The sequence below is a fragment of the Glycine soja genome, chromosome 4 (assembly GCF_004193775.1).
Source record: "Glycine soja cultivar W05 chromosome 4, ASM419377v2, whole genome shotgun sequence".
In the NCBI taxonomy this organism is placed as follows: domain Eukaryota; kingdom Viridiplantae; phylum Streptophyta; class Magnoliopsida; order Fabales; family Fabaceae; genus Glycine; species Glycine soja.
In genome coordinates this window covers 17,278,627-17,350,715 of record NC_041005.1, presented here as the reverse complement: position 1 = coordinate 17,350,715, position 72,089 = coordinate 17,278,627, and the positions used below count along the sequence as shown (strand labels likewise).

Here is a 72,089-nt window from a genome sequence, read left to right as displayed (position 1 = left end):
TAACAACATATTTTCTAGTAAAATATGAACTAAAAATGTAAATAAAACATAAAATAACACCACCACATTTTTTTAATATTGGACTATCCATAACACTATAAAGAACTAATTAAATTTCAATATTATTAAAATCAATTAAAGAGATTATAAATATATACAAAAAATAGAAATATACACAAAAAAGAGGACTTACCTGTAAAATGGAAGCACCAAGGCAGAACCAACATAATAGTCTCACAAACGAAAAAAATTCACCATACTGCCTCCAAAAACAACCTCACAATCACAAAAGGGAACCAACAACAACCTCACACAACAATGACAACATTTTCATTCTATTACTATTTATAGGTAAAATATTAGTTGGTACCACATATATAACTGAAGGAAGATCACAACCTAGCGTCACTGGTAGGCTTCTCAAAGAAGGTGCAATCAACTTGCATTCTTGCACGAGACTTCCAATCACATCGAAAACAAATAATCGAACACGTTGTAAATGAAATTGCATAGGAGGAAATGAGCTTAATGGCATCTCCGATCGGAAATCACTTGAATGGTGCCTCCTTTACTAACACCACACTTGAGTGGTGTCAAACCCTAGCCCGATGCTTCCTACAAAAGACAGCTTGAACATGAGATGATACTCAAAGTGATGCCTCCTAAATTCTAGGTGGCAGAAATTACCCCTAACAGGTAATTAGTTTTGCAAAACACCCATTTTGGTAATTTATTTTACAAAAAAAACATTTTGGTAAAAAAAGCAAAGCCTTATTAATGAAGGTGGAGGTCCAACTACTACTAGTATAAGGTCAATCATGCCATAGAATTGATAGTCTATTGCCTATACTTGGTTATAGGTCAAAGTTTGCACAACTTTACATCTTTGATACTAAAAATGAAATACAAAATATGATTCAAACATTAAGGTACATACAATATTTATCATATATTTGTACAAATCTACTTTGAATGCTTTAGATTTTACTATTAATATTTAACACTATTTTTTTCTTATATTTTAGGAATCAAAGCATAAAATATCCAAAAATTGAATCCTAAATGTCGACAATGTTATATTAATATGATACACACAAAGTCTTTTTGAATGGCTAAGGAAATTTTGAAAATTGAGCATGTGCATGATCTTTAATTGAAATTAGTTTCAAATATATTTAAGGATGGTAGAATATACAGCATACATCATTTGTCTAAAGTGGTTGTTCTTATTGTTGGTGATGTTATCAATATAGAAAAATATATAATTATGGAGATACAAAGTAGTTAAATTCAAAGAATGGACGAGTTGCATACAAGTTATCTAAATTTTTAATATCTACTTTTATTTTCTTATCGTGAGGATAGGTATAAGCATGACATCATTCATCAACTTACACACACTTTGAAAAACTGCAAAAGTAGTCACCTTACTATTGAAGAATGACTTTGTTTTAGAATCCAATCCAAACCAAATGAGGTCAGTACCCTACTATAGACGATAATGAAAAAATAATATCAATATAAATATCATGTCAAAATGGAGCAAAAAGTTTATGATTTAGATCAAGCTCAGATGATCCATGGCTCATGCAAGCTAACTAACACATCATCACCGTGCATGAGAGATGAAAGGTAGTCTAAAAATTATCGTAAGAAATTCTAACACTCAATAGTTTCTTATCAAAATGAATATTATGTCTATAGTATAAGAGATAATGTTTATACAATTGTCAAGAATGAAGTTACTATTGACAATCATAGTGTTGTCTTGTATAACTTAATATTGTTGATGAAGTAATGTTGGGGCTGTGAGAAATTTTATAAGTGCAAATATTTTATGTCATGTTCAAAAATGGTTAATTTAATTTATCCTGAAAACATTGCTTATGATTTGTGGTTCAAAGAGGAGTATATTTTGATCGAATCAAAAGCGAATTTCTGTAAGTTGATGTTATGATTAAATATTGACATTCTATCGCAACCTACCCTACGACGGGACGACGAAGGCAAAATAGATAAGCCAAAGTGTTTGTCTCCAAGGGAGAAAATGGGCGGGAGTCGCCACCAACGTTTATTCAAGGGAAAACATTAGAAAAACCAAAAATAGGTCTACGAATTTTGAAAATAAGGGTTCGGGAGTTGTTTACGCATATGGAAGGTATTAGTACACCATGCGCCCGTCACAAGGGACGATAATCTTTAATCGAGTGTGCAAAAACATGACTTCAAAATAATTTACTTTTCTCTTTTTATATTTTTTATTTTTTTGGGGTCAACAAGGGTGTTGCCCTTGCTCCTACGTATCCTTAGGTGCGATGAGGAATTCAGACCTACGTAGTACTTTAAGTCTGAAGGTTTGTTTGTTAAATTGATTTTATGTTTTTGAAAGATTCATTTTAATTGCGAACAAAAAGTCGTTTAGGGTATTGGACTTTGAAACAATGTTTTAAATTTTCAAAAATGGAGAGAATCGTTAAGGTGTTGGACCTTGAAACGATCTCTTAAATTTGAAAAGCAAAGAGAATCGTTAAGGCGTTGGACCTTGAAACGATCTCAAGTGATATTTTCATGAAAAGAAGTTATTTATGAGTTGGTTTTGTTTATTAACTTTCAATCTTTTTAAAGACAACTTTACAACGCTAGTAATCGGTTAAGATTGAACTTTACAAAGAAAATGAGATTACCAATGATAGAAGGAGGAGATAAATATGCACAAAGCAACAAAAAGGACCCCTAAGGGTACATAGATCACATTCAAATCTTAAAAACAAAACTAACTAACAGTCGCACGAAGAACACTAAACAAGGAACGATGTAGGGAATGATCGCGGTCGAGATTCGGTAGCGCCTCGGCTTCGTTCCTTCTTCTTCTTTCTCTCTTCTCTCAATTTCCTTCACTATTGGACCTTGGACCCCCCCCCCCCCCCTTCCTCAACCTCCCTAGCATGCATATTTTTAGAAACAAGGGCACTTGGGACCATGGCAGCTCGCCCAGGCGAGTGAAGACTTACTCCTGAAGTAACTGGCTCGCCCAGGCGAGCTGGTTTCTTCAGGCCAAAGCAATTTAGGGGCCCAGGCTAGCCAGAGGCTAGCATGGGTGAGTTAGGGTCCAAGAAACTCAATGAAAAGACATTTTTGACCCTATTTTTTGGTATTTTTTGCATTCCTGATTGAAACACTGAATGGTTCCTTGCTTCTCACTATAACTGGTGTTCAACACCGTAAGTCAACTAGCAAGGATCAAAAGGTCAACGAACGATAGTCCCCAGACGAAATTAGGGTATGAAAGTTGTCCCTCTTTACTTACCTTTTATTGGAAATAAAGGGGAAGTAAAGATAAGGACACTAATTTTGTTCGAGCAATCTTGCTATTCGACCGGGCAACTGGCGAAAACCAAGGAAGTGAAACCGAAAAAACATGAGGACATTGAAGTTTTACGAAATGTAAAATGGAGGACATTGAAGTCCTATAGAGTGAAAGACGTTTGAAGTTCTTTTTTGTATTATTATTATATAAATAGAGGATGTTGAGTCCTGAGAAGCACAAAGACAAGGACATTGAGTCCTATAAAAGACAGAAGACGTTGAAGTCTTATAAAGTGTAAAAGACAGAAGATATTGAAGTCTTATAAATGTAAAAGACAAAAGATATTGAAGTCTTTGAAATGTAAATGACAGAGGACTTTGAGTCCTATGAAAGATAAAGGCGAGGACTTTGAGTCCCATGAAAGATAAAGGCGAGGACTTTGAGTCCTGTGAAAGATAAAGGTGAGGACTTTGAGTCCTATGAAAGATAAAAGCGAGGACTTTGAGTCCTCTGAAAGATAAAGGTGAGTACTTTAAGTATTGTGAAAGATAAAAGCGAGGACTTTGAGTCCTATGAAAGATAAAGCGATGACTTTGAGTCCTATGAAAGATAAAATCGAGGACTTTGAGTCCTATGAAAGATAAAGCGAGGAATTTCAGTCCTATGAAAGATAAAAGCGAGGACTTTGAGTCCTATGAAAGATAAAGCGAGAAATTTGAGTCCTATGAAAGATAAAAGCGAGAACTTTGAGTCCTATGAAAGATAAAGGTGAGGACTTTGAGTCCTGTGAAAGATAAAAGTGAGGATAAACAAGAAGAAGTCACGATAAAAACATTGCACATTGATCGAAAGGCTTAACTCTCTAAGGTCCTCAGTGGAGTCGCCATCTGTCACAACCTACCTTACGACGGGACAACGAAGGCAAAATAGATAAGCCAAAGTGTTTGTCTATAAGGGAGAAAACAAGTAGGATTCGCGTACAACATTTATTCGAGGGAAAACGTTAGAAAAACCAAAAAGAGGTATGCGAATTTTGAAAATAAGGGTTCGAGAGTTGTTTACGCATAGGGAAGGTATTAGCACCCCACGCGCCCGTCACAAGGGACGAAAACCTTTAATCGAGTGTACAAAAATGTGACTTCAGAATTATTTACTTTTCCCTTTTAATATTTTTTATTTTTTGGAGTCGACAAGGATGTTGCCCTTGCTCCTACGTATCCGTAGGTGCGATAAGGAATTCAGACCTACGTAGTTCTTTAAGTCTAAAGGTTTGTTTGTTAAATTGATTTTATGTTTTTGAAAGATTCATTTTAATTGCGAACAAAAAGCCATTTAGGGCATTGGACCTTGAAACGATATTTTAAATTTTGAAAAGCGAAGAGAATCGTTAAGGCATTGGACCTTGAAACGATCTCTTAAATTTGAAAAACGGAGAGAATCGTTAAGGCGTTGGATCTTGAAACTATCTCAAGTGATATTTTGATAAAAAGAATTTATTTATGAGTTGGTTTTATCTTGGTTTTATTTATTAACTTTCAATCTTTTTAAAGACAACTTTACAATACTAGTGATCGGTTAAGATTGAACTTTACAAAGAAAATGAGATTACCGATGATAGAAGGAGGAAATGAATATGCACAAAACAAAAAAGAGGACCCCTAAGGGTACATAGATCACATTCAAATATTAAAAACAAAACTAACTGACAGTCGCACGAAGAACACCAAACAAGGAACGATGTAGGGAATGATCGCGGTCGTGATTCGGTAGTGCCTCGGCTTCGTTCCCTTTTCTTTCTTCTTCTTCTTCTTTCTCTCTTCTCTCAATTTCCTTTGTTGGATCGAGTGGCCTCAGAATAATTAAGAAGGGGGGTTGAATTAATTATTCCTAAACCTTTACTAATTAAAAAATTACCTTTCTAAGGCTTTTACTAAATTGTTAAGAGAATGAGGAGTAGAAGAGAAACTTAACAGAAAGTAAAAGCGGAAATTAAATGCACAGCGGAAAGTAAAAGAGTAGGGAAGAAGGAGACAAACACACAAGAGATTTTATACTGGTTTGGCAACAACCCGTGCCTACATCCAGTCCCCAAGCGACCTGCGGTCCTTTAGATTTCTTTCAACCTTGTAAAAATCCTTTTACAAGCAAAGATCCACAAGGGATGTACCCTCCCTTGTTCTCTTTGAACCTAGTGGATGTACCCTCCACTAGAACTGATCCACAAGAGATGTACCCTCTCTTGTTCTCAGTCAAATCCAAGTAGATGTACCCTCTACTTGTACCACAAAGGATGTACCCTCCAATGTGTTAAGACAAAGATCTTAGGCTGTTAAACCTTTGATACTTTGTGAATGGGGATACAAAAGAATTCTCAGGCGGTTAGTCCTTTGAACACTTTTGTATTAGGGAAAGGGAAGAATCAAAAGAATTCTCAGACTGTGTTGTTTTGAATTCTTTGAAAAGGGAGAAGGGAGACACAAAAGAATTCAGGCGGTTAGTCCTTCGTTCTTTTGGAAAAGGGAGAAGAGAGACACAAAAAGAATTCAGGCGGTTACTCCTTGGCGAATTCTTTTTGGCAAAGGGAGAAGGGAATGAAAAAGATGAATAGCACAAGTTTTCAAGGTTTAGGAAAACCAAAAAACTTTGGAAAGCTTTTGGCAAAAGGAAGAAGAAGAAGAAGTTCAAAGAGACTCAGAAATCAATGTGGAAAACTTGCTTGTGTAAAGAATGAATTGGAAAAGATTGATTGATAGAATGAATGAATGAAAATGCAAAACAAAGCCTTGCTTTTATAGACTCTTCATGTCTGGTCAAGAAGACCATTTAGAAGAGTTATAACTTTTAGTCATCACCTTTGTCATCATCTTTGTCATCATCTTTTGTTATCATCAAAACATCTTTAAATCACTCTTGATTCATCATGAAGCTTTGCTTCTACATCCTTCACTATTGAACCTTGGACCCCCCCCCTCCTCAGCCGCCCTAGCACGCCTATTTATAGAAGCAAGGGCACTTGGGACCATGGCAGCTCGCCCAAGCGAGCCAAGACTTACTCCTTAAGTAACCAACTTGCCCAGGCGAGCCAGAGGCTAGCCTGGGCGAGCTTAGTTCCTAGCTTAGCCCATAAATTTTTCCAAAAATGGATAAGGAACTTAGCATCTCTATCAGACACAATAGTGTTAGGCAAACCATGAAGCCTCACAACTTCTCTAAAAAAAAAGTCTTGAGATGTGGCCAGCATCATCTACCTTATGGCATGGTATGAAATGTGTCATCTTGATAAACCTATCCACCACCACAAAGATAGAGCCTACACCCCTCTGGGTCTTAGGAAGCCCAAGGACAAAGTTCATACTTATATCTACCCAGGGTGCAGATGGAATGAATAAGGGTGTGTATAGCCCATAAGGCATCACCCTAGACTTGGCTTGTAAACAAGCCACACACTTAGTGCAATACCTATGGCATTTTTTTTCATATGGGGCTAAAAGAATTTTTCCTTGAGGAAGACAAGAGTCTTATCAATTCCAAAATGCCTCATTAGCCCACCCTCATGGCTCTCTTTGACCAACAACTTTCTAATGGATCCTTGGGGTATACAAAGGCTTCCCTCCTTCAACAAATACCCCTTAGCAATGTAGAATCCATCTCAGGCCTTGTGCCCACAACTAGAATAAATGGGAGAGAAGTACTCATCAGAAACACACAATTCCCTTATGTTATCAAATCCTAAAATTTAAGCTGCAAGGGAAGAAAACAATGTGTGTCTCTTAGAAAGAGCATCTGCAACCACATTGGTCTTTCCCTTTTTGTATTTGATAACATATGAAAATTGCTCTAGGAACTCTACCCATTTTGCATGCCTCTTGTTTAGCTTGCATTGCCCTATAATGTACTTAAGTGATTCATGATCACTATGAATAACAAACTCCTTTGAAACAAGGTAATGTTCCCAATTTTGGAGAGCTCGAACTAAGGCATAAAGCTCATTATCATATGTGGGGTAGTTGAAAGCGACACCATGAAGTTTCTCACTAAAGTAAGCAATAGGGTGCCCACCTTGCAACAACACAACTCCCACACCTACACCAGAGGCATCACACTTTAGCTCAAAAGTTTTAGAAAAGTCAGGGAGAGCTAGAACGGGTGCCTTGGTGAGCTTTTCTTTGAGCAAAGAAAAGGCTTGCTCTTGTCTCTTACCAAATGTGAATGCCATATTCTTCTTCACCAACTCATTGAGTGGTGAAGCAAGTGTAGAGAAATTAGGAACAAACCTTTTATAGAAACTTGCCAACCCATGGAAGCTCCTAATATCTCCTACACTTTTTGGGGTATGCCACTCTTGGATGGCCTTGATTTTCTTAGGGTCCACATGAACCCCATTTTTGCTAACCACAAAATCTAAGAAGACTACACTATAGACACAAAAGTCGCATTTATCTATATTAGCAAAGAGAGTGTGTTTCCTAAGAACTAAAAGAACTTGCCTTAGATGTCCTAAGTGATCATCTAGGTCCTTACTATAGACTAAGATATCATCGAAATAAACAACTACAAACCCACCTATGAAATTCCTTAGGACATGATTCATTAGCCTCATGAAGATGCTTGGTGCATTAGTGAGCCCAAAAGGCATCATTATCCACTCATACAACCCAAACTTGGTCTTGAAAGCAGTTTTCCACTCATTACCTTCTCTTATCCTTATTTGGTGATAACCACTTTTAAGATCAATTTTGGAAAATATATTTGCACCATGCATATCATCAAGCCTAGGAATAGGGTGCCTATACTTCACAGTTATGTTGTTGATGGCCCTACAATCTGTACACATTCTTTACTTACCATCCTTCTTTGGCACCAACAACACAGGCACAAGACAAAGAGTTGTTCAACCTTCATTTCCCAATCTAGGTAGGCCTCAACATTATCTTTTCCATGGAAATAGGGGAGGCTAATGTTAACCTCTTGAGGCCTTCTATCCTTTTCTTTTCTTTGGGAGTGATGTTTAGTATGTGACCTATGTCGCCCTCTATAATAGTCGCTAAGTTCTTCACATAAACTCCTGCAAGAGTCATGACTACTATAGGAGACATGTTTTTCTCTTTTCATTTCTTTCATTATTTTTCTTCTTTCTTCCTTTCTTATTTTCTCTTTTTCATCTTGACTTATTTCTTCCACTCTTTTTTTTGTTTTTCTTTTCTCTCTTGTCTTTATTTCCACAATTTAAGGGTCTCAACTCATCTAATATCTTATACAAGGGGTCTTTAGGAGTAGAACCCTCACCATTAACACTAGATGAAGAATAAAGACTCATGTTGGTTCCTAAGTTGTGGTTCTTTCTTCTTGGGGGTTTGAAAACAAAAGGTAAAAGAAACTATGGTTGAAACTAGCCAAAATAAACACTAAAAGAGGTGTGAAAGATATGGTAAAAACTAATTGGTAAAAAGCAAGCTATCTAGGCAGTTTATCAATGGAAGGTAAAGGAAATTTAAAGCAAGCTAGACGGTTTCCTATGTAAAGGCATGAATGACCCTTTGGAGGTCCCAACTAGCTCTTCACTTAGTCTACACATTTTACACTAAGCTATTACACACAAATAGAGGTTTGGGTAGTCTCTTGGAGACTTCCAATACACCCCTGAAGAATGTCCAAATACAAGGAATTGCAATAGAAAAAAAAATTCAGCACTCAATTGTTCTATTACAACAAATTTAACAAAGCAATTAAGGTCTTCAAATTTGTCTTCAATGCTTGTTTGTTTTCTCAAGTGTTTCACTCAAAATTTGGTGAGGCTTTGGTTGCTTCAAATCCAATGGTGCTCCTAGGATGGTTAACCTCCAAGACTAAAAAATATTCCTTCGAGCAATGCACCAATTTCCTCTTCCAATCCTTATTGTAGACAACACTTAAACACAAAAAAGAAGACAAGCAAAGAAAAAAAGATGAAATGAAAGCTAAACCAAAAGGAAATTTAACGTGACATTAATTCAATGAGATTCAAGAAAAAATAAAGCAAAAGGACAACACCACAAGCCAAGGTGGAACACAAAGGAAGTCCTAGAATGGCACTAGATTAGATTGACAAATTAAAAATAAGACTCAAAGAAAAATTCTAGTTATGTCAATTTAGAAACACATCTGAAAGATGAACAACTCCAAGTAGTCAAATAGGCTTGTAATACAACTCAAAATAATGAACCATTTTCAAGCAAATCAAGCATACACATTTTTTTGTGTATTTTGATGTTAATCTTTATAGCCTTTTCTTGCTCATTTCTTTTTCGTTTTTGTTCATTATTTTTCCATTATTTTTGCCTAGATGTATATTTTATCCAGTTAAAATTTTAGCTCAAAACTCCAAGTATTCAAGCCATGGTGGAGTTAAGAAGACAGTGTGCCAAAACTGACAACAACCAGAATTTCAACCTAGAAATCAAGAGTAGTGTTTATGTTGCTTAAGACTTGGATAGTTACAATTTGTGTTTGATTATGCTTAATTGTCTTGAATAACACAATTCAAGAGATCTTAAGACTTATTTTGATTCCCAAATCCAACCACAACTCAGCACCATAACTCAATTTCTTCATAGGTATCATATAGGAAACTTAGAAAACAAAAAAAAGGTCAACAACAAGACTACTTCTAGGAATTAATTTAGAACATGTTATGAACTAAATAACATGGAATAATTAGACTCAAAATTCAAATGATAGGCTAATAATTGCAAGAATACATAAAGAAATCTATCTAGAATTCAATAAAAAAAATCAAAATTGAACACAAACTTAGAACATAATATGACAATTATTATGACTAAACATGACTTTAAGACAACATGAATGAAGTGATTTACACTTAGATTTTTGTGTTTTCTTTTCTAATCAATATTTTTCAAGAAAATAGAGATCTAAAGGTTCAACACAAGAAGATTATGTCTGAAAAATGATAGAACCTAAAATCAACACAAAAACATGATTCAAGAGTAGATCTATAAAATTTGAACCATAGAAATGCAAGAACAAGTGTAGATCTAAGATTTAATTGGATTATTTTTTTGAATTTACTATAAACAGAACCAAAACACAAGACAATGGAGGAGATACATGGAGAAGAAGATGAAGAACAAAGAATTAAAGTGAATTGACCGAATAAAAAGATAGAGGAAGCAAAAGAACATCACCTAGATGAAGATGCTCTGATAGCACATGATGTAGCTCCATGTGGAGCTTATAGGCCTTGGATCTTCTTCATCAATGGAGTCCTTTACTTCTTGAAGATCAATGGCAGAGGAATGGAGAAGGAGGAAAGGTGATTGGAGATGCCACTTTAAGGAGAAGATGAGTCAAGAATAAGCTCACCATCATAGGAAGCCATAGATAAGAGCTTAAAGGTAAAAGAAGATGAGTGGAGGGAGAGGGAGAGAAGGGGGTACGAAATTTATGTCTCAAATGAGGTATGAACTTTGAAGTGTAATTTCTCAAATGATCAAAGTTGAAAAAATGCACACACAAGGCCTTTATTTATAGCCTAAATGTCACATAAAATTGGAGGAAAATTTGAATTTCTATTCAAATTTCAGTTGAATTTGAATTTGTGGAGCCAAAATTTCACTAATTATGATTAGTGAATTTTAGCTATGGTTCAACCCACTAGTCGAAGATCAAGTTCAAGATTCTCCACTAAGTGTGCTTAGGTGTGTCAAGAGGCATGGAAAGCATGAAGGACATGCACAAAGTGTGACTATATGATGTGACAATGGGGTGTAGCAAGTAAATGTTCACCTCCCCCTTATGATGGTCCAAAATTTAATTGGATTGGGTTTCTCCCAATTTAATTAAATTTCTCTCCCAACACACACATCAAATAATGCACTTAATGCATGTGAAATTACAAAACTATCCCTAATACAAAAACTAGTCTAGGTGTCCTAAAATACAAGGGCTGAAAAATCCTATATTACTAGGGTACCCTCCCTACACTATAACGACCTAAATACAAGGCTAAAAAATAATGAAACCCTACTCTAATATGTACAAAGATAAGTGAACTCATACTTAACCCATGAGCCCAAAATCTACCTTAAGGCTCATGAGAACCCTAGGGTCTTCTCCTGCATCTCTGGCTCAATCTTCTTGGAGTCTCTTAATCATGGCTCTGGTATTGGGTCCCTTCCTTGGGAGGATTGCATCATCTCTCCCTCTTGAAGAGGATTTGTCCTCAAATCTGTAGACCTTTCATCATCTAAATCAGTTACACTTGCAAAATGAACCAAATAAGTAATGTTAAAGGTATTGCTAAGTCCATACTCCTCTAGGAGGTCTAGCCTATAAGCATTGTTGTTGATCCTCTCCAAGACCTGAAATGGGCCATCACCTCTGGGGCTAAGTTTGGACTTTCTCTTAGTAGAAAACTATCCTTCCTAAGATGGAGTCAAACCCAATCCCCTTTATTAAGCACCAACTCCTTCCTTCCTCTAGGGCTAAGTTTGAACTTTCTCTCGGTTTGTGTTAAAATTTGTCTAATATTCAAGCAACAAACAAAATTCATTTTTTTCATACAATTTATATTTTAGTTCTTAAAATATTTATTATACTAATCAAATCTAATTCTTAATTTATAGACTTACAATTTAATGATGACCAATTATAGAATTTAACTTTACAAAAAATTATAAAATTATTACAAACAAACATAAGGAGCATAAAGGACTATCAATCACTTTTATATCAAAATCATTATGTCATAAATCAATTGAAAATAAACTCATATATAGAACTAGATTATGTTGTAGTTAATTTACATGCACAATTCTAAAATTTATTTATTTCTCTTATTGATAATATTGTTTCCATAAATAAAGACTACTTTGGTTACTTATTATATTTCAATATATTCATTAATTATCAATTTTGATTGATTGTTATAATAGTAACATATAAACAAAGAAGTATATTTCACCAAATAATGGAAATAGTTAATAATCAATAAGGTAGCATCGTTTTCTTATATGATTATGGTCAGTGATGGATCTAGAGATCAACTAGAGAAGGACTAAATTTGTTTACTTCTACATTATTGAAATGTCAAATTTTTAATAAATAATTATTCAACAAATAGTTATTTCTATAAAAATATTTACTCATTCTACACATAAAATTAAATTTGATTTTTATTTTAAAATAATAAATAAAAAATTAATAAATATTTCAATCACTAAGAAAATTATATTTTAACAATATTTTTTATCATTAGGATACCAATTATTCCCAAATAAAGGAAATATATTAATTATTTAAAAATTATTGAATAGTATAATAATTGTTTAATATGAAATTATGAGTTGTGTATAGAGATATTTTATCTATATTAATTTTTTAATTATTTTCAATTTATTCAAATAGTGAATGGAATAAAAGATTATGAGGATCCTCACTTAGCACTCATTGGAGCGTGAAGACCAAAGTCTTATATAGGAATTGGAGTGAACAAACATAATCAACGCAAAAAGTATTCTTGAGTCATACTATATTGTGCTCGAGAAAGAAAATAGAATTTTTATTCTTAAACACTTAAAATGAAACTCTCACATACATATATTTTAAACATGAAAGTCATGAGAGGGGGGGGGGGGGACTTGGGGCCATGCTTGCCCCCTTTGCATTATGATGGCACTGGAAAAATGTTAATGTGAAAAACATTTACTTTTGTATTACAATCTCAATGACAAATTGTATTAATAGTTGTATCAAGTGGCATTGCATCATTGTTATTGTTTGGAGATACAATAACACACTCAAAATTCAACATTCATGTTTCCACACTAGATAACTTAATTTGTAACATTCACCAATGGAGTGAACTTACTAAATTGTTAAAAATTAACAAAGTTGATAATATAGGATAAAGTTTTAATGATACATAAATTTTATTTTGAAATACTAGATAAAATTCTAAGGAACATCCTAAGAGTTGATCATGAAAAATCTTCATGTTTGGAGGAAAGATCATTCTTTTTTATAAAGACTTTAGACAAATTTTACCAATAATTATAAGATAAAGTTATTTTGATAATGTCCATGTAACAATTAATGTGTCATATCTTTGGAATCATTATCAAGTATTAACTCACCAAAAATTTGTGTTTACTAGGCAACTTGGACAACTCATATGCATCAAAACTCAATGAATTTTCACAATGAATACTGAACATTGAAAATGACTAAATATCACAACCAAATGATAGTTATGCTTCCAAAGGTATTTCAAAAAAAATGTTACAAATTTTGATGATCCCAAAGATAATATTATTCAAAACACATCATAATTTAATGAAACAATACAAAAAACGATGAATTCTTGTAGTCTAAAGCTATCCTAACATCAACCATTAAGATTGTTTATCAAATTAAGGACTATGTTCTGTCTTTTATTTCAGGTATTTTTTTCAATATATTGATTGAATGCAAAATTAATATTAACACTACATACAATTTGAGGTGTTACTAAGTTAATTACATTGATTCTAAATTATTTTAGGTAATGAAAGGGAACATCTAGGTTTAGATTTGATTGATAAGCCGTAAATAGTTAGAAGTTAAACATTTGAAGCACTTACATGTGAATTTCTTAGGTCTTTGAGAACATTTAATCTTTCTATTCATAAAATAAATTTAAAAGTGGTAACTCCAATCATGCTATTAAGAAATTTAGATCAGCCTGAAGGGCTATGCAATGGTACTAGATTGATTGTCAGATACTCAACCCTTAAGGTCAAGCTTTGATACCAACTGATATAGCAATAAACACACTAAAAGAGAGTTGAATAGTGTGTATATCAAAGATATAAACTTTTGCCATATAAAAGTGGATATAAATAACAATATATACATATGTGTGTGTGTGACACGTCATCCACTGAAGATAAAGTTGATATTTAATGAAGATCAATATAGTTGTCCAGTGGCTAGGTAAAAGAGGGAGTTCTTAAAATAGTTTTCAAATAAACACTTGGTGTTAAAAGACGATAGAAAGTGTTATATGAATGTTCAATAAACCGTTATAGAAAGAAGTGAAAACACTTGGTTTATATAGGTTCACTCAACCTGAGCTATGTCCAATTTTTCTTTACTCACTAGTAAAGAGTTTCACCAATAAAAATATTATTATAAAGAAAGTATTCTAACCTATCACTTCTAATTTTATAAGTATTCTTAATACCACTTCTAGTACCTTCTTAAACTCTCCCCGAATCTAAGAAATTCAAGTATTGTTTAACACTAAGCCACTCCTAGTTTTCACAAACAAAACTTGGGATAAATACAAGTATTCTTGACACTCAACGAGCGAATGAAAAATTAAGCTCAAATACAAATTAACCTTTCTTAGCAAAGAATAAACTAATGAAAATTGTATATTAGTCATTTGTTGATTTTAATAGAGTTTTGCTTCAAATATTTTCTAGCTCACTTGTAAGATTTTTCGTCAATAGCTTCCTTGATGGAGATGGCCTTTTATAGACTTCAGTGAAAGATCTATTACAGGATCAACATTGATTCCTTGAAAAGACCATTGTCTCATATTGAAGGATAAGATGACGTGTCATGCTCTGGTTGAAGAGGAAAAAACCATAGTACAGACAATGTCATGTGCTTCTTGTCCATAGCGAAAGTAATCTTTAAGAGAATATTCCATGAAAACTTTCTATACTATTTTATACTATCATTTTCTTAAATTCAAACATTTGAAATTCAAAATAAAGAGAGACAAATTGAATTTGTATAAAATAGAACATGTGCACTTCCCTTTTTCGTTACTCTTAAACTTTTTAAGTTTCTTTGTGTCTGGATGCACAAGGTAACTAAAAGTCAGTGTATTATACTAATTTTCATAAGGATGGACGCTCTCTAGATTTTCACAACTTGTTCTTGTCCACTTGTCAAAAACTCATTAGAACATCAATAATTTACACTTATTGTTATGCATCAAAATTCAAGGTGGATGAGACGAATGGTCATCAAGACCTAACAAATTTCTTTAGTGATGACAAAGAAATAGTTCATAACATTTCCATTGACAAAAAATATAGCATTTTTTAAAAAAAATTTACAATCTCATGATAAAAAAAAATCAAAATACTCAAGTTTCTACAAGTTTAAAAGAATAAAATGGGTAAAATTAGTATCAATTTTTTTTATTTGAAAATAATTCTCTTATGAGAGAAATACCTATTTTTTATGGGGGCAAAAATAATAATTATTTAAATATTCAAGTAAAAATAATTACTTAGTGGGGGCATTTGTCCCCATAATTCACTACGTACATTTGTCCATGTTTGTAAGATATTATTTCTAAACTTGTGTTCTCATTGGAATTTTGGTTATTAGATATTTTCTAGATCATTTCTAATTTGTATTTTTCTTGATTTATATTATCATTTTATAATCTTGTCCAAATATACATGCTAATTTGTTCATTTATCTATAAAACATTGATAGGAATCCTAACATATTGAATAATTGCATGTTGTTATTAGTAGTGCATCTCGCATATAAGATTATCATGCATTATGACACTTTACCAAACTCATATACATTATTCATCATCATTTTTTTTCATAAGTCATTGTTCTTATTTGTAGGATGAATATGCTATTGCAATGTTCAAGATTGTAAACAAAGAACTTTTTGGACGCAAGTTCTTTGTTATGTGCAACTTCTTCATTCCCTTCAAATAGTGGCATCACTATTATTATTTTTTAATATATATTAATGATTTAATCTTCAAAAGTTGTTAACACAAGAATATGATAATATCTATGTTAGTATACTTTGAGTTATTTTGTAGGCAAACTTCTGTAACTCATATTGTTGATTACATAGAATATAGTTCTTACAATTACTATGATATTATGTATTTTTCAATTAAATGCGTTTGATTTCAACAATAATGACCAATTTTCAGTATGTTTATTATATGACAAATGTTAACGCTTCGTATATTAGATTTCCTTAAACTATTTGGCTATTGCATTCTAATAAGTAAACTATTTGCTTCTTATATAGTCATATCCACGGAATAGAACAATGTTCTGACTCATTCACCCAATCTTCTCACTTTCAAGTTTGCATTTTCATTTTCATTTTGTTTGAATTTGCAAGTAACTTATAGAGTCGTTATTGACCCATTCAATGACCCTATTGGGAAAAATATGTTTTTAGCCCCTTAACTTTTAATCGTTTTTGTTTTTAGTCCCTCAATTAATATTCGACAGGTCTTAGTCCCTCATCTATTTTTCTGTGTGGTTTTTTGGTTCCTATCATCAAGTATATCAGTTAAATGAGGAAGTGTTAGTGATTTTTAAATTATTTTAAAATATTTTTTGATGACTTTATTATTGGGAATTTGAAACTACCGATAATTGCTTAAATAAAAATTATCGAATAATAATTTTTATTTATTTTGTTTTGTGAAGCCTCTACCCAATCCAATGACCCTTACTACATTAATTCATTTTCATACACTTACATCATAAGAGAAGTTGGGAATTGAGGATGAAGCAGGAGATATGAATGTTGTGTTAGACAAATGGCCTCAGTTATATTAAGAAGGGGGGGTTGAATTAAGATAACAAGAACTATTCCCCAATTTAAAATTTCGCTCTCTCTTTTTAGATTAACAATGCACCCTTAACATGAATTACTCAAAAGATAATTCAAAATAAACTTCTTTAAAGGCAAAAGATAAATAGCAATAAATAAAAGAAGTTTAAGGGAAGAGAGAAATGCAAACTTGATTTATACTGGTTCGGTCACTTCCTGTGCCTACGTCCAGTCCTCAAGCAATCCACTTGAGATTTTCCACTCTCTTTGTAAAATCCTTTTACAAAGTTTGAATCACACAGGGACAACCCTTCCCTTGTGTTCAGGAATCCTTTACAACAAGAGACCCTCAGTCTCTTAACCCTTTTTCAGAACTAAAAAGAAAAGAAGAAGAAATCTCTCTTGAAAGAGACAGATTGTACAATGAAGATCAATCACAATTCCTTATTTGAATATGCAAGTGTTTGACCAAGGAATTCTTTGAGAGGATAAGACATTTCAATTTAGAAAAACTCTCTTAATCTTTTGAGAGGATAAAACTTTTTGGGCAATAAAAAAACTCTCTCTTGATTCGTGTTTCCAAGTCACATATAAATAGACCTTTGATGGCCATTCATAAACCATTTGAATAGATGTGACTCTTGAAAGTTATTTTCTGAAAATCTCCTCTGGTATTCGATTACAATATTTGTGTAATCGATTACAGGCTTTAATATTTGAATTAAAACGTTTATTAACTGCTGGTAATCGATTACCAATATGGTGTAATCGATTACACAGTCTAAAATTTGAATTCAAATATTTAGTAGCTGTTGTAAACCATTTTTGGCCACTGGTAATCGATTACCAGAGAGTAAATCTCTTGAAAAACACTTTTTAACTCAAATTACTTGGCCAAACCTTTGCTAAATCAATTAGGAATTCCCTTCCTAAAATACTAGTGATCATCTTGATGTTGTGGCTTGTATTCTTGAATCATTTGCATCATTTGCATCAAATCATCATGATCATCATCAAAACATCAAAGTCATTTGCTTCTACAATCTCCCCCTTTTTGATGATGACAATATAAGTCCTGAAATCAAGATTCAAGCAAACAATGTATATATATAAAATTTGCGTTTACTCCCCCTATGTTTTGGAATTGATGATCACTTGATTTCTAACTTTTATCACTTGATTTCTAAGCTTTTTGATCATCATCAAAACACCAAAGATCTTCTACAATCTCCTTCTACAATCTCCCCCTTTTTGATGATGACAATCCCTGAAATCAAGACAAGCTATATACAATATGATAGCACGTTCACACAACCCTTACTCCCCCTATCTTTTGGCATGTATGCCTAATTTTACTTAATTCTAATTGATTTCTAACCCAAGCTCTCTCAAGTTCTCTCCCCCTTTGGCAACATCAAAAAGAACTAAGCAATACAAACAAAATCCAAACATAGCCAAACATGAAACCAAAATAAATCCACACATTGTTATAACCAACCAAAGCAAAGTCCTGAAATATAATAATAGTGCAAGAGTACGATAACTAGAGCAACAAAAAACCAAATACACGGCGATAAAGTAAAGTACTAAGAATACTTAATTACCAATAAGACTTAGTCATAATAATAATAACAATTAATCTAAGAGGATGATGGAGGCGGTGGTGGTGGATCAAAGCAACTACGGATGAAGGAGACATCTTCTTCAACTTGTGTGAGGCGAATATCCATGCCGGCAAAGCGTGTATCCAATGAGTCGAAACGTTCACCAACATAAGAACGAAGACCTCGTAATTCGGTAAGGACTTCATTCAGGAGTGCTGAATCTTCACGCTGAAGAGGAGGTGAAGGAGTATGCTCATCTTGAGGAGGGAGTGCGTCTTTCTTCAGCCATTGACCATTCCGATCCTTACGGTAACCAAAGGAAGTCACAACACCAGCACCAATAGCAAAGGAACGCTTGACTTGAACAAATGGCTCATCATCAAGCGGAATTTGAAAATGACGCAGAAATAAAGTTATTAAATGTGGATAAGGTAGAGGTGCATTGGCCCGTAATGCCTTATGCATTCGGTACCGAACCAAATGGGCCCAGTCGATTTGACGACCGGTAAGAAAAGCCCACATAAGAATCAAATCCTCCTCAGAGGCTTGTGCTAAATTTGAAGAGCGGGGAAGCAAAATTCTAACAATTATATAGTGCATGATGTGATTATCAAATGTGAATGACCCGGCCAGCAATCTACCGGTCATTTCAGCCTGGTCATTGCAGACCATACGGCGAGCATAATGACTAGAATAATCAAACTTCCAGTCATCAACAATGGTGCCCTCAAAAGGTGCACCTTGACTGGGTAAATGAGTTAAAGAAAAGAATAAGGATTGATCAATGATCATAGGAATACCATGCACCTCAGAGGAAATAATGTCATCCTGAATTTTCAAATTGCAGTAGAAGACCTTTACAAGTTCAGGATAATGTGGCAGTTTTAATGACATGAAATCAACAAGGCCAGAATTTTGAAACACTTGATAGCAATCAAACGTTTCATCATTAAAGAACTCTACGTCTAGGTACTTAGGGTCTAAGATTATTCTAGAAGAAAATTGAGAAAGGTACCGTAGACGCTGATCATCGGATGAAAACAATGTTGATGATCTTGGAGATGACAAAGAAGGATGAATAGGTGATGTGGGTGCTCCGGATGGGCCGTGGCGGCGATGGGCAACAGCAGCAACGGTGGAGGATGATCCCTTTCTCTTCTTCGATGGCTCTGCCATTTGATGAAGTTTTTGTGGATTTTGATCGGTGGAAGTGAAAGAGGAGTGAAAAAGAGGAAGATTGGGCTTTACGGGATGTGATTTGGTGAAGAATTGAGTGAGATTCGAAGATTTGAAGTTTTAGGTATGGAGGAAACATGGAGGAGGCTTTGGCTGCGCAGCAGCTTTGATTTCGTGAGTATTTATAGAAGAGGATGAATTGTAATTGATTACAGGGATTGGTAATCGATTACAAGACCAATAAGCCTACTGGTAATCGATTACAGGATGTTGTAATCGATTACAGGCTGCCTGTTCATGTGTAATCGATTACATTGGATGGTAATCGATTACCAGAGCCTATCCTAGGCTAGTTTCTTAAGAGAATATCTATGTTTATGCTAAAACACATCCAATATGATTAATTATCACTACTAATGCACTTAATTCAATCATTCAATCATTACATACACAAGAAATCATAAATTCTATCATAATAACAAGAATTCAAACAAGATCAATCAAAATAATCAAATACTTACAATTAAACACAATCTAACAAAAGTAATCATCAAAACATAATCAAAAACAATAATCAACATAACTATCAATCAAAAACATTAATGACAATCAAATACTTAAGGAGTAAACAAGCATCAAAAACTCAATCAAAAGTTAACAATCATAGACAAAAATCATCAAAGTAATCAATCAATGACAAGTGACCTGTTGGTATCATTTGATATTACTTGTTGGGCTTGTTGATCAAGTGGCCTTTGTTTGTTGTCTCCATAAATCACATATCCATTTGTCTTGGGGAGAAATATGAATAAACTTTGATGCATGCCATGTGTTTGGAGAAATTGCTATCAATGTATCGCCTTTGCTCTTCTCCGTTTTCTCAGTCTTTCATCATGATACCCAGATTTATGATTTTATTTTTCTGAATCACTTGAAGAAATTTTTTTTTTATTTTCTTCCCAAGTGATCTATGCTTTCTTTTCTTTGAGATTCCTCTTGTCGGATTTTTCAATTTTTCTTTCAAAGACAAGATAATTGAATCTCACGTGCCCAGGTTGATTACTTTCATAGTATGTTGGGGCTAAGGAGGAGTCTTCTTCTTTCTTCTTTGTATTGATGTTTGATTCCCTTTTATTTCTTTTGTTTCTCAGAAATTTATTGAACCTTTTCACAAAGAGTCTGAAATCATCATCATCTTCTTCTGTTTCAGTCAAGTCCTCTTTATCACTTTCTTCTTGAATAAAAGATGATGAGGCTCTGAGTGCTATTCCTTTTATCTTTATATCATTCTCTTCATGTTGATGGAGTCTCATAAGTTCCATTTCATGTTCTTGAAGTTTTCCAAAGAGAGTGGCAAGAGACATATTAGTGAGATCTCTTGATTCTGCAATTGCTGTTACTTTTGGTTGCCATTGCCTGCTTAAACATCTCAACACTTTGTTAATAAGATCTTCATTAGGAAATATTTTTCCCAATGATGCAAGATGATTAACTATACGAGTAAATCTCTTTTGTATATCTTCTATGGTCTCATATTGAAACATTTTGAACAGTTCATATTCATGTGTGAGAGTGTTTATTCTAGATCTCTTGACATCAGTTGTGCCTTCATAGGTTACTTGCAATGTATCCCACATTTCTTTTGCATTTTTACAATTTGAGACTCTAAAAAATTCATCCATGCCTAATGCAGAAGTGATTATATTTTTGGCCTTTAAATTGTATTGAACCTTTCTTCTTTCATCATCATTCCATTCTTCTCTTGGTTTTTCTATAGTTGCATTTCCCACTACCTTTGTAGGAATAAAAGGACCAACTTCAATGGCATCCTATATATTTAAATCTATGGCCTCAATAAGGATCTGCATTCAGGTTTTCCAATAGTAATAACCCTCGCCATTGAACATAAGAGGCCTATTAATAGAATTTTCCTCAAGAAATGGAAAGTTGGATGAGGCCATTTCTATTCTTGAAGTTTTTAAACTTTATACAAGAATCCTGCTCTGATACCACTTGTTAGACAAATGGCCTCAGTTATCTTAAGAAGGGGGGGGTTGAATTAAGATAACAAGAACTATTCCCCAATTTAAAATTTCGCTCTCTCTTTTTAGATTGACAATGCACCCTTAACATGAATTAGTCAAAAGATAATTCAGAATAAACTTCTTTAAAGGCAAAAGATAAATAGCAATAAATAAAAGAAGTTTAAGGGAAGAGAGAAATGCAAACTTGATTTATACTGGTTCGGTCACTTCCTGTGCCTACGTCCAGTCCTCAAGCAACCCACTTGAGATTTTCCACTCTCTTTGTAAAATCCTTTTACAAAGTCTGAATCACACAGGGACAACCCTTCCCTTGTATTCAGGAATCCTTTACAACAAGAGACCCTCAGTCTCTTAACCCTTTTTCAGAACTAAAAAGAAAAGAAGAAGAAATCTCTCTTGAAAGAGACAAATTGTACAATGAAGATCAATCACAATTCCTTATTTGAATATGCAAGTGTTTGACCAAGGAATTCTTTGAGAGGATAAGACATTTCAATTTAGAAAAACTCTCTTAATCTTTTGAGAGGATAAAACTTTTTGGGCAATAAAAAAACTCTCTCTTGATTCGTGTTTCCAAGTCACATATAAATAGACCTTTGATGGCCATTCATAAACCATTTGAATAGATGTGACTCTTGAAAGTTATTTTCTGAAAATCTCCTCTGGTAATCAATTATAATATTTGTGTAATCGATTACAGGCTTTAATATTTGAATTAAAACGTTTATTAACTGTTGGTAATCGATTACCAATATGGTGTAATCGATTACACAGTCTAAAATTTGAATTCAAATATTTAGTAGCTGTTGTAAACCATTTTTGGCCACTGGTAATCGATTACATCCTCTGGTAATCGATTACCAGAGAGTAAATCTCTTGAAAAACACTTTTTAACTCAAATTACTTGGCCAAACCTTTGCTAAATCAATTAGGAATTCCCTTCCTAAAATACTAGTGATCATCTTGATGTTGTGGCTTGTATTCTTGAATCATTTGCATCATTTGCATCAAATCATCATGATCATCATCAAAACATCAAAGTCATTTGCTTCTACATGTTGATCATAACTTTGAATAGTTCAAACTTGGAGAAAATGAAAAACAAGTAAATGCCTTTATATGAATATATTTATAAATAGATGACACAAAAAAAGGACACCATATTTTACAAAAGGGAGGAAGCATTACCATAATGTTCAACATCTTTTGAAGCCTCCTTCTTATGCAGGAAGAATAGTAAAACAAGATAACATTAATGAATATATCATTAATTCATAACATGCTTATGGAAAAGCTGAAAATCCACAAATCATTGCACCTTTACACCAACCAGTCATTGTTGCCCCCAACAAACTATTGTGTCACAACCACTCAATACTTCATCGCAAGATTGAAAATGAAAATGTTCCTAGTTCAACGGAGTGATCATTAAACCCCTTGATGGTCATGAGAATGGGGGATAATGAGCTCTTATTCATGTTGATACTGAAATGAGTTGATTCATCTGCCTTTTGTTACTTTGGTTAAAATTGGTTTCTGATTTAGAAGTTGGGAAATGTTGGTTGCTAGAACAATTTTTGTAAAGATGGTACAAATCGTGATGACATGTGGTAAGACATGAACGTGCCTTTCCCCTTCACAAATCATCGATGCCATAGACCTTATTCTTCATCTTCCTTCTTTGCATCATCACCCAACTTGCCAGCTTGTAAATACCTTTGTACAAAATATCCATTTAGAAATAATGTTTATAAATTTCCTTTTAAGTTGTGTTGTTTTTTTACCAGTCTTAATGTTTCCTTAACAGATGGTTACCAACTCCCAAGTCCTAAGAAATATTATCAAAGCCAAAAATTGTTTTGCTTGTAAGACATTGCTAGACAGTGAAGTCTGGTCACTATGATGTGTTTTTATTAGTGATCTAAAAATTGAGTTTTTTTTCTTCTCGACATATGTTTTTCAATTTGACGAGTGAAAATTAAATGGGACACCTCATAAGTCATACCATAAACTCTATCACTTAGCTTGACATTGAACACACGACAATTAGTTAACACTTGGTCGGACATTCAATTAAGAACATATTCTCAAATTAGTTAACATGTAAATGTTTTGTATTGGCAGAAAGCAAACAAGGCTGAAAGCATTGTGATATTTATGCTCTATTTTGTATGCTATTTTCTGGATTATGATATGCGGAAGTACAATATGAGTATGCCAATTGTCTTGTGTTCTTGGTTGCAAGTGCTTCAGTAGCTGTGGAATGCAAATACAAGGAAGCAATTTCCCAACCTTCAATTGAGCTTTTAATTTGGCCTACCGAAAATTTGAATTTTCTTCTTGCCAAAATTTAAGAAAAAAAAGGAATGTATTCATAATTTTATATTATTTTGGTATGTACAAAACTGGTTGTATTTACCATAGCTGGCAAGTGGCATCAACTTACTTTGCAATTAAGTCAGGATTTTGGGGCCATTGCTTCCTGTATTCGATTTTTTCTTCCTGCACCTCACAGGAAACTTACATGCTTTGAAAGGACAAAAAAATCCTTATGCATTTAACACATTAGGCAATAATTGACACCGCCTCCATCCCAAGCTATTGTTGAACAAGTGACCTCAATAACTTAAGAGGGGGGGTGAATTAAGTTTAAAAAATTTCACCTAATCAAATTTTAATTCCCTCTTGAAATAAAATATGCAGACTTAATATGAATGATGTAAAGAGCAATTCAATTGATACTTCTTTAAAATAAGCAAAGTAAAAATAAAATGCAATAAATTAAAGACGTTTAGAAAAGAAAGAAATGCAAACTCAGTTTTTATACTGGTTTGACCACGCCCTGTGCCTACGTCCAATCCTCAAGTAACCCACTTGAGATTTCCACTAACTTGTAAATTCCTTTTACAATTTCTGAACCACATAGGGATACCCTTCTCTTGTGTTCAAAGATAATTATAAATCAAGAAACCCACTGTCTCTTGAATAACAGTTGTTTGCTTTGAAGTAAGAAGAAGATTTCTCTCTTATAGAGAAGAATGTTACAAGATGAAGATCTTATAAGAATCCTTATTGATTTTACAAGTGTTTGACCAAGGCTTTCTTTTGAGAGGATAGGACAATTATTGTTCTGAAAAACTCTAAAGAATTTCGAACTCAAGTCACAAATTTATAGACCTTTGGTGACCTTTCAAAAACTTGTGAACAATTGTGAATTTTCAGAGAAAAACTGTTTAAAACTTATTTTTGCTTCTGGTAATCGATTACAACTTTTATTAATTGATTACAAGAGAGAAAAACATATTTTCAAAAATAGAGTTTTACTTAAAAACTTTTGTAAAATGTTTTGAAGAATTAACCTAAGGTCAAACCTTTGCAGTCTCTTTTAAGGGATTCTTTTAACATACAATGAACTAATTGTTAATCGTTTCTCTTGAATTCTTGATCTTGACTTTGGTCAATCTTGAATAGCTTTCATCTTTTTGGCATCATGAAAAGCTTCATACAACATATGCTTCTACAACTATCATCGAAGCTGATGCTAGAACAAGTATTTCCCCCTATTGTAAGAAAATGCCTATAAATTAATTATTTGAAAATATAAATTCATAATTATGAAAACATAATTTTGGAATCCTGAATCCAGAAGCTAAAAAAAGTGTAACTTACAGATTATCCAATCCATATTACATGTGTTGGTTGTCACTGCCTGAGTTAACGTGGTTGGAGCAATGACAAAGGTGGAGGAGGTTATGGCAGTGACCCAAGAAAGGAGAGGCATGATGGAGTGAGAGATAGGAATAGGAAGATGGAAAGGAGAGGAAGGTGAGTGAGGGGAGATGAGAAAAAAGTAAGCTATGGATATTAAAATTTTTTAGGGTGTAGGAAACAAAGATCGAATTTGGGACACTCAGTAACCAATTGGGCTCTAATTGACTATTGAGGTCCAATTCGAATATTGTTGGGAGTTAGAGGTATATGAAGGATAAGGGAGTCAGTTTGATTTATTTATTTTGGTTGCAAACATGTTGATTGATTTAATGTAGCTAGCAAAGGACCATTGAGGATAATGACTAGGTCGAATTCAGTGAATGTTTTAAAGTGGTTACTTGAATCAATTACACCAAGAAACTGGTGGATAACACTTGTCAAGAATCTAGGAATAGTTGAAGATTAAGTTGATCTCTTAAAGGAACTTATCTTAACCTCAATCAAGTGGTCTCAATAGGAGGTCTATTGAAATAGTTAGAATAATGTTGAGCTTTAACCTATGGTTAGGGTGTTAAAAGGTTAGACCAAAATAGTTATATAGTTATATCCATTGTACTACATTTGAGAAACACCTTCAATCAAATTTAAAACCCAAGTTTTATCCTTTACCATATTTTAATTTTAGTTTTGAGTCTTATTACTTTTCTTTACTATTTAGCCTTATTTTGTCTTCACCTATACCAATTGTTTTCTTTAGCAACTTGGGAACCCATACTTGAGAACCAAATTCCCTTTCTTGGCATCAATCATCTAATCAATTGTTTTGAGATTGCGTTAAATCATATATTGAATCCATTTGGTTAACTCTCACGTGATAACAATAAAGTAAAAGTCACATTTGTGAAAAACTAACAAGAAATATTAGGTATGAAATAACACTATTTGTATGATAAAAAAATGTTCACTAGCTCAACATAGTGAACTAGTGATTCCAGAAGAATAATAAGCTTCTTAATGTTTAGGCTAAAATGAGTTGTTTCATCTGCCTTTATTTTGTACCTTTTGTTAAAATTGGTTTCTGATATACACTATGTTTGGATATACATTATAGATGTGAAAATTATGTTAAAATGGTAAATAATGTTGAAGGTACACATTGTACCTTTTTGTTTATATGGAAAAATACATTTCAAGTATGACTAAACACCCACTTAGAAAGTTTGGTGTTATGTATTTGTTGATTTAGAAAAATACGTTTCGGGTGTGTTTGATTGGGAAGAGAGAAATAGAGTGGATAGAAATGGAAGAGAGATAATTTGAAAAGCAGAAATAAAGTTAAAGGTTGAATTGTTTGTTTTAAGATAAATAAGTGAGAAATAAAGGAGAAAGAATTTAATATAGTTTTGAAATGACATTACTACCCTTAAATATTTTGAAAGAACCTATTAGTCTTGCGATAGTATAATTGATTTTTTTGGTTCAATTAATTGATTTTATTGTGCCAACAATCAATTTTATGTTTGAGGATGTAAACAATATCCATGGTCATCACAGTCTTTCATGCTTATGTTGTATACATGTTATGCTTATGATTTTTGTTTAGAATGAAAGTGTTTGGGATTGAACGTTTTTTCGACATACTAGATGAAAAGACAATGTTCACGGAGCAGCAGCACAATCTAAACAGAGTTGCTATGAGAGCTTCACCAAAAGACGACACATGTAGCGTGCTTGCAAGACCTTGACACGGAATGACTTCTACACTGTGTTCAACAACAACCATCATTGCAGTGCAACAACCCTTGATGACTAGCGGCAAAAGCCCTAAACTAGGTCGGGTTCGCTTCATAAAAGACTTTAGTGGTTGGAGTTCTCTACAATCCCCTTGTGGATTGGTCTAGTGGGTCACCGAAAAAAAAGGTAAAAATGAATGTATCCATCCACAATTTGATATCCCGCCTATGAAAGAATGAAATTTTCACCATGAGACCCAAAATGATCAATGTTATTTCTTTGTTTAGCACCCTAAATCAAACGTGCTAGCATTATTCCGTCGTTGCTATTTTGTTTCTATTGTGACGACCAAACACAGAGTGTGACTAAACACACACTTAGAACCAACACGACTTGGTCTATTGAAAAAGGCTAGTCTCCTATGTGGTGAATCAATGTTCAAAATTTTCTTAGGAGAGATACTTACATTTTGTGTTCAACTGTATCTCAAATGTGACATCATCTACCCCGATATACATATAAATAAGAATAACATATAAAATGCGGAATTTAATTAAATCAATTTTATTCAAATCACATAAACAAATTCATGTGGGTAAAATGGTTACATTCGCTTCATTGTTACATAATAAAACTCATTAAAAACATCCCCGGTTCAAAACAAGGGCACCCAAGTTTACAAAAGAACTCAAGTTAAGCAGCATAATAAAATAAACTAAAATAATATGTTCAAAATATTATGCAATTGAAACATAAACCCAACCCCTAATGTCACATCTTATTATAGCACTGTGTCCCAACGTCCTCTAGCACAAGATTCTTTAAAGTCATACGCTTAGTCATCTGCTCTCGCGAACACAAAGTTCGAAATCATCACAGGATCCAAACATAAAGAACATGCAGGGAGTGAGTTATCACATTCCTAAACAGGTAGAGATAAACTAAGGTACTTATATATAATATAAGTATAACAAACTCAACTTAGCATAATTCACATCATTTTACCACTCATTGCGTAACATCACTTGTCCCAAGGATTTAATCGCAAAATCACATTCCATAACTTTACATTAATCACGTGTTTCGAACAACACATCTCAAATACAATACAACATCTCACATTCACACAATTCATTACCATCATGTAACAAGTCACAATGATCATTATGCAAGCGTTATGCAATAGATGCACTAAGACTTGATCTTATATGCAATGTGGTACCATGTTAGTGAAAAACTTCTTCGAGCGCCATGGATTACATGACAAAACAGACCACATTGGTAAGTCGGGTCACTCTTGTTAGATAAAATCATATGGACACTAGTCAGGGTCACGTTATTTTATGAGAATGCTCCAACCATGTGGGATCGACATAGGTTTAAAGGAGCACTTAAACTGGGTGTATTTACCCCCAAAGCATAGATTCCAAAGAATCCGTCAAGGCCTCTCCCTCCTAGTTCAAGTCCAACCCAGAAAACATTTTAACATGCATATTATATCTATGAAATGTACAAAACACACAACTCCTCAATTGTTCTCAAAATAATTTTAACTCGTTGCGCTTCAAAGTGATTCAACTTGTTGAGTTCTCACAGTGGATCCCATCACAATACTCATCGCGCATTAACTCGTCACCCTTAAAAGGTCTTACGGTCGTGTGATTGTATGGTTCATAGCATTCAACTCAATGCACACAACATCTCAATACACGTCTGATATCATAATTTAACACATACTCAACTTGTCACTTACACACAGTTCATCACACTTTCATAATCCTAAGACATCATGTTATCGCACCTCATGCATCATATACATATCACACAATAATAATATTAATCTGTTATGTTTATATGACTAATGATCTCATTAAAACATACATTTAAAATTATATATGTGTCACTGGAGTTTAAACTATGCAATACACAACTACTCAATTGTTTTCAAAATAATTTTTAACCAATCGTGCCTCAAAATGATTCAACTTGTCGAGTTTCCATAGTGGATTCCATCACAATACTCGTCGCTCTTAAAGGGTCTTACAGTTGTGTGATTGTACAATTCAAAGCTCACAGCTCAATTCCATCACTTTACACTTCACAATAACATGTATAATCACATTGAAGAATATATTAATCCCACACTACACATGTCTCATCACACCTTCTCACTAACACATTATCACATCATGGGGAACAAAACCCCTCAATCAATTTCAAGAAGACATGCAAGAATCAAGAATTCCCAATTTTCTAGGTTTCTAACATTCAAAGCCAAACACTCAATTAAACCATCCAATTCGCATCAAGGCATTAATTGATCCGTCAAACACGAGAAATTCATAATTATCATTGTACATAAAAAATTAAAACGCATAAAACACCCCAAAATTAACCCCAATTTGCTCCTCTAAGGATCCCTACACATGTTCACTCTAAGTTCAATTGCGATAATCTCATCCCTTACCTCTAAGAAGGCTCATGTGTTTAGTTTGGTAGTGATAGTGATGTCTCTAGTGGTTCCTAAGATTCCTCAAGCTTTTCCTCTGGTTTCTCTACTAGAGTTTTCAAGCGTTAGAAAGAAGGAGAAAGGATTGGAGCCTCAATTTCACTGTCTCCATGTGAGGGGAATTTCTCTCTCTACAGGTATTATTTTCGAAATCCTAATAGTGAGAATGTGTAAAAATGAGTTCCTAAGGTGTTATAAAAATTTCAAGATGATCTAACGGTTAAAGATTTTGGAATCATAGTATTTCTGGGATAGGTTTGGGTGTATGCAGGATAAAGACAGAGTTTTTGGGAGAAGAAGAAGGGGGAATAAATTTGGGAGGAAAAAAGAGCGTAGAGACTTATCCTAAGTATAAAAATTGATCTAATATGTTTCTATTTATAACTAGGGTACTCTGAGGCTATTATTTATCTCTTTTTTTTATTTTGTTATTTTACGAAAAAGAACTCTATTTTACTATTTTATTAAATAAATAACCAATCAAAACATCACTTTATTTTCTAAAATATCATTTTACTCTATTTATTTTCTAATACTATGAAACCCTTATTTTAATTAAAAAAAATTACTTCTCTCATTTATTTAATTTCTAAAAACTCTATTAATTTCTGGTCTACACCACTAATCATTAAAACTCAATCTCAACCCAATATCTCACCTAAAATATTTACTTAAATCATTTAATTATAAAAAAATCAAAATACTTACACAATAAATATCAATATATCAGTATATATATATATATATATATATATACACCAAAAATTACATCAAACATAGTTGCTCTTGAAAAAGGATACATGTGAAAACACACACACACTTAGCCTCTACTGATGTGAATGCAAGAAGAAGAAAGAGAAACTAAAAGAATGAAAGAAAGAGAAATTAGTTTTTGACAACAAACCAACAACATTATCAACATATTTATATGGAGGATGAGTGATGTAGTTGGTGATTTAACATTGACATCCAATAATGTCTAATCAGGAAATCAACTTTAACATGATTAAATGCTATTGTGTTAAGTATTCTTTATATGCGACATGCATGCTCATATCACCAACAATTAGGTGATTTACGGGATTATGCACCATGTTACTTTTGGATAGGATGGTATGATTTGAAGAGATGAGTCGAGCATTAAGTTGGTATTGGGAAACAGTCCAATCATATGCTAGTCTCTGGACAATATCGCTTGGACTTTAATTTTTAGATATAAACCATATATCTTAAGTTATGTAAAACTATTATATGAATGACATAATAGTTTTTCTAAGTATCTGACCATATGTTAGGGCAATGGATTGCTCGAATACTATATCGTTTCAAAACAAATACTACAAAATAAAAGAGAGAAAAATATATGGATAATGAATTATTCAATGACAAGAGAAGAGAGATTAAAAAAGGATAAATAATCATTTTTATCCTTAAATGTGTAAAATGCTGATAAATTCATTCCTGAAAGATGAAAATTCAAATTTTAGTCTCCGAAAGTAAAAAAAGTACAACAAATTCATCCATCCGTTAACTTTCGTCCATTACTGTTAATGAAAAAGCCTACGTGACACGTTCAGGAACGAATTTGTTAGCGCTCTAGACATTCAGGGACAAAAATGACTATTAGACCAAAATATAATTTAATCTTCATTAGGAGTGGGAATAGGTCAGACCAGACTTTGAAAGGCCTGAGCCTAGCCTACGATGAATCTTTGAGGCCTGAGCCTGGCCTATAGCCTATCAAAGACTTTTATTTCGGCTCGGTCTGATATTTTTAAAAGTCTGGCCTGGCCTGATAGCTTTTTTAAAAGTCTTCTTCAGAATAAATATTTAATATTTTATGGAGTAGGAATATAATAGGAAAGTTAAAAAAAAGAAAGTCAATCAAAATAATGAGGAATATAAAAGGACACATGACTCACACCTAAATTGTAACTAAAGTTCTTGATTATAGGAATAGAAGTTAATCAAAGTCTGATAGTTTAAAAAAAAATTAATTGTATCCAAAAAATAATATATATATATATATATATATATATATGTCGGTCTATCAGACTTATAAGACTTTTTAATAAGCCTAAGTCTGGTCTATTTAATTTAATAGGCTTTTAAAAAAGTCTGAGCCTAACCTTTTAATTAAATAGGTCAGTTCAGGTCAGATTTTATGTAGGCCAGGTCGTAGGCTCCTGTAGGCCGGCCTGACCTATTCCCACCCCTAATCTTCATCTTCCCTCCTTTTTTCAATCGATGCAAGCGTAGTATTACAATAAGTACTTAAAAAAATAATAAAAAAACACACATAATAATAAACATAATATTAATTAATAAACTTTGCTTTAAAATTTTTATTATGACACTATGTCAAAAAGAGAATTTTTTTGAGCATTTGAATTGTTGAAACTTTAAACATCTATTTATCGTTATTCAATTTCAATTGTTTTTTTTCTCTCTTGATAGGCTCGCTCACCTCACACACTGCGTTCACTCGCTAGTCACGTCTAATCCCAAAACTGAACCCACCCTCTTCGTCCGGTTCACAGTTCACTAGCGTTCGATTCGTTTCTCTCCCTCTGTCTCTCTAATGGGTTCACTCGAGGCCCCAACCGCCGCGGAAAACGGTTCCGCTCCCGCCGCCGGCAACGGAAAATCCCCCTCCGTCAACGGCGCGGAGGCGGCGCTGGAGCCCGACGCATCGAAGCGGCGGAGATCGTCGGGGCTCCCACTGGAGGTGGGCACGCGCGTCATGTGCCGGTGGAGGGACAACAAGTACCACCCCGTCAAAGTCATCGAACGCCGCAAGGTTCCCAACGTCATCCCCAACGATTACGAGTACTACGTCCATTACACTGAGTGTAAGACCCCTTCGAATCCTCGTTCTCTTCTTCAATTTGAATGAATTAGTGAACCGTTAGGGTTTTGGATTGGCGTGTTGTGGTTCCGAGGGTTGGTTTTGGTTGGGGCATGTGTTGATTTAGGGTTTGTTTAGATACAATTTGAATTGATTTTTTCGTATGGTGTTTTGTTTTGGATTAACAGTGAATATTATGTCGGTGGCTATGATTATAATTGATATCTTATCATGATTAGGGTTCACTGCGAATCTTTTGTTATGGGAACATTGACAAGAACTTGGATTGTTGAGTTATTATTTATGAATTTATCACTAGGGACGTGTGGATTATGGCTGGGTTTTGTTTTACACAGGAAAAGTTGCAGGTTAGTAGGTTACAAAGAAAGGAATAATTTGGGTTTGGGGTGGGGGTGTTTTCACAATCAGGGGATGGCAGGGCAGCCATAACTGCTTTCATGGAAATAAAAGAGCATAAAAAAAATAAAATTTAAATTTCAGGGGTTGCGTGGTTGTCTATTTTCTTAGAATTTTGTTGGTAAATAATGTTATATTTAAATGAACAAGATAAAACCATTTTGTTTTGGTATCAATGTGGTTGATGCCAATGTGTTATCCACTATTTGTTCTGTTTACTGTGTAGGCAGGGGTGATAAGATGATAACTGCTCAGTCTTTTTTTTTGTAGTCAATAGGAGGCTTGATGAGTGGGTGAAGCTTGACCAGTTGGATCTTAATTCAGTGGAGGCTGTTGTTGATGAGAAAGTGGAGGAGAAGGTAATGATTATACATTCTCCAAATTGCACGGCAGCATTGTTTTGGACTCATCTATTTAGTTTTTGAAGGATGGATGAGGAGGTTTACTGAGAAAAAGTGATAATATAGTTCAAACATCTGTTTGTTGTTTTACAAACACAACAGCAAAGGTCTTTTTCCACTGGGTTGGATTGGCTACATGGATCAAATGACACCATTGTGTTATGTTTAAAGCCAAGCTTTTAGAATATCTGGTTATTATTCTAAAATCGAAATCCTTTCCTTTCTTTTCATTGGTTTCTTCTTTGGGGGGTGCATGGTGGTAGACAGAAAAATAATAAAAAAACTAGTATCCTAACGACTTGTAGTCATGTTCATTTGGGTGGCTGGCATTAAGTATACATTTGTAGTCACTTGTACTGGCTGTTCATTTTAATATCTTGAATGGTGTTTACTTTCTCTGTTATGTTTAACTCTTATTTCAAAATATGGATTCCCTTTATGACTGAACTAATTTAGGAAATTGGACATATGATTTTCTAGGGTGCAACAGGTTTGAAGATGACTCGCCACCAAAAGAGGAAGATTGATGAGACACATGTAGAGGTAGAGTTGTTACTTCTCAGTTATAACATGAGCATAGGCTGTTAGACACAGATACACACAACAGAACACATGCTATGCTTCAAACCTTTTGTCTCTTTGTACATGTGCAGATGTGCTTCAATGGTGAGTAGGTACTATTTGTCATTAAATAAATTGAATGCTATAGGTTGCTAATTTTTGCACTGGCACAACTCTTTGTTTACACTGTTTTCATTGAATAACTTATCAGTATTTGAGTGATACTTCAAAATGATGCATTGAAGTGCATGTTCGTATTAGCTGTGAAAAAATAGATTATGTATACATAATCAGTTATTGTTATTATTGATTATATGAAATAAGTTTTATGTGGATAAGAGATAAAAAGTGATTTTAAAATAATCTATTTTGTTTGGATTGTATAAAAGAATTGCTTTTTCTGTAGTAAATTTACAAAATTGTGTATGAAGTTATTAGTCATAAGCTCTAAAATTTTGCTTGTTTTGAAAAAGCTGTTTCCTTCGTAAAACGAAAAAATCGAAGATCATAACCTGAATTTCTAACAATTGCCAAACATATATGGATAATGGTTCTGACAGCTTTTTTCACGAAAAAAAGCTGTTTCTCAATTCTCCAAAAAAATTTAGTGCTCACAAACATACTCTTAAGACATCTTGTGCTTAGGAGCTTCCAAAACACTAAACTTGTTTACATACCAGTACCTTTTATCGTAAGATTGATTGAAGTCTCATGAAATATGTAATTGTGATATTATTTTGTTGGAGCTTGGTGTTGATCATTGCTTTCTTGCACTTAAAAGTTGAAACCAGTACTGGCTGGTCAAATTATTCCTGCTTCACTCTCGATTTGTTCCTTATATTTTAAAATATGTATCTATTTTTAAATTATAGGGACATGAGGAGCTTGATGCTGCCAGTTTGCGAGAACATGAGGAATTTACCAAAGTGAAAAATATAGCTACTATTGAGCTTGGAAGATATGAGATTGAGACATGGTACTTCTCCCCATTCCCACCAGAATACAATGACTGTTTGAAGCTGTACTTTTGTGAGTTTTGCCTCAATTTCATGAAACGCAAAGAACAGCTTCAGAGGCATATGGTGAGCTGTGCCTGAAAAAATTCCTTTGCACTTTATTTTTCTTTATTTTGTGTATCATTGACTTTCTTTTTTTAGTCAAGTGACCCTTGATTTTGCTGAGTTGTTCAGTATGTAGTTTTTTTTTTATTAATCTTTCATTTATTTTTTAAAAACTAAGGTACTTAACTATGGAGAAAGTTTGTTTTTCTCCACAAATATTTACCGATAGCAATTTTACTGCCTTATTCAAAACAGCTTGGTTTTTATTGATCATAATCTGCATCTATTATGCTTATACTTCATTACAGTTCTATTTGTTGTGTTGTTTGGAAACAGTAAGAGTTAACTGATACTAGAGAGGTAAGAAAAACACCCTTTTAAGAGAGAGAATGAGAGAGAGAGAGAAGCAGAGAGAGAGAGAGAGCAAGTCAGAGAGAGAGAGAAATAGAGAGAGAGGCGGAAAGAGATAGTGAGAGAAAGAGGACGCCCATGGGTACGCGATCTTCGTGGTGGAAGAACTAACAGAGATTGCAGCCGGAGTGGTCATGGAAGACGAAGAAGCAAGTACGACGACAACCGTAACCCACAAGTGGACGACGACCAGAGACACAACTTCCTTAACCTTCAGGATGAACAGCGAGGCACTTGCGTCAACCTTCAGGAGGGAGAATGGATTCAAGTGAAGAGCAGGAGGAGAAAGGCCCATTCAAAGACCGTTCCAGCTTTCGGAAAGGGCATAGCTGACAAGAAAGACTCACACCAGATCACCTTTAGAGGAAAAAACCCATCATCAACGTGGAGGGACAGGGCGGATATCACCTCCTTCTACTTTTCCCATTTCCCTGATGAGGTCCGTGAAAGAGACCTCTGGAAGATATTCCAAGCCTGGGGAAAGGTTTGGGAGGTATTCGTACCGAAGAAGAGGAACAAACAAGGTCATCGTTATGGCTTTGTGCGTTTCAAAGGAGTAGAAGATGAAGATAGGTTGGAAAGAAGGCTTGACAACCATATTTATATACATGGGATGAAGATGTTTGTCAACAAGCCCAAGTTCCAGAGGGATGGGAATAAGGTAGCAGAGACATCAGTAGCTCTGAACAAAAGAACAGCCACGAAGACAATGGAGCCTGTCGCGCATAAACAGTTGACACATCAAGTCCCTACGTCCAAGAGGATCAAATCATGCGTGGAAGTGGTGACAAACCGAAACAAGGAATGGATAGAAACACAAGAGACGATGGCTAGGATCGCGGAAACAGGGATCAACGCAGGCAATATAAACATCCAGACGTCAAGGGAGAAGACCAAGTGGCTCGACAATGCTTGGGTGGGGCGCTTAAAAAACAAAGGCATGTTTGACAGGGTGGATGAGGAGGTTCGGGGGGTGTTCGGACCGGAGGTCAAAGTGTCGTATTGGGGCGATGATATGGTCATTCTCCATGGCCTGGAGGAGGAAGCAGCTAATGATTTCAACTACAAGGAACACACGCACGGCGGGACTCCTTTCTCACCGCTACAGAGATGGGCGCCGACAATGTTGCCTTCTTATCGTCTAACGTGGCTTCGTATATGGGGGGTACCCTTGATGGCTTGGGACGCAGACACATTTGCAAGCATCGTGTCGATTTGTGGTGAACTAGTAGAGCTCGACGGGGTGACGGAGGAGAGGTTGAGGGTAGATATTGTGCGGGTCCTGGTTCGAACGTCAGAGAAATCGCTCATAGAGCGTACGATGTCGGTCTTGGTGGACGGAGTCCAATACCTTCTGGACTTGCGTGAGGAGCTGGGATCTGGGTGGGGAAGAAGATCGCGGGAGCTGGCGGAGGAGTAGTTCCCGCCATCACCATTTTCCACGGCCTTAGCAGATTCTGATGTGGAGCCAAACACCCACATTTTGCATGGATTCTCTCCTGATCGTTTCTCCGGCAGTCCTGTCGGCGGTTCCTCTACCTGGTCATCGCCGTCTATGGCGGACTGTCGCCGGAGACGACGGACCATGGGACTTTACCCTCGATGCAGGGACAACGAGACCATGACAGGTGCTGAGGTGTCATCCCAACACTGTCACGAGCCTCTGTCAACTGCTGCTGGCCTGACACCTGCAGACGCGGGCCAGAGGGAATGCAACGGTCCACTTTGTCTGGACATGCAACCTGTCGGCATGGCAGAACCTAGGACCTTCTGTCCTAGCCAGCAACAGAAGCTTTTTTTGGAAGTAGACGTTGAAGACACACTCCAGCCTGCTTTTAAAAAATCCAATAACCTTTGGGCAATGCAGGATGAACCTTCAGTTATTAGCCTTGAGACCTCTCCAGTGGTCAAACATGGTTCAAACTTCACGTGCCCTTATCAAAGGGACTTTGCAGCCGAGGTGGGGGAAGTTTCGGACCAGACTCTGGGCCTGGTAACCAAAAGCCCAATTAAAAAGGGGATTAAGCCTTCTTCAACCCTCAAGGTGTATGTTAGAAGAAAGGAGTGGGGAGCAGTAAATCACGAGGCCCATGTACAATGTAGCCCAGATTCATGTCACAATGTGAAAAAGCTTGTATCACGAAATTCCATCAATGAAAACAGTATGACAGATGAAATGGAAGGGAGGGACATCCATATCTCAGACCCAGAGGGGCTGACTCCTAAGCTACAATGTCCACCTCACAGTCCTGCCCCTAATAGTAGTTTTAACAAGGTTCATTCAGACAATGAGGAAGCCCTTCACATGGAGATTGCTAGACACTTGGGGGTATCCTATGCTGAGAATAATAACAGTAATGATAACATGATGAAAGAGGCCAATATTAGTAGTGGTTTTAATGCACCAACAGGAGTGATGAGAATGAAACACATTGACTCATGAATATTTTGTCCTTTAATTCTAGAGGGCTGGGTAGTGGAGTCAAGAGGTCAGCCATTAGGAAGCTAACCTTGGCCAACAATGTTGACATACTCTGCATTCAGGAAACTAAAAAGGAGTCCATAGACAAAACCTTCTGTCAATATTTGTGGGGAGATGGTAATGTTTCATGGGAGGCTGTCCCCTCTACTAATGCTGCTAGAGGTCTTCTGTGTTTATGGAATAATGATTCCTTTGTGGTGGACAGAAGGGTAGTGGGAAGAGGTTATATTTGGCTGAAAGGAATGTGGACTAAAGAAAACAAAAGGGTCTGCATCACTAATTTATATGCTCCATGTGATTTACAGGGAAAGAGAGATTAGTGGGAAGAGATTAAACTCCTTAAACCTTCTTTTCATGATGGCCCTTGGTGTATTGCGGGTGATTTTAATTCTATAAGACACCAGCATGAGAGGATCAGCTCATCTCATTCAGTGGGGAACTCAACATGCATCTTTGAATTTAATTCTTTCTTTGAATTTAATTCTTGGATATCGGATATGGCTTTGGAGGAGGTCAGGTCTGTTGGGAGGAACTTCACATGGTATAGACCTAATGGAACTGCAATGAGTAGACTGGACAGGTTTCTTCTATCTGATGAATGGCTGTCCCAATGGCCAGATTCTACCCAATTTGTGCTTGATAGAGATTTTTCTGATCATTGCCCCATCCTTTTGAGGTCTACAACCATTGATTGGGGGCCTAGACCTTTCAAGATAATGGACTGGTGGCTGAAGGACCAAGATTTTCAGAAAATGGTGTCTCATAGATGGGGCAATTATCACCCTAGTGGGTGGGGTGGTTATGCCTTAAAGATGAAACTGAAGTTCATTAAAGGATGTATAAGGCAGTGGAGCTCACAAAATGGTGTTATTAATGCTTCTAAAATTCGGAATTTAAAGAAGGAGCTAAATGCTTTGGAGGCTGGTAGCAATGCTTCAATTTTATCTCAAGCTAAGGTGGAGCTTAAGAAATCTCTGCAGGAACAGCTTTGGAATGCAGCACTTGCTTATGAATCCATGCTGAGGCAAAAATCAAGAGTCAAGTGGCTAAGAGAAGGGGATAGAAACTTAGCTTATTTCCACAGAGTGATCAATCACAGAAGGAGAGTTAATGCTATTCAAGGTCTGCACATTGCAGGTGAGTGGGTCCAAGAGCCTAATAGAGTTAAGACTGCAGTTTTAAACCACTTCAAACACAAATTCTCAGAGCAGAATCCAAATAGGCCAACTCTGGATGGAGTACACTTTTCTTCCCTTGGCCAAGGATACAAGGAATGCCTTATTGCTAGATTCTCTGAAGGGGAAATTAAATCAGCAGTGTGGGCTTGTGGAGGAGATAAAAGCCCTGGTCCTGATGGCTTTAATTTCAATTTTATAAAGCAGTTTTGGGAGACTCTAAAACCTGATTTTACTAGGTTCCTGGATGAGTTCTACATCAATGGCAGATTTCCCAAAGGAAGCAATGCCTCATTCATAGCCCTCATACCCAAGACCACTAACCCTCAGACTCTTAATGATTATAGACCCATCTCTCTTATAGGGTGTGTCTATAAAATAGTGTCCAAAATCCTGGCTACTAGGCTGGCTCGTGTATTACCTCACCTAATAGATGAAAGGCAAACAGCTTTTCTGAAAGGGAGGCATATTATTCATGGGATGATGATTGCTAATGAGGTTATAGCTGAAGCCAAATCTAAAAAGAATCCTTGTATGATCTTCAAAGTGGATTTTGAAAAAGCATATGATTCGGTCTCTTGGGGGGTTTTTAAACTACATGATGATGAGGATGAGTTTTTGTGAAAAATGGAGACAATGGATATATGGATGTTTGTCTAGTGCAACCATATCAATTCTAATTAATGGCAGCCCCACTTCGGAGTTTGTGCCGCAGAGAGGACTAAGGCAGGGTGATCCCCTTGCCCTCTTTCTTTTTAACATAGTAGCCGAAGGACTCACCGGGTTGATGAGGACAGCAATCTCTAAGAACATGTTCCACAGTTATCAAGTGGGGATTCAAAAGGAGGAGATTAATATTCTGCAATATGCAGATGATACGCTGTTTTTTGGATCTGCAACTACGGATAATATTAGAGTCCTGAAATCTATCCTTAGAATCTTTGAGATGGTTTCCGGTCTCAAGATTAATTATGCCAAAAGCCAATTTGGGTGCATGGGGAAATCAGAGGCTTGGTGTAGGGAGGCAGCCCTTTTTCTCAACTGTGGTCAGCTGGATATCCCCTTTTCCTACCTTGGAATCCCAGTGGGGACAACATCCAAAAGCTGGAATGTGTGGCAGCCTATCATTAGCAAGTTTGAACTCAAACTTAGTAAATGGAAGCAGAAATGTCTTTCCATGGGAGGAAGGATAACACTCATTAATTCTGTATTAACAGCTCTTCCCATCTATCTGCTGTCCTTCTTTAGAGTTCCTAAAAAGGTGGTGCAAAAGCTAGTCTCAATTCAGAGAAACTTTCTTTGGGGAGGAGGTTCTGAGGTAGCCAAGATTGCTTGGATAAATTGGGATACTATCTGCCTTCCCAAGAACAAAGGGGGGCTTGGGATTAAAGACTTGTCCAAGTTTAACGAGGCCTTGCTTGGTAAATGGGGTTGGGACTTGGCAAATAACCAGGATCAGCTTTGGGCCAGAATATTAATGTCCAAATATGGAGGGTGGAATGTGTTATGCTATGGCAGAAACAGAGCTGACTTTTCTCCTTGGTGGAGGGATTTAAGATATGTTTTCCAACAGCATCATAGAAATTGCATCTTCAATAACTTGAAGTGGAAGGTGGGTGATGGGACCAAAATCAAGTTCTGGAAAGACAAGTGGAGGGAGGATGATTTTAAGTCTCCAAGATAAGTACCCAACCCTATATCAAGTGAGCACTCAGCAGAATCATACTATCAACTCAATGGGCCTCTTAATTGGTAGTAGATGGGAGTGGAAGGTAAAATGGAGGTGACATTTCTTTGGCCATGAAATTGATATGGTGGCAACATTCATGGCTGACATTGAGGCTGTTCAGATCCAACCTTCAAGTCGGGATTTTCTCAGCTGGGGGGCTGATCCTGCTGGTTATTACTCCACAAAGTCAACCTACAATCTCCTCAAAGATGAGGGCAATTCTATTACTGAAGACAGCAATTACAAGATTATTTGGAGACTGAAAATTCCCCCAAGAGCAAGTGCTTTCTCTTGGAGAATCTTCAAGAACAGACTACCTACTAGGGATAATCTAAGGAGGAGACATGTGGAGCTGCCCTCTTATAACTGCCCTCTTTGTGATCAGGAAGAGGAAACTGCTGGCCATATCATGTATTCTTGCAGGAAAACTAGACATCTTTGGTGGGAGAGTTTGAGATGGGTCAATAGGGTGGGTCCTTTCCCTATTGAACCCAAATGTCATTTTCTGCAATTCTCTCAATGGAATGGGAAAAGCAATGCAGACAACTGATGGGAAGCTTTCTGGATAGCTCTATCCATGACTATTTGGAAGCATAGAAATGCCTTGGTGTTTAACAACCAGAATTTCAGCACCGAAAAAGTCATGGACGAAGCTTTGTTTCACACTTGGTCTTGGATCAACTGCATGGAGAAAAATTTCCATACACATTTTAATCAATGGTCTACTAGCTTAAAGGAGGAAATGTCCTAGGGGTTTTCTTTTGCTGTATGGGTATCCACCTATTGTGGTTATATCTTATGTAGTTGGGGCTGGCAGATTTCTGTCTTTGTATATTTTGATATATTTCAGTACACCTAGTACTGATCAATTATTAATAATATCAGATTTTTGCTGTGCAAAAAAAAAAAAAAACAGTTCTATTTGTTGTAGCATTCTATGGGATTCCAAACAATCTAACTTCATGCTGTGGTTTTGTATTGTTTGCCATTGAAATTTTACTCCAGATTGTGTTTATATAATCATTTAGTCATCTTTAAAATTTGGTGTTGCTTTTATTTATTTGAAAATGAACCTTTTTGATTGAAATGAATTCATTTATTTGCTTGAACACTTGGAGATTGATGCAAGGGTATTTTTTTGAAATAGTCTATCTAATGCCTCTATTAGTATTTATTCTTTGCTCTCCCTACTAGGGCCCAAAAAAAGTTGAAAAAGATGTCAGTTTTATATATACCCAATGCAAATTGCGAAGCACCAATTTAGAATTTTGCACTGACATTGGCTTCCTGTTCATGCAGAGGAAATGTGATCTTAAGCATCCCCCTGGTGATGAGATATACAGAAGTGGTACACTGTCAATGTTTGAGGTGCATTTTTAACACTAATGTTCTTATTATCACAAGGTCTTTTTTTTTTGTCCTGTACCCCTTCCATTATGTTCAACTTTTCGAGTTCAAAATGAATTTTGAATTTTTTTTGCCACTTATCTTCGAGTCATTTTGTAATGAATGATTGTAAAATTGTTGCTTATAAATATCTTCTATTAGTATTTTTTTTATAAATTGTTACAATATCTTGTAAAATAATATAGATGATTTTAATATGATGTGTCAACTTGTGAAAATTCAAACCACTGACTGCAATCCAAATCTCAGCGTGTGCAACACTCTGCAATCGCAATTTAAAACTTTGCTACTTATGATATTAATGGGTGCTTGAAGGATGTTTCTGTTTCTGACATGTACAAAGATTGTGCTGCTTTTCTGCATTTTTTTGTTTTGTTCTTTGCTCTTTCTTCTTGAAGGATTTATTATCCTCCTTTGATTCTAATAGACTTCATTTTTTTTAAAGGCATTGATCTCCCTTAACCCAATTTCCCTGGCTTCAACTATTGCTTGATGAGCATCAGCTCTCTATTTTTTTTTAAATTCTTTATCTTTTTCTAAAAGATTTAGACAATTTTTTTTATTTATTTAACTAAATGAAGTCAAGGGTAACTGGCTACAAAGCTCAAATATTGGAAATTATTTCAATTGTAGAAAATGAATGAATTTTGAGAACGTTGTGTTATCTGGTTGACAGTTGTAAGTTGCAACAGTTATATATACATATTTTTTTTTGTTATTAATGATTGATTACTATCATAATTTGAGTTTTGTGATTACTTATAATAATAATAATTATTATTATAATATCTGGAAACAGGTCGATGGCAAAAAGAACAAGGTTTATGGGCAGAATCTTTGTTATTTGGCCAAGTTATTTCTTGATCACAAGACCCTCTATTATGATGTAGACCTGTTTCTGTTCTATGTTTTATGTGAATGTGATGATCGAGGTTGTCACATGGTTGGCTATTTCTCCAAGGTAAAATGTTACAGTGATGTCATTATTTTTCTTTGACATAAGATATTTCATTTTTTAATATTTTACTGCCAATATGCCCATTTAACTTACGTTTTTGATCTAAATGGCCTACCAAAACTGCCTCTGATTCATGCAGTTTCTATGCTTTATATTAATAATATAATAATGATGTTCATTAACAAACCTTAATTTTATTTGTATTATGAAAAATGAACTTTGTTCTAATTTTGATATATTTAATCTTCAAACTTTTTATTTATGATAAAGGAAAAACATTCTGAGGAATCTTACAATTTGGCATGTATCCTCACCCTACCACCTTACCAAAGGAAAGGCTATGGCAAATTTCTAATTGCATTCTGTAAGCTTTCTCTCTGTCTCTCATAAATGGGTCTCTTTGTATTTGCTAGCTATATGTGATAAAGTGAGTGAAATTCATTGAAATTTCAAACATTGAACAGCATATGAGCTGTCCAAAAAAGAGGGCAAAGTTGGCACACCTGAAAGACCTCTTTCTGACCTTGGACTGCTAAGCTACAGAGGATATTGGACCAGGGTTCTCTTAGACATTCTGAAGAAGCATAAGGGAAACATTTCTATCAAGGTACCTTATTCGTTTCTATTAATGTTTCTAGGCCTTATTCGTTACTATTAATGCTTCTAGGGCATTGAAGAATTCAACTTTTCTGTTTTCAAAATAAAGTTCATTTAATTGTTTAGTCTGTGTTCAATTTAATGTTATGGGATAAATGTGGATTTTGATTATTTCTCTGATTTTAATTAACTGGAATATAGTTTATCCATTAGAGTCCTTGACACACATACATGAAAGAAAGATGCACAAAAGAGAACTAAAGAAAAGACTAACAAACATGCTAAGAAAAAATATTAGCGACACATTCTAAGTTCTAATGCATTCTTTTCAACACATTTTATTATTGGCTGAAATTTATTGGGACAAATAGTGAGACTCAATAAATAGAGAGTAGGACCCACATGATTTTGCATATGATAGGATTGGGAGGGAAAGGAAATTGTTATTGGGTCTGACTTTTTCCTCTACTTATTTAATTATCTTTCCAACAAATTAACTTTATTAGATAAAGGGTAATAAAGTAACATTTATTACATACATTTTCATTCGTTTCCTTAATGAAACCAAATATAGGGATGCTTCCCTTCTTTTCCATAGGATGATACAAGACAATCATAACTCGTTCATTTTGTTCTTCCTCTTTTAAATCACATTCTCTGTCTTTTCTGTTTTTCTCTCTCTTTTTTTTTTTAGCTTCTTTCATGATACCAAATTGGCTCAAGAATTATTTACTTTTGATAAAATCTTGTTAAGCATTTATAACTGCTTTTCATAACCATTGCCCCTTGTTAAGTTTCTCTTTGTAGAGATAGGAGCCATAAAGTTCTTTTTCCTAATATTAAAACAAATAAAAATTGAGCATGTTGTAATTTTAATGAATATTGAAATAAATTTAAAAAACTGAACAAGCTGGAGCAGTTTACTCAGGTGATTAATTCTTTGCTCATGTATATTTCTGATCTTCAGCCAAAATATTAGTCAAGGCTCTATTCAATTGAAAAAGTTTTTTTTTCTTTTAACAGGAACTGAGTGATATGACTGCCATTAAAGCTGAAGACATATTAACCACTCTGCAGAGCCTAGAATTGATTCAATACAGGAAAGGTCAGCATGTTATATGCGCAGATCCGAAAGTGTTGGATCGCCATCTTAAAGCTGCTGGCAGAGGGGGCCTGGAGGTTGATGTTAGCAAACTGATCTGGACTCCTTATAAAGAACAAAGTTGATGGTCATTGGTCATATCCATCAAGGAAATACTATGATGTGATGTAACTTGTGCTTTTGTGTATAAAGTATATGTAGGCTAGGTTTCTTGGACAAACCCTTTGATGTATTAGTCTTTACAAATAAGATTTAATACATTTTAAGATGAGAATAGGAACATAACTGATTGTTTTATGTGCTGAACCGTAGCCGTAGGTATATGTTTAGTTTGTATCTTCGTTTCTAATGATGAATGCAAGAGGGAAATATTTTTTAATTTGTGGATATGTTTAGTTTGTATCTTCGTTTCTTAGACAACCCCATTTGATGTATTAGTATTAACAAATTTTAATCCTAAGATTGGTGGTTGCATGATGTCATAACCCTTTTGAGCACACTTATCTTTGGTGCAGAATCCTTTGGCGTGCTATAGCTGCAGCTGCCAGTGTAACGTTTCTGAAATTAACTCCAAATTTGGAGCAAAACGGATCAATCGAGAGGTAATATAACTGTTGCGGGTGTAAGTAAAATTTTCTAAGCATTGAGATCGAATCGAATGAAAGAATATGATCATGTGGTTATGTTTGAATGACTATAAAAAATAATAAAATTTATTTGGTTTGACGATAAATCAAGAAGTCAGAACTTAGAAGATGATGTATCTCTAAAGACAAGTTATTGAAGTCATATGTTCCTCTAAAAAAGAAAATAAGGGATCATCAAAAGCATGTTGTTTCGATTAAATATACAACGATGGTTATTGGGAGTGTGAAGATACATATGTCAACATTGTATATAGTTAATTTGAATAAGTTGTATATTTATACAAATCTTGTAAATCAACCGTTAAGTCGAATTAAGTTATAAATAGACACAATGATAGATATTTTTCCTTGACTACGAAGATCGCACATAACACTTTACATCAACACATCACACAAGGAAAATGACTATTGGTTATCAGGATGAAATGTATGTTGAAATCCATACTTCGATGTAATCTACAATTTTTGTCATTTCTTTTTTTTGATCAATTTCCGTTTCATGCAATCCTCATCTTCTATATTTATTTTTCAAACTTCATACTTCTTTCAATCTCAATTTCTTCTCTAAACTCAAATTTATTTACTTGCTGTTCTTTACTTTCTAGCCATTTTCATATTGCTTAGCACTTTAATTTTCATTTTACATTTCAAGCACTTTACCTTTCTGTCATTTTAATTATTGATTGCATTTCAATTCAATTGGCTTTCAAAATTCTTTTACATTACAAATTTGTTACTATGTTTATTTTTGTGACTTTAAATACCAATCAATTTGTACATTTCTATTTGTCTAAGAATATAATCAAAATGGGTATTTTCGATAGTAATACATTATTCCATCAAGAGTTTATGTTTGTTCGATTTATCTCATATTTCTTTAGTTGAAAGTCATATCGACTATTAATTTAACAAAAAAGATCTTATAGTTGCAATTTTGGCTCACCAAATAAAATAAGTTGTTTGTGGTTGATTAAAATTAAGAGTGAAAAAAAATCAATATATTTACTTTCAATTATCAAAATGAATTTTCACCATAAACAATAACCAACTAGGTTAACGATCAAAGAAAATGTAAGCGATATGATAAAATAATTCAATGTCAAGTGATAAGAACTCAAGTATCATTTTAATTTGAATCAAATTTTATTGAGTTATGCAGTAAGGAGTAAGTCCCTAGTCAAGTTTACCCGAATGAAATTTCACTCTAGATTTATTTTCCATTCTAGCAGTAAATAGTAATTCATATAATATTTGATTTTTACATTTAGTTACAAGCATATTAAAATTTACAGAATTCAACGATACCTTTTCGATTTAGCTATGATAAAATCTTATTACATATATATATTTTTTAGTTTAATATATACACATTTATTTGCATATGTTACTTTGTAGTTTGTATAATTTTTTTTAATCCATTGTCTTTATCATGAGATTTATGTTGGAATTTTTAATAAACCTTATAAAATGTCAAATGAGCACCAAAACACATTACGTCAGATTATCAAGAGGTTTTAAGGAATACCTAGATTCATAGAGCTTGATCAACACGCCGTGAAATCTTACAATTGTCATGAACAATTGGTTTAATGACCTTCCTCAACCAAATCACCTTCTTCTTTATGAGACCTTCATTTTCTCTTTAGATGGGGAAAGGAGAAACTGTTTCTTGTTTTGGTGTATTGGGGATCATAATCATGCCTTAGGTTTTAACCTATTAGGGTTTCCATTATCCCCTAATGGACCAAACTGGTTTTCGCTCATTAAGCCCATATCAATTTTCTGTTGAGAGTTTAATGGGCTCATTGAATTATATCACTTTATATTGAACCCATCTAAATGTAAATAACTAATATAAATGTTATAATATAATATGTAATCCATATTAATTAATTAGGAATTATAAAATTACTAACAATCTCCCATTTGGATTTCGTATTAACTTTAGACATTTATATCACAAAATTCTTTAGGCGCGCAATCGTATGCTATTTACTTTTAGACTCATTTTATACAATCTAGTCCATCTCATATAGCAACAGGAAACCAATGTAGTTTTCGTCACAATTCAGCGTGACTAAGCCACAATGATCACCACTGTTATTCATACTCGATGACATAGATCAAATATAGATAAGCGGCATGGAAATTACATACAATGCGATCTTAATCATGTTTATTTCCAACTAGTCCAAACTTTATTCTTTATAGAGATCAATCCAAAATGCAATACAAATATTGCACACAAAACAAGCTCAAAATAGAATGATAAACATCAATTTTATTTTTGCAAAAAATCCAAACAATACAAATATCTGAAAAATATAAGATATAAAACATAAATGGGACTCCCACTAAACTAAGGTACTGTTAGGAACTACACCCATATGAGCAGTGTGCTCATGAAAAACTCTAGGTACCAAACCTTTAGTAAGTAGGTCAGTTAGCATGGAATCAGTCCCTATATGTTATACGGAAATCCGCCTATTATGAACTCTTTCCTTCATAACCAGAAACTTGATGTCAATGAATTTTGACTTGGTTGTACTCCTATTGTTGTTGGAGTAAAGAACTGTAGAGTTATGGTCACAATAAATTTTCAATGGTCTTTCAATGTCATCGACCACACACTAACTAGTGACAAAGTTTCGCAGCCATATCCCGTGATTAGATGCCTCAAAATAAGCAATGAACTTCACAACCATGGTTGAAGAAGCTACAAGAGTCTGTTTAGCAGACTTCCAAGAGATAGCTCCTTCAGCCAACATATATATGTATCCAGAAGTGGAACATTTGCTGTCTTGACATCCAACAAAATCAGAGTCTGAGTACCCGATGATCTCTAAATTATCAAACTCCTGATAAGTGAGCATGTAACCTTTTGTTCTCTTCAAGTAACGCATTACGCATTTCACTACCTTCCAATGCTGCAATCCAGGATTACTCAAGTATCTGCCCAGAATTCCTACGACAAATGATATGTCGGGATGAGTACAAACTTGAGCATACATCAGACTTCCTACTGCTGATGCATAGGGAATCTTCTGCATCTCAGTTCTTTTAAGGTCATTATTGGGGAATTGTTTGAGACTGAATTTGTCTCCTTTAGCTATTAGGGTATCTCCTGGTTTACTATCTTTCATGCCGAATCTATCAAGTACTTTATTGATATAGCTTTCTTGTAACAACCTTAGGATACCTTGAGAGCAATCTTGTAGTATCTTAATACCTAACACAAAAGAAACTTCCCCAAGATCTTTCATTTCAAAAATTTTCGTTAGAAATCTCTTGGTCTCCTGTAAGAAGGCTATATCTTTGCTAGCAAGTAGTATATCATCGACATATAATACCAAGAATATGTATTTACTCCTACTAAACTTATGATATACACAATCATCAACTACATTTGCCTCAAAACCATATGAGGTAATGACTTGATGGAACTTGTAATACCATTTACGGGAAGCCTGTTTGAGAGCATAGATGAATTTCTTTAGTTTGCATACCATGGACTTTGAGTCACCTAACACAAAGTTTTTTGGTTGCACCATATAAATCATTTCTTCAATGTCACTATTACGACAGTCTTGACATCCATCTGATGTAGCTCTAAGTCAAAATGAGCTACCAGTGCCATTATAGTTCTAAAAGAATCCTTTGAAGATATTGGAGAAAAGGTCTCTTTATAGTCAATGCCTTCCTTCTGAGTAAAGCCTTTAGCAACTAGACGAGCCTTATATCTCTCGATATTACCCCTTGAATCCTTCTTGGTTTTAAATATCCATTTACAACCAATAGGTTTCACACCTTTAGGAAATTCGACTAGATCCCAAACTTCATTGTCTTTCATAGACTTCATCTCATCCTTCATGGCATTAATCCATTTTTGAGAGTTAGAATTGCGCATAGCTTGACAAAAGTTGATTGGATCATCCTTTGTTAAACCAACACCATCCTCATGTTTATGGAGAAATATAATATAATCATTTGAGATTGCACTTCTCCTCTCTCTAATGGATCTCCTTAATGACACTTCTTGAGGTTGTTGAGGTTGCTCTAAAGGTATTTGAGGGAGAACCTCATTATTGTCTTGTTCTGGAACAATGTCAATAGTTTGAACATTGTCTTCTATTACTGGAGTTGTGTCTTGAACAATAATAGGTACGAGGACTTGATCACTATAAATAACAGGTTCTTCCTCAAAAACAACATTTCTTATATTCTCTTCCTTCCCAAACTCAACTTCCTTAAGAAATCTCGCATTTCCCGTCTCAAAAAAGTATCTTAAGGTGAGATTGTAAAATTTATAGCCCCAAGAGCGTTCAGCATAGCTAACAAAATAGTAGCTAATTGTTCTTGAGTCCAACTTTCTTTCATGTGGCCTATATGGTCGTGCCTCAGCCGGACAACCCCAAATGTGCAAATGTTTAATGCTTGACCTTTTACCAGTCCAAAGTTCATAAGGGGTTTTGTTAACTGCTTTACTTGACACCCTATTAAGGATGTAAACTGTGGTCTTTAAGGCTTCTCCCCAAAGTGACTCTGGCAAAGAGGAATGACTAATCATACTTCTCACCATATCCTTAAGATTTTGGTTTCTTCGTACTGCTACACCATTCATGCTAGGTTTACTCGACATAGTGTATTGTGGAACAATTCCACACTCTTTGAGAAAAAGTGAAAATGGTCCTAAACGTTGTTTTCCTGATCCATCATATATGCCATAGTACTCACCACCACGGTCATATTTGACAACCTTAATTTTCTTTTCAAGTTGAAGTTCAACCTCAGCCTTAAAAGTCTTAAAAACGTCTAGGGATTGGGACTTCTCATGTATCAAATATAGGTAATCGTATCTAGAGTAGTTATCTATGAACATAATGAAATATTGTTGTCCATTCCAAGAAGTTGTAGGGAAAGGACCACAAATGTCTGTATGCACTAGTTCTAAGACGTCTTTAGCTCTTTCGGCACCTAATTTCCTTATGTTTGTTTGTTTTCCCTTTATGCATTCAACACAGACCTCAAAGTTCGATAAATCCAAAGGGTTAAGAATTTCATCCAACACAAGTCTCTTAATTCTCTGTTTAGAGATATGACCTAAACGCTTATGCCATAAGGTGGTTGAATTCTCATTCAACTTTCATTTTGTACCACGTGAACTTATTTGCAGTATTTCATTATAGGAGCTAACAACATCAAGCATGTAAAGATTATCAATTAAAGAACCAGAATCAACCATATTTGAATTTTGGTAGAGACTAACTTTATTATTTCCAAATGAACAAGAAAATCTAAATTTGTCCAAACTAGAAATAGAAATCAAATTCCGTCTAAAGGATGGTACAAAAAAAGTCTCAAATAAATTCAAATAAAATCTAGTTTTTAACTGTAATCTAAAAGTTCCAATAGCTTCCACTGCAACCTTATTGCCATCACCCACAAAGATGAACCTTTCATCATCACTTGGCGGTCGGCTCCACAGGCAACCCTGCATAGTCATACTTATGTGAGTAGTAGCACCAGAATCTACCCACCAAGTATCTTTAGGTACAAAAGCCAAATTAACTTCAGAACAAACTAAAGTAAGAAATTTACCTTTCTTCGCACGCCATGCGGCATACTTGGGACACTCTTTCTTCATGTGTCCCGACTTCTTGCATAAGTAACAGGTAAATTCCTTATCATTCTTTTGTTTCTTTTGCTGAGAATTCCCTTCTGTAGCACCCTTAGTCTTCTTCCTTTTCTTATTCAGAGAGGTCGAAGTCAAGTTAGCACTTTCAGTCCTATCTCTTTGCAGCCTCTCCTCCTTTTGCACACAATGAGATATAAGCTCATTGAGGGACCATTTGTCCTTCTAAGTGTTATAACTCACTTTGAATTGCCCAAAGTGTGCAGGAAGCGAGATTAAAACCAAGTGTTTGAGCAGGTCTTCACCAAGCTCTAACTTAAGTGACTTGAGTTTCGATGCGAGATTGGACATCTCCATAATGTACTCCCTTATGTTCCCTTTGCCTTTATACTTCATGGAGATGAGTTTGGCCAAAAGGTTACTCGTCTTCGCTTTTTTTTTTTTTTTTCATTTTTGGAAAAGTATTGCTCAATTTCTTGAAACGCCTCTGGAATAGAGCGCTTCATGATCATAAGACACATTCAGTTAGACCGATCCCACTTCTCAATTTTTATCTCATTAGAGGTTTCCGGAGTGGAAATAGGTCGTTTCGTCCTCAATGCCAAGTCCAAATCCATACAACCAAGAACAATTTTTACGGCTTCCTTCCAAACCTTAAAATTTGTCCCATTTAGAATTGGGATAGAATTCACTTGGGTAGTAACATTTGCAGCACTGACAATATTAACTAAAGGGAGAACAAAAAACTAATAACATGTTCACAAATAATCAAGCAAGTCATATAAAGTATATATAACAAGACATGCAAATATTTCACATAACAGATCCATCACAAGATACTCAGCACAATATCAATTCTAGTCTTTTGACAAAAATTAATTTGTAATTGGTACTCTCAACGCAATGATCAAATATTGACAATTAGTTCTGTCAAATAATAGTATTTCTTTGGACCGACTATCATTCACATGAAATTTTTTTTATAATTGTCACATATTTATTATCGCATGTAATTATTTGGCCAAATTGTGTCTTCCTTTGTGTTGAGCACAATTTGCATAAATAATTCCATACTAACATCCATGCAATTTAATTAAATCAATTTACACAATAGAGGTTACATTGACAACATAATGGTTCAATCAATTTAATTAAAATTACCGGACACACAAATAAATGGAAAGGATCCGAAACGAATATTTGAACCCAATTATGATAGCATTAAATATTTGAAAACAACATCATGGTAAACTAATTACGCATCCAAAACGAACATACCATAGTACTATCGTAAATTTGTACTAACCACAAGAATATCATAAACTATCAGCCTATCACCGATTCATGAAGGAAAAATAGTTGACAAGAAAAAACTATAAATTATTCATATAAGACAATGACCATTGCCTTATTACTGATTCATATAAACAAATATATATATATATATATATGAAATTGTGTCATGTACAAAACATCATGATAATGACATACATATAGATTCACAAATCGCACACAATGACCTTATATAAAAAATATAAGTCCATGTGGCTTTGTATTTGACGTAAAGAGTTTTCATAAACCTTATATGTATAAAAAAAAAAACTTTCTCGCTCACGAAATATATATTGTTCAAGAAAACAAACGCCAAATACGTAGAACCTTTATCACAAATAGAATAATATGTAAGCACACGCGACACAAACAAAAAACTGTGTACAAACTCGTAAATCAAATGCAGAGGCCTTTTATTCAATTGAAAAAAAGAAAAACTTTACGACTATAACACAAAAATTTACGGATTTTACAATTTCATTGATTGAAATAGTTTCTCCCCAAAATAAAATTAGGGTTTATATAACTAAAATGATCCAGATATAATACATATCAAACAACTTTAAATCCCAATAATCTAATAGTAATGGCTCTTATATCATTTGTTGGGATTTTTAATAAACCTTATAAAATGCCAAATGAGCACCAAAACACATTACGTCAGATTATCAAGAGGTTTTAAGGAATACTTGGATCCATAGAGCTTGATTAACATGTAGCAGAATCTTACAGCGGTCACGAATAATTGGTTTAATGACATTTCTCAACCAAATCACCTTCTTTCTTATGAGACGTTCGTTTTCTCTTCAGATGGGGAGAGAAGAAACTGTTTTTTGATTTGGTGTATTGGGAACCATAATCATGCCTTAGGTTTTAACCTATTAGAGTTCTCATTATCCCCTAATGGACTAAACTAGTTTCCACTAATTAAGTCCATATCAATTTTCTGTTAGCCGTCTAATGGACTCATTGAATTAGATCACTTTATATTGAATTTATCTAAATATAAATAACTAATATAAATGTTATAATATAATATGTAGTCCATATTAATTAATTAATTAAAAATTATAAAATTCCTACACATTTTATATTTCTATGCTTATAATATTACACGAAACTGAAACTCAGGCATAAAAATAAATATTATATAAAAAAAGTTCATGAAACTCTTGATGAGATAAAATTACAATATTATTTTGTGCAAAGGTAATAATAACACATTTAGTGTATTATGGTTCTATATACTTCAACGAAACACGTTAGTAACTGACTTTTTTTTTTTTGAGAATAAATGACATGCTAGTTTCTACTTGTTTAAAATTTAGAAGTATATCATTTATAATTTTAAGGCAACTTGTAACGTACATGTTTTTATATCTGGAGCTCATTTTAATCCTCTGCTTGATATACGATAGAGGATGCTGTATAAGATCAGACATGATATAATCCCAGGAATATATACTAGACATGATTTTTCACGTGTATTCCCACGTAAAAGGGTGAAATCCAATATTTTCAATTTCCTTTGGAAATAGAACTTAATAATTTTCCACTTTCACTTTATTTCAGTTTTTTTAAAATATTTTTATTTTTATAATTACAATAAATCTTAAAATATTCCAAAGAATGCTAAATAGTTATTAAACATGTTGATAAAAATAACATTTCTAATAATAGTATTTTCAGGAATATAATTTACTCCTTGGAACGTAAGTATTCATTTATTTTCAAGTAAATAGTGATTTTTATTCTTGAATGTGTAGAACGCTGATAAATTTATCCCCAAAAGATAAATTTTAATCCTAAAAGTAAAAAAAGTGAGACAAATCCATTTATCCGCTAACTTCCGTCCGTTACGCGTTAATGAAAGAGTATGTGGTCTATTCACGGATGAATTTGTCAGCGCTCTACACATCCATGGACGAAAATGACTATTTACCCATAATATAATTTAATATTTATCTTCTTTCATTTTTTAATCCTTGCAAGCATAAGATTACAATAAATACTTAAAAAAAGAAGAAAGCAAGTATAAGTTAGAACAAATATAATAATAAGCATAATATGAATTAATAAGCATAATGAGTCTATTGTTCTAAAATTTATAATTTGACATTACCTTACCCAAAATATGAGATTCAAACAAAAAATGAACAACCATTAAGTTAATCTTTAAAAAAAATGAGACCCAACTTGGTTTTATCACTACCTAATATTGTTACAATAGAAATTTAAGAGTAACAAATTATGCTTATTAATCAATAATATGCTTATAATTATGTTTGTTCTAACTTATGTTTGTTTTTCTATTTTTTTAAGTGTTTAGTGTAATATTATGCTTGTAATGATTATAAAAGGGAAAGATGAAGATTAAATTATATTTTGGATAGTAAAACGCTAACAAATTCGTCTCTGAATATGTCACATAGACTCTTTCATTAACGATAATGGGTGAAAGTTAACACATGAATAAATTTGTGGTACCTTTTTTACTTTCGAGATTAAAATTTGAATTTTCGAAGACAAATTTATCAGCGCTCTACATATTCAGAAACAAAAATGATTATTTATCTTTTATTTCCTTCCTCTTACCGTTTTGATCCTTTTGGACATGCGGACAAAAATAGCCGTGTTAATTTTATGGGCTTTATTGTGTTATAGCCCACCTTGCTCTAGTGGGCCTCTTTTAGCCCATGAAAGCAAAACCTTAGGGGAAATGCTAGGCGCACCCGGCAATATTGCACCCAACAATTTATTGAATGGGCCATTTTGCCCTTCATTAAAAAAGTTAAATAAAATGTTTAAAAAGCTTTCCCTCTCCCGGAATCATTCATGCCTCTTCTTCTTGCTTATGCTTTTCTTCCCTCTTCCGCGAGCCTGCGTTTTCTCCTCTCCGTGAGCCCTGCTGCTAATTGTTTCGCTTGGACGCCATTTCCCTTCGAGGTAGGTGTGCCTAACCTTCCCTTTGCTTTTATTATGCACTATAGTTGTAGCATTTAGGGTAGGTTAGAAGAACCTTAGGTTAGCGGAACCTTAGGGTAGAAGACGCTAGAAAAAATGGGGAAAGGGAGCTTACGGTGGTGCCTTCCGGAAGATCCTTTTAGGGTTCTTTCGGAACTTCCGGAAGAAGGTCTTCCGTAAGATTTCCAGAAGAAGGGTTCTTCCGGAAGTAATGAAACGTCTTCCGGAAGTACTGGTCTTTCGGAAAGCTTCCGGAACACCTCTTTCGGAAACTTTCCGGAAGAAGTAATTCTTCCGGAAACTTTCCGGAAGAAGGGTTCTCCCGGATGACCTTTCAGTGCTTCCGGAAGAACTTTCCGGAAGACCCCTTCTTCCGGAAGTTAGGTTTTTTTTTTTAAATATTGTTTTTTTTTAAAAAGTTAGTGTATTTTATTTATAAATAAAGTTGGTTATTTGTATAAATTAAGTTGGTTATTTTTGTTAATTTTTTTGTTTATTTTTTATATGATTTTAGTTGAGTATTTTACTAATTATTTAATTTTAAATTACTTATGTATTTTTTTTTATAAATGAAGTAGTTTATTTTTATAAATAAAGTTGTGTGTGATTTCGAATTTTTTTTAAATACTAATTATTTTTTATATATGATATAAATTAAGTTGTGTATGTTTTGAAATTTTTTCCCCATTTTTGTTTTATTTTTATATATAATTTTAGTTGTGTATGTTTACTAATTATATATTTTGAAATTAGTTGTGTTTTTTTTGTCTATAAATAAAATTTTTTATTTTATTATAAATAAAGTTGTTTATTTTATTATAAATGAAATATTTTTTTTTTATAAATGAAGTTGTTTATTTTTTTAAATTAAGTTGTGGATGTTTAATAATTAATTATTTGTACATTAGTTGTGGTTTTTTATAAATAAAGTTTTTTTTTTAAATTAAGTTGTGGATGTTTAGTAATTAATTATTTTTATATTAGTTGTATTTTTTTTATAAATGAAGTTGTTTATTTTTTTAAAATTAAGTTGTGGATGTTTACTAAATAATTTAGTTGTGTTTTTTTTTATAAATGAAGTATTTAAATTTTTTTTAAAATTAAGTTGTGGATGTTTACTAATTAATTTTTTTTACATTAGTTGTGTTTTTTTATAAATGAAGTTGTTTAATTTTTTTTTTAAATTATGTTGTGTATGTTTTCAAATAATTTGATTTAAATTAGTTTTATTTGTTTATAAATAAACTTGTTTTATTTTTATAAAGAAAGTTGTGTATATTTTGATCGAAAAAAATACGTGTTTGACATGATTTGCAGATCATGGCTAGAACACGAGGTTTAGGTCGTGCCATAGGTAGACTTGTAGGCAGAGATAGACATGATGACCATGATGCAGCTGATGTTCCCGAGAGGCGTAGGCCTACTGCCTCAGCTCGTAGGCAACGGGTTCATCAGATGACTACGAATGCACGTGATATGGCTGAGGACGTTGCTAACATGACTGACGATGTCCCTGATCTGGCTGCGGAGGCACCTGAGATGCGTGCGAACGTACATGGTGCTGATGGTGCTGAGGGGTCAGATGCTGATGATGCTGCTGAGGGATTCCCTGGTGGGCCACGTGACCCGTCAGTACTGGCATCATTTGCGGACCATGTTGCACATGCTGTTTGGAGTGGACAAGTATTTTAATTTGTTAATTATTTATCATTGTTGATTTATTTGTTTGTCATTAGTTATTTTTAATAATTGTATAATTTGTACTTCAAATCAGGAACGTCCTGATTTGAAGTTGGTGTCACATGGGAGGAAGGTGACACTGATTGGGAGGCCAGTGCCTGAGATTGAAGGACTGGTTGCTGCCACAAGATTAAGTCCACTGATCGATTGTTCAGTTATTACTGGCGATCTTGGACTGATATCCGCATTGGTGGAGAGGTGGCACGGTGAGACCAACACCTTCCACCTTCCGGTAGGAGAGTTGACGATCACATTGGATGATGTGTCGTCACTCCTTCATTTGCCCATCACTGGCGCGTTGCACACTTTTCATGCTCTTTCTATGGAGGAAGCGAGATTTTTGCTGACAGAGTTGCTTGAGGTGTCTGCCGAGGAGGCTAGAGCCGAGACAACACTGACACGTGGGGCATATGTACGACTAGGATGGCTTCAAGACATTTATGAGACGAGATGTCAGGCCCGACGGTGGATTGTAGCAGCTCGTGCTTATCTGCTGCACCTGGTCGGTTGCACTCCTTTTGCTAATAAGAGTGCAACATACGTGCATGTGGTTCACCTAAATGCTTTTCGGGACCTCGCTCAGAGTGGTGGTTATGCTTGGGGAGTTGCCGCGCTGGTTCATATGTATGACCAGTTAGATGAGGCTTCTAGGACCACCACATGACAGCTTGCGGGGTACTTGACGCTATTACAGGTAAATTTTGTGTTTTTTAATATGTTACGTTCGATTATGATTTAAACATGTTTTTATGTTATGTTAACCTCATTTTATGTGTAGTGTTGGATCTATGAGCACTTCCCTAGTGTGCACTAGTGCGTGACAGATGATACATACCAAGAGACGTCCCCACGTGCTTCCCAGTGGTTGACGTCGAAGGCGCACATGAAGGGGATCACAGGAGCACCTTACAGGACTGCCTGACGATCGTTAGAGGGGGAGCCAAATCTGATGGAAGTGTCAGGGCTCGTCAGAGACGCCGCACGGAGCATTGATTATTGTATTTATTTTTTGTCTTGTAGTTGACATGAATATTTGTAATTATTATAGCTTTTTGTTTAATATAGTTGACTTGTTTCGTACCGTTTATTATTTTATGATATTAACTGACGTATGGATTCTGATTCAGATTGTGGTCCTTAAGCGAAGTTTTCGAGTGTTTTAAATTTATTTTTAAAAAAAGTGAACCTAAAATCATGAGTTTTGTTCGTAAGAATTACATTAAAAATAAATGTTTTTAAAATCATTCATAATTCATAATTCATAATTATGTGTTAATAAGATTTTTAAAGTAATTATCATATATAATAAATTATGATTCGATCATAATTTACACTATTAATATATAATATTTTTTTATATAAAAAATAATAAGCTCGTACCAAAAACAAAATAAAAAAAAATACATGACAATGAAATCGTCATATAAGATACGACAAATATCACTTTAAAAAAATTAATGTTTAAGTACCCATTTTTGGGGTTTTTTTTCCGTGGGCGTGCGAGTGCCGTGAGACAATGGAGGACCGCTATTTCTCATGTTTGGACGTCAAAGAACCCAAAAAAATTATTCCCGTTCCCCGGTTCCGTCAAATAACACGTAAAAACAAAGCCAGAAAATCCAAAAAAATAGGAAATGGACCCTTTTTCATGTTCAAGTACCCATGTTTGGGATTTTTTTCCGTGGGTGTGCCAAGGCTGTGAGACAATGGAGGGCTGTTATTTCTCATACTTGGACGTCAAAGAATCCAAAAAAATTATTCCCGTTCCCCGGTTCCGTCAAATAACATGTAAAAACAAAGCCAGAAAATCCAAAAAAATAGGAAAGAGACCCTTTTTCATGTTCAAGTACCCATGTTTGGGATTTTTTTTTCCGCAAGTGTGCCAGTGCCGTGAGACAATGGAGGGCCGCTATTTCTCATGTTTGAATGTCAAAGAACCCAAAAAAATTATTCCCGTTCCCCGGTTCCGTCAAATAACACCTAAAAACAAAGCCAGAAAATCCAAAAAAATAGGAAAGAGACCCTTTTTCATGTTCAAGTACCCATGTTTGGGATTTTTTTCCATGGGTGCGCCAGTGTCGTGAGACAATGGAGGGCCACTATTTCTCATGTTTGGACGTCAAAGAACCCAAAAAAATTATTCCCGTTCCCCGGTTCCGTCAAATAACACCTAAAAATAAAGTCAGAAAATCCAAAAAAATAGGAATTAGACCCTTCTAACAATTAATTTTTTGAACCATTGAAACAACACATTCAACTTTATTATGGGAATTAAACACGCCGTAAACAGGTATAGGTTACATCAACGAAAAAGCAAAAAAATAAACATCGCATTCAGTTGTTTAGCGATGTCCCAGTGACCTCATCTTCGATTTTCACAACATATTTAGTAAAGACTGCTAAAATTTCTATTGGTCCATATTTTTTCCAGTTGTTAGATTGTACTAACACCTTCAGCAGTTCGTCGTTGGTCCTCAACTCATTTATTTCATATTTCATAAGCGTATCCGAATACTCAAAGCGAGCTGGTTGGCGGAAAAACAATCGTCTTACCGTTTGTGATTTGTGAATTCCAAGAGGGGGAATCCCTTTAGGTGCAACTTGCTTTATTAAATTCTTCAGTTCATCGATGGTACATGTTGAAGAAATTTGAAATTTCTTAGGATTTTTTCCTATGAACGCGCATCCAACAAATTTGTTCTGCGGTGGCATGTTCCATTTCCCGTTGTAATACAGGATCGCGTCATGAGTACGGGGCATAGTGCGTTCAAGTAAGTTTATTATTCCATCTGGCATTCTTCCAACGATGACCAACACAAGAAAATTGATCATTACACATTAACATTGTGTTGACATCGTCATCATTTATCAATTTCATACACTGAAAGTGAATTTGGTTACCTGTATCGGTGAATGGCTTCCGGTAGTGAATTTCATCCAAAAATTATTTGTCGGATAGCTGAAGGGTATTGTGTATTCTGGTTTTTAGGCTTGCAAAATCACAGCTATTTGGTACTCGAATGGGCACCGAAGTTGAAGTTTGGAAGTAAACGCCAGTATCATTGTGAATAATTGATCCATTTGGAAAAATGAAAGCCAACCTTGAGTTGACAATCGCCTGACTGCTAGTTTCTCCTAAAAATGCCATACTTTGTGTATCAATTGGGAGACTATTTGAAAGCAAGATAATGTGTGATTTATTAGCCGTGTCTGCTATATATATAGATGGTTGTGACCGAGCGATTGCTTAACTTTGTTTACAAAAAAATAGACACGTGTGAACATTTTCGTGTTTATGTTTCCTTCAGAATGTATAGTCAAGTCAGTCAATGTGTTGTCGCGCTCAAACTTTAATACGCATACATGTCATTATGTGTTGTCAATTATGACAATGATGTATGCTACACGCGTAAATGATTTTAGTTGGACCAACAATTTTTTTGCTTAACCAAACGAGTACTTAATAATATTAATTGGTTAGTAATGAGTTACAACAAATTATATCGCATAATGAATACAATTACATAAACAATGCATGTTTAGTCTTCATTTAGGTCGACATAGTGTCTTTTGAATGACATCAAGCTTGTGTATTGCTGCATTCTACTAATATATGGAATTGTCCACTGCTTTGCCTGAGAATAACAATTGCTTGACCACAACAACGCTGGAGGCGGTAAGGGACAATGGTCTTTCAAATAAACCTGTTGTACATGAACAAAGATTATATCATGCGATGACCGTGCAAATGAACTAGTGAAGTCATTGCATAATTGTTATACTAACTATATTCAATATACCTGAACAAAATGATTTCCAAACACGTGATCGACACATATCATGCGGTGCCCAGAAGAATCAGGTGGCAGTTGACTTCTAAGAGGAAAAAATGTCATGCTTTGTTGTTGGGACAACGATACAAGAATTACGTTATACCGTGATGCAATCACATATCCCATCTCCGTTATATCCATCCACTTGTCCACACTAACCTAAATCAACCAAACATACACATGTAAGTAATTTAAAGTTTGTTATTAAAAAAATTAACCTAAAAACATACCTTCGAAAATCCATAAACAAGTAGGGACAACTTTAATTGTTCAAATCTTTTTGTGCCATCGAAGAGGTTCATGTACTCATGCGACCACCTGCCAAGTTCTTTAATCAATTCATTACGCACTAACGGCCACGAATCTTCCCCCATACCTAATAAAGAGGCAATGGACCGATATCCACAGTTACCATCCGTTTTCACATCCACAACGTCACGAATGAAACCTTGAATGAATGGCGCAAATTGATCCAACATCGGGATGATCCTTGTTGGCTGAGGCGGTTCAGAACATGATGCACTATGTTTGACTGGAGAATTGCTGCTTTGAACAGAATGAAAAACATCAACATACTCCCAGTACGACGGATCACGCTTTGTGGATCTTTGACTTCTTTTCATCGGTTTCTTCGATGCACCTTTAGTGTTGACCTTTGACGGAGGAGGGCACATAGAGTTTGATCAGGGTATACAATTTCTCAGAGTTTACTATTCAGAGTTACTTTTCCAGACACATCAAGTTCATCAAACCTTTTAGATATCGTCTCTATCTCTTCCTTGATGCTGACTTTCGTCTCACATAACCCTTGGTCTGAAAAGCAAAGTCTCTTCCAAAACATATGGACTGACTTCAATGGGATGCTGCCAGTAGTATACCTAGAAAGCTCACATGCACAAGGAAGACCGTGCGTGCTTCTCATCACACAACCACAAGAAGAGGGATTGTTGCCGAGATAACGTAGACAGTCAACCTCAGAAGCAATCTGATTTAAAGCGTCCCTTGAAACCATCCCAAGAAGCCTCTTGTATAAGGTTTTTTTATATACATGTCCAACCAAGAAGCCTCTCAAAGGATGCTTTAATTTCGACGTGTTGCAGCGTGATCATGTTGTTCATGGCATCCCAGACACTACATAGGTCTCCAACGCTATTTTGTAGTACTCTTTTGAGAGCCCAATGAGCTGATTCAACCCTACATTTAAAATACACAACAAACATGAAAATATACAACAATTAAATACCATTTATTACTAATCCTTACTAACAAATAAAATCAGTTCTTAATACCTGTTTGTTGTTGTGTTGCCTAGGCGCATGACCTTATTCGTCCATGCTGTAATAAATTTTTCCTTGTGGGGGATAATCCATGTATCGTTAACATAGTCAGTGAACATCAGCCAAGGCGAACAAGCAACTTGAAACTTCTGAAGTGACTCATGGAACTGGTGTTCGGACGGACAATCAACCAAAGTACCCCAGTTATCCATTATATAGTCCCACGCATTTTTTTCACCGATTAAAGATTTGCACTTCGCCTTCACATTCTTATCGATATGAAACTTGCACAACAAATTTGTAGACTCGGGGAAGACAGTTTTCACTGCATTCATCAGTGCTAGGTCTCTGTCAGTGACAATAACAACAGAGAGGCGATCGTTTATTAAAAATAGGCCTCGAAATCATTCCAAAGCCCATACAATATTATTAACACGCTCAACCTCCAGATATGCAAACCCAACAGAGAATGTCATCGTCGTTGTTGTCACTCCAACAAAGTCAAGTAGTGGGAGTCTGTACCTGTTTGTTTTGTAGGTATTGTCTATAAAAAAACACCAGATGACATGCATTGTATAACTTTACTGCATCTGGGTGACACCAAAACAGATCACGCACCACAACTTCATCCTTCAATCTATGCCAATGAATGTATTGATCATGTTCGAGAAGCTTCATCAGATGCTGCATTTCAGTATCAACTCCTCTTATTGAAGAACGATATGCACTTCTTGCATTGTAAATTTGCTTTATCGTGGTGCAACTGTTGGCATTGTGTTCCTTCAACGTTAGCAAGATGTATTTTGGTTTCACCATCGACTTTGTCATATCAGCAATAATTTTCTTTTCTTCCTTAGTCAATCGCTCAGCATATGGATGTCCTACTAAGGACTTGGCCAATTCATGATTGTGAATCCCACATGTCAACTTCACCATCCAACCTTCCCCTCCATGCACTGGTTTCCCACGAAGCCTGAAGGGACAACCACATTTCCTACTCTCAGTGTCTTTTCTAACGAATTCTTTATTCCTACACTTGTACATACCACTCCTTTCACACCCAATTAAGACAAATGAACTTCTTCCTCTGCTACCGGTCTCTGTGTCAGACCTCATAATCACTGCAACAAATCCATTTTCATGGGCAACTGTTCGAGCCCATTGCAAAGCATCATCTTGAGTACCGAATACCTACAACGTAACCCAAACATATTAATTTTCATACAAAACATCAATTCAACCAAATGACTCAAATTATCTATGATTACCTGAGATGTATTAAAAGCATTTGAACAATCCACATGTGGTTCATTCACCCCACATTCTTTTTCATTATCATAATCATAATCCATATGAACTTCTTGTGACATCGCATAGTCATACCTCCATTGATCTTCGTCCATCTTAAGGACATATGCATCATACACAAGTACATTCAAATTATCATATAACCACATCCACAAATTTACTACACATTAAATAACAAACATATTAACATGACATATGCATCATACAGAAGTATATTCAAATTATCATATAACCACATCCACAAATTGACTACATATTAACTAACAAACATACTAACAACTAATACAAATATATTCTAAATTTATAACTACATTATTTACTTAAACTAAACTTAACACTATAATAAACAACTAATAAAACATTTTTCTACTACAACAAAATACAATTATGTTACCTAAATCATTTAATATTATACCAAATCATTATACCTAATTAAACCAATAATCCACAATTGAATATATATATATATATATAAATTTTAAAACAGAAATAATTTTTTTTAATAATGTAACTTTCCGGAAGAACTTCTTCCGGAAGTTACTAAGGCCAATTCCGGAAGAAGTTCTTCCGGAAATCCAACATTCTCATTCTGGATCTTCTTTCTCCTCAACTTAAAATTTATTCTGGAAACAGCTTTTTACTGTTTTTCTTCTCTAAAAACTAGTCAGAAAATGCAAAAAATACTCATAAATGCGTACCTCTGACGAAAAACTTCAAATACGGAACACCTGCTTCACGGGACCACCAAATCTTCAAATACGGAATACCTGCTTCATGGGACCACCATTTAAAAAAAATAATTTCCGGAAGACCCTTCTTCCGGAAGAAGAAGGTTGTCTTCCGGAAGAACCTTCATTCTTCCGGAAACATTCCGGATGATGTTCTTTCGAAAAGTATTTCTGAGTTTTTCCGGAATCACAAAATCTTCTTTCGGAAGAAGGTTCTTCCGAAACTTTTCTGAAAAAAGTGTCTTCCGAAATGATTCCAGAAGAAGATTCTTTCGGAAAGAGCTTTCGCGGAAGGGCATTTTCGCCCATTCAGTGTTTGCTGGGTGCCCCAGCAATATTGCTGGGTGCACGTAGCAACTCCCAAACCTTAGTTATTCAACTTCCTCTCGTCCCCATACTAGTGTCCTTCACTCTGCCGCGGCAGAAAACACTCAACTCGCGTTCCAGTTTCTCTCTGCGCGGGTTTCTGCTCCACTCCGTCACAAATGGTAAAATTCAAACACTCTTCTCTTCTTTGTTTTCTCTGTATCTCAAAAATCAAAATGAGCCTCTGATTCATCCTTCATGTTTGATTCCTAACGACGACGACGTCGTTTTCAGGCCTCCGAAAAGAAACTGGCGAACCCAATGCGAGAAATCAAAGTCCAGAAACTCGTCCTCAACATCTCCGTCGGCGAGAGCGGGGATCGTCTCACCCGCGCCGCCAAGGCACGTATAAGAAAGTAAATTTTTATTTTTTTATTTTATTTTTTATATTTCATTTTGGTACCTTCTCTTACTCTCTCTCTCTCTCTCTACCTTAGGTGCTCGAACAACTCAGTGGCCAAACCCCTGTTTTCTCCAAAGGTAATATTATTATTTTCATTATTTATTGATTTTTTGTTGCAATTATTGAATTAAATGTGTGGTTTTGGATATTATTTATTGATATTTGCAACTAGGTACACTGTGCGTTCGTTTGGGATTAGGAGGAACGAGAAGATCGCGTGTCATGTGACAGTGAGAGGGGACAAGGCGATGCAGCTTCTGGAGAGTGGCTTGAAGGTGAAGGAGTATGAATTGCTCAGGAGGAACTTCAGCGACACCGGCTGCTTCGGATTTGGCATTCAGGAGCACATTGATTTGGGAATCAAGTAATAAACCCTAATTATATTTCTCATTATTAGGTTTGAATAACATCAATTCCTTTTTTGTAGTATATGTATGTTGTTGGTTTTAATGTGATTCTCTTACTATTCATATGATCAATTGTTTTAGTTTAATTTTATGATCTGTTTTGATCATAGGTGAAACAAGGAGGGACATTATAATAATAAAAAGTAAAGAAATAGAACGAACAGAAGTGAAAGAGAGATATAATAGATGGATTGAATTGGGAATTAGGAATTAGGAAGCAAGAAGTGGAAACATTTCTGAGTTTGTTTGATATAGGGAAAACGAGAGTAGAAAGAATGAATGAAATAAATATCCTAATTAAAATTAAAATTAAATGAAAATTAACACAAAATTAGACGTTTTAATATCACTAATTTTTGAATTTAATTGAAATTCACCTAGTGGGATAAGGCTTTGTTGGTAATTGGAATTCACTTACTGTGTGAAATATCATCCAATCACATATTGTCAAGTCATATATGACAAATTTGTTGGTTTTTATAATAACTACTTTGGAAGTCATGCCTATGTTTTTTGATTAACTGTCAGCTTAAAAATCTTTACACTGATGATGTGTGAACATTAAACTTGTATTTTTTTTCTTAGTTTATAGGTATAAGAGGGATCTCATGATGAATAACAGTACGGTAACTTTGGTCTTTTAGCATGCTGTATGACGTGTGTTATCCATGTAGCTGGTCTTACCTAGTGGGATAAGGCTTTGTTGTAATGTTTTGTTATATACTAAAATGAAAACAAAAAAAAAGTAGATCAATTTGTCCCATTTCATACCTGTATGGGATAAGTTTTCTCCTCCTTGTGGAAATTTGATATTTCTTATCTTCCTGTTTTCCATTTCTTTGTATACAATGTTTAACATTTTTGTGCTTCAGGTATGATCCTTCGACTGGCATTTACGGAATGGATTTCTTTGTCGTTCTGGAGCACCCTGGCTACCGTGTGGGACGACGCTGTCGGTGCAAGGCTCGTGTTAGAATTCAGCATGTGTCACGAAGGAGGATGCCATGAAGTGGTTCCAAGTTAAATACGAAGGTGTCATCCTAAACAAGTCCCAAGCACTCGTTTAAATCAGACCATTCTTAAGCGCAACTTCCTAGCTCTGTTTATCATAGTTTGATGCTTCTTTTCTTGAATTATTGCGGATACTACTTTTACAGGTCACTTGAGCTGTTTCTTGACAATTTATTTTAATATCATGAAATTTTGTCATCGATATCACTGAGTCGAATGCTCTACATGTATTTCTGGTGTTTATCTACTTTCTACTTGCGTGAAATTGAATTACATGGACAATATAGTTCAACGTTTTTGCTTCGTATGATCAATGTGTTAGTAAGATAGTTGATGTTTGATATTTTGTAGAAGAAAATTTGAAGGTAAAAAATAATAACTGCTATTTTAGTTTTGTGCATGTGTGTTTGCAGCAGAGATTTTTGAATAATGCCACATTTCCATTTTTCTTTGATTGGCTACTCTTTATAGCAGAATAGGGTAAAGATAGTTTGCTCACCTTGTAGCTAAAATAAATTGGTGCATTGACACTCTTGAATGAAACACTGTTTGCTTCATAGTTAAGTGGTCTAGGAAGAAGTAAATTATGATATTTTATAAAAGTCTTGCTTAATTCAACAATATCTACAAGCTCTAGAATGGGGACTTCCTCGTTTATCATCATCTTTTGTTTTTTTTTTTTTTTACTTTTATTTTTTTATAGAAATTATTAAATTAGAAATGAGATATATATAATAAAATAATTTAAAATCGTATTTTATTTATATGTCACTATATAACTAATAACTAATAATACTCCTCTTAACTCAAATAGGTAGTAAAATGACAGCGCTCTCTTTAAGTTCAATATCAGCTACATAAATCGTTTCAGTATCATAATTTTATTTCATAATGCGTGGCTTTTTGCTTAGAAACTCTAGGCTCAAGTAAACTTAACAAAGCAAGTGCCTCACGTTGAAAGCAAGGATACGGTATCGAGCTAGCAAAATTAGAGAGTTGCAGCTCAAGATGCAACACATGGTCCCAGGCCTAAGACGCAACAGCTGGTTCGTGTCACGCACTTAAGAAAATGAAAAAAATTGCCTCCTTCAAGAATTGATCGTAGTTCGTGAAGGCTTTTAAAATTATTTTTGCCATTATAATTTATATGACTTCATACTATTTAAGTAGTGATTTATTGATTCGATTAATAATTCATTGACTTTGTAATCTTACCTAGTCAATTATTTATCTTAGTTTTTTATTTATTTTTAGAAATCAAAGATATTGTTAGATAATTTACAATAACTTACATTTTTATTTAACTGACTGACCTAGATCAATAAGAAAATTGAAAGTGTTTTCTTCATGTGAACAGCCACAGAAGTTGACAGATCAATTGGGTCAAAAAAACCTAAAGCGATAAGCAAACCTATATGATCATTTTTCACTTTCTGATAGCTTTGTAAGTGTAGGGGAAAAACAAAGAACAATTGCTTTATTTGTGAAAGAAGTTATACCTCAACTTGACCTGGAGAAGGGAAAAATGCAACCCAATTACATTAACAAACCAAAGTACACAACAAGGAATAGTCTCTTCAACAAGAAAACCATGAATGGCTAGCTACATGTATATATATACATCCAATACCACAACCTAAATAGGACATCCTATCCAAAAATTAAACCGTTTAAGCTCAAATTTGTGTTCATTATTGGTGAGAAAATAAAAAGATAAGTAAAACCACACGTGTGCTTTAGCCATGGCGGCTTCGGGGCCAAGAACACCTAAAACAAGAACAAGCAGAGGTCCTTCCATTCGTCCTGTGTATGAAACTTTCGAGCCCATGTCAGAGATGAAGGAAAAAGAGGAAGCATATTTTCTTCATATTTACCTTCCTGGTGCGTACGTACTTTGCATATCACGTTTATTTTTTTTTTTAATTTATGATTATAATATGTGCCTTTCTTGAAACATAGGATATATCTTCTTTTTTTTAACGTCAAACAACATATTATATATCTGAATCAAAGTATTTTACATCTCTTAACCCATTTACGTAATTAGTGTGTTGCAAGAAAACTATTACAATTACGTATAAAAGGTGCCACTCAGTCTATTACAATAACAACCCAAAACGGTTTTACTCTTATCTCCATTTTTAGTGGGAATTATTTTTTAATAGATCTATTTTTTTCGTATATGTGACTATGTTTATATCAATATATTAATATAAGAGAAGGTTATGTTATGTATGCTAAGTTTGTTGATTAATAATTATTTTAAATTAATTCAAATGGTGATTTGAGATTTGATGATAATGTAAAACTGTTTTACATCGTTAGTGTATAATCAATTTTGAATAAAAATTGTAAACAAAATTATAATTAGATAAACATACACAAATTGTTAAAATTCTCATTTCAGAAAAAAAGAAATTTAATATGTCAAAATATATTGAGTCATTTATTTTAATTTTTACTTTATATATACTTAAATTAAAATTAAGTATTAAATTATGTATAAGATTTATATGAGATTTTCATCAAAACATTTGTCAATTGAAAATTGAGTCATGTTTATTAAATATTGATTATAATGTTGCTTAGGGGATCTTTAAAATGAGATAATTTATAAAATGTTTAAATTCCATTAGGTTTTAATTTGACATAAAAAGAGTGAAAGACATATGCTTATGTAATTTGCGAGTGTTTAATTAACTATATTCTCTTCTGGTGTTACTAATTAAGGAATGATTGGAATTCTCTAAGGACATTCCTTGATATTTAAAGACTAATTTAGTAATATTGAATGAATAAAATTGCTAGTAGTTTAAACTTGTATATTAATTCTTTAAATTGTTTCCCAATATATATATATATATATATCAGTGGCACCCTACTCAATAGGATCGAGGGTGTCATCGATCCCTTTCTTATCATTTCTCATCTAAAGCCCAATAATTTTTTTTTTCAAAAAAAGGAATTATTCCACACCACTTTTGTTCAAAACTTTGGGGTCTTGAGCCGAAAAAATAAAATAAGATTCCCCTTACCTTTCCTTTTCATAAAAAAGTTTCAAAGCAATTTTTAAAGTCTAATCTCCTATCGTTTCATGCTTTTTGTTTCCTTTCCTAATTGATACAGCATATTCTATATTGATTAGTAGTTTTAATTAAACAAGGAAGATTCAAAAGAAAAAAAAACATGGGAGATTCTTCAAAAATTAATATGGTATGCAATCATATCCCAACAAAATTGTCCCATAAGTTGCATTTTTCTGTCGAACTCTTGTGAGTGACATCATATTTTTCAAACACTTAAGAAACTTGTACATAACAAACGTGACATGCATGTTTTATTGAAATTAATACATCATTGTCTTTTGTGTTCCAAAGGTTTCGTAAAGGAGAAGATAAAGATCAATTTTGTGAGATCTTCTCGAGTAGTGAGGGTTGTAGGAGAGCGACCATTAGGAGGCAATAGAATAAGCAATTTCGAGCAAACGTATCCTGTTCCAGAAAATTGTGAGGTGGAGAAACTTCAAGGTAAGTATGAGCTAGGAACTCTCATTATTACAATGCCAAAGAAGCCTATCATTTCACGAGTTCCACCTAAAGCACAAGTTGAAACAACCCCAAGAATAGGTCCAACTCCATTAATAAGTCCTTCAAAGAAACCTGTGCCTGATCAATTACCAAAGCCTAAAGAAGTGGTGGCCAAGGAAGCCATGCCTCCAAAATCTCCAATCACTAGAATGGAACAAGGAGAAAAATCTAATGGACACAAGACAAGGCCTCAACATGTTCAAGAGGAAAGCATGCTGAAATCCGCCGCAATTGCTTCAACCCCAAGAAAAGAAACAGGAAAATCTCAAAAGGGTCATGAGGAAATTGTGCCAAAGATAGAGGAATATAGGAATGAAGAGTCCAATAAGCAAAATGACATCACAACATATATAGAAAAAGTCAAGGAGAAACAAAATAAAGATAGAGAATATGAGAAGCTTCATGAGACAAGAAAGCAAGATCAGAAATATATTGTTCACAATGTGGTTTTGAAAGAAAGAGAAATCAAGACAACAAGACCAAAGGAAACAGTTTCTTCCTCTACTCCAAAAGCTCCACAGAAGGGAAAAGAAACCAGCACCACCATAATTGACAAAGGAAAGAGCAAAGAAGAGGATGAAATCTACACAATAGGGAAGGGAATCAAAGAAGTAGTTGCTTCGGCTTCGGAGGTTGTCACAAAAATTGGAGAAGGGAAGTTGAATGATGAAGAAAAGCCTTTGGTTGCAAACATGGGTGCTGCAATTCTTGTAATTGTGGCATTGGGAGCTTACGTGACCTATAAGTTTACCTCTTGTAGCAGAGCATGAAACTAGTTGTGCTCAAATGTTCTAATCCTTTAGAATGTTTTCTTTAGTTGAAAAGTGTAACTGGAATATCATGCAAGGTGAATGTATGAGCGTTAATGATATTGTGATTTGCATTACATAATTGTGATCTTTATCAATATTTTTTGCTTAACACTTAATAAAAAAGTTGCTAATTTTTTTTGATAATATTTTAAAAAATTTATCAAATATGAATAAATATTACTAATATATTTTTCCGACATTTTATCAAATATTGTGTATAATTCATATCATTACATTTATTCATATCTTTATTCATATCTGATGACATTTTTTAAATGTTGTCAAAAGTTTTTAACAAGGTTTTTATTAAACATTAAGCAAAAAAATATTGTTAAAAGTCACAAGTGTAATAGTGTTGATACATTTTAATTTATTTATTTTAAAAAGAATGACCACAATTATGTTTATCATTGACAATTTTTTTTACTAAAATATATTAGTTGTTAATTTTATTAGCTTTTATTAGAATGGGGGATTCAAATTCACAACCTGTCACCAGGACTGACCCTAAGGGTTGTTTATCGCCCAGGGCCCATGACTAAAGGGGCCCTCAAACAAATCTAGATATTTATAGTACGAGGAAAAATTAAAACTCCTTTATCTTGTCAAACTTTTCTAAAACTCCTTTGGCCACAACTTTATCTTGTCAAACTTTTCTAAAATTCCTTTAATTCTTAAATTTTAACTTTTTCAAGAATGAAAACTAACAAAATTCTAATTTTTACAAAAAAATTAAATGTTTTTCGCATGCAATATTTTATATTTGTATTTATTTATGAGTAAAAAATATTTTGTATGTAATAAAATATGAGTTTAATGATCATGCACTAACATCATAAAATAACATCGTAAGATATGATTTTTAAAGTAGTTATCATAAAATTTAACAAATTTATCATATATGGTGATTTGTGGTTAAATGATAATGTAAAACTATTTCATATTATTGATGCATAACCTATTTTTTCTCATAAAATATATTATTTTTAGTGAAATTGTGTCTATTTTTTTATGAAATTTTTTTTATCATACTTCTGTGAAAGGACTCTATCTATTGTTTTGTCATGGGCCCATAAAATATAGACTGATCCTACTTTTTCACTTCACACTTCTTCTTTAAACCACCTAATCAATTTTATAACTCTTTAATTGTTAAAAATATTATAAATAAAAAATAATTTTTAATCTTAAAATATCTAAAAGGT

The 72,089-nt window shown here is 34.3% G+C and overlaps 2 protein-coding genes and 1 pseudogene across 2 annotated transcripts; all 3 read left to right on the top strand.

The window, feature by feature from the left end:
- The first annotated feature begins 32,125 nt into the window (after window positions 1-32,125).
- Window positions 32,126-45,226, top strand: LOC114409460 (histone acetyltransferase of the MYST family 1-like). The gene is made up of 9 exons (XM_028372931.1): window positions 32,126-32,540; window positions 33,224-33,312; window positions 33,835-33,897; window positions 34,788-34,997; window positions 42,073-42,141; window positions 42,980-43,141; window positions 43,409-43,502; window positions 43,603-43,745; window positions 44,759-45,226. The coding sequence occupies exons 1-9, from the start codon at window positions 32,270-32,272 to the stop codon at window positions 44,960-44,962; spliced, it is 1,305 nt and encodes a 434-aa protein (XP_028228732.1). The 5' UTR covers window positions 32,126-32,269; the 3' UTR covers window positions 44,963-45,226.
- A 19,322-nt stretch (window positions 45,227-64,548) lies between these two features.
- Window positions 64,549-66,792, top strand: LOC114410626 (annotated as a pseudogene).
- Window positions 66,793-68,133: 1,341 nt separating this feature from the next.
- LOC114409459 (inactive protein RESTRICTED TEV MOVEMENT 2-like) lies at window positions 68,134-70,979 on the top strand. The gene is made up of 2 exons (XM_028372930.1): window positions 68,134-68,366; window positions 69,863-70,979. The coding sequence occupies exons 1-2, from the start codon at window positions 68,228-68,230 to the stop codon at window positions 70,840-70,842; spliced, it is 1,119 nt and encodes a 372-aa protein (XP_028228731.1). The 5' UTR covers window positions 68,134-68,227; the 3' UTR covers window positions 70,843-70,979.
- The last annotated feature ends 1,110 nt before the right edge of the window (window positions 70,980-72,089 follow it).

Excerpts from the sequence above, each read along its gene's own strand:
- LOC114409460 (XM_028372931.1), top strand. The coding sequence starts at position 32,270 with ATGGGTTCACTCGAGGCCCCAACCGCCGCGGAAAACGGTTCCGCTCCC. Across the intron at positions 32,541-33,223 it reads CTACGTCCATTACACTGAGT|TCAATAGGAGGCTTGATGAG; the intron begins GTAAGACCCCTT and ends TTTTTTTTGTAG. Across the intron at positions 42,142-42,979 it reads GTACACTGTCAATGTTTGAG|GTCGATGGCAAAAAGAACAA; the intron begins GTGCATTTTTAA and ends ATCTGGAAACAG.
- LOC114409459 (XM_028372930.1), top strand. The coding sequence starts at position 68,228 with ATGGCGGCTTCGGGGCCAAGAACACCTAAAACAAGAACAAGCAGAGGT. Across the intron at positions 68,367-69,862 it reads TCTTCATATTTACCTTCCTG|GTTTCGTAAAGGAGAAGATA; the intron begins GTGCGTACGTAC and ends TGTGTTCCAAAG.